At 42.4% G+C, this 72,089-nt stretch overlaps 1 pseudogene; it reads right to left on the bottom strand.

The window, feature by feature from the left end:
- Positions 1 to 41,281: 41,281 nt before the first annotated feature.
- Positions 41,282 to 46,016, bottom strand: LOC148511575 (uncharacterized; annotated as a pseudogene).
- Positions 46,017 to 72,089: the final 26,073 nt, after the last annotated feature.

Genomic DNA, 72,089 nt, shown 5'->3' with positions numbered 1-72,089 from the left:
CTGGTACTGTGTTTTGGCCACCTGCATAATTTGTCATCTATCTCTAGGAAACACAAGGGTAAAACTTTAAATTGATTTATATCACACTATGAAGTGCTTTGTATTTTTAATATATGAAAATTAATAAAGGAATGAATATCCAGTAAAATTCAGTGAAGAGAAGATTATTTTGTGCATAATTTTGTGTTAAACCTCTTTTTATTATTTTGTAGTTTATAAACCCCAACATATTGTCAGAGATTTTCTTCTCCAACCCATAGGACTTACTATCCAGTGTTTTGGAGGGAGAACACCCAAACTCGCTGGTGGTTTTAAAACCTCTAAATGAAATGCAGTTTACGGCAATCTGCCTGGAACAAAAATGTGGGAGTTTTTGTTAAAAAAGAAAAGAAAATAATTGTGCCCCTTTAGTGTAGTAACAATTAAACAGTGTTCTATTAATATAATATATAGAAATGGATCCTTCTTTGAATAAAAAAAAGGACCTGTCCCTTTAAGGAAAACAGGAATATATGTCCCTTTATATATATAAAGACCACATGGTTATATAGTGGGGTTGGGTATGAAATCCCGGCTGTCCGGATGCCGCTGTTCAGAATACCGACAGCCATAATCCCGACATGCATAGGAACTTATATTTTCCGATAAGAGCTGTCCTTTGTGGTGTGCAGATTTCCGGGCTTATGACCAGGAGTCCAACTGCACATGCGCGGCCGCAGGGCCAATTGGATTCCTTTCAGGAAATTATGCAGTAAGAAGCCCATAGGCTTCTATGAGGCAACGCCATCTATAGATGATGTCGCCTATGGAGTACAAGTTCCGGAAAGCTTTGCTTTCTTGAGCTTGGTGCACATATGGAATGCAGTCAGAAAACATCATTTTTCTGAGTTTTGACTGCATTTTGGGCTTAGCGCATCTTGGGCAGCTATATAGTGATTAAGTTACATTATGCTGATACAAGAAATATAGGTATACAGTTTGTCCTGGACCAATTTGCTTTACCTGACCCAATGTACTATTCAAAAGAGATGCAAATGCACCCACTTCTCAGCACACAGGATGCAGATCTGCTTTACACTTTTCCTTTTGCTTATGTACAAAGAGAAACAGATTGATACTGCACTGCTTTTAAAATCACAACTTAATTTCAAAGGAGTCCAGTAAATGAAGGTGCTAATGAAGCTAAAAAGACACAGCAGGGGACTAATAAACAAATGTACAGTAATTCCATTACTAGGCTTAGGCCATCCTTGCCTACTCCCCCTGAAACGACCAGGTGGTGCCTGAGTCTTGGATGCTGCTCCCGGCTGCCTATAATAGCATTTAAATCTCCTGGTGTTGCACCACCAAGTAAATTGGGCGGTCCAAGCGTCCTATGACGCAATTCGTGCTGAATCTCGTCATCGTAACCACACCCCCTACATTACAATGCCATAATCTCTACATTGTATAGCGGGGCCGGGGCCATGTTGATACAATTAGTCTGCCATGCTCCCTGTGCCACCCACCTACACAGAGCCAAGCCCACCTCTGTGCTGACCTGGCTGCCCCCTCCCGAATGTCGGCAAGTATGGCATAGGCAAATGCCAGTGGCTCGAATCATGACCACAATAACAGTAGTATATCACCACATCATGGCGTATAAGGGACAAAGCAGAACTGCTGTGGATGCCCAGTGGCGTCAGATTCTCCTCTCAGGTCTGCTGTGTGTGTGGATCTGAGCATTTAATCAGCATTCAAGACCAGAGAGCAACATAAGACAGACGTCTTAACATGAGATGGGAAAACGTGTATTCAAAAAGCTCAGAAATGTCTCCTACTGGTTATACTATACTTTCCCTGACCAATGATGTTGTTTATATACATACTTACCTACTTTGTTGTCGGCAGAAAGGTTACAGAGGAAGAATAACGACCAACCTAGTTCAGTTCTGACTTGCCAAATAAGATATGCAGATAAATTACTTGATAAAAATCTGCTAGGTAAAACATATTAAACATACAGTACATATTTGTATTTATAATGGGTGAAGGGTGTGCGAAGCACATGGTCCCCTGGGTCCATTGGGGCCCCTCCCTGCACCCATAGCATACTTACCTTGTGCTGGCAAGTGGGTCCCCCCTCCTCTGAAGGACATCTTCAGGAAGATGGCGTAGTGAAAGCAAATACACTGGTACTCTCCCAGGACTGTCGGGAACCTCCCGAAAATCGGGTGCCGCACCCGACACCCCGCAAAAGTAGGCAAGTCCCCCGCTTCGTCCGCCGGCCCCCCACATCCGCATGAGAACGTGGGCGGTTCGGGGGGCGATTCGCACTGAATTGCATCATCGTAGCCCCACCCCCTGCTTTGTAATGCTGGTAATATCGATGACGCGATCACGCGGACATGCCCCCGCTCCGCCCACTTCAGCCATCCCCATCCTCCCTGCTGCACCGACCTGGCAGCCCAGAAAGTCTGTAAGTATGGGGGCTGCCAGAAAGTCGGTAAGTATGTGGGAAGACCCTCTTGCTGACACAAGGTAAGATGTGAAGCTTGCGGGTGGGAGGAGCTGTTTAAAGGAGGTGCCCCTCTGACTTTAATTTGCCCCTAATACAGCATTATACTATTATAATACCTGTGACCTATAATAACTGAGCATCATATGCATGACAGAATTTCACTCCCAACACCATAGCAGCAGTTTTGATAGGTTTTTAGATTTTCTATACTCTATTTAAGTAAAATATATTTATATATTTACTAAATGATTTTAAGAAAGTTAGCAGCTCTCTCAATTGTCTCCCTACCGTTCTTTGTATTGATTGTAGGAAGTCGCTGAAGTACGGTATTCCTTAAAATCAGGAGATTTTAATCACAGCCTGATTCAGAGATGGGCGCTAATGTAATCTCAGCTGCGAATTCGCAAGGAACATAGCAGCGAAAAAATGCTAATAGTTCTAAAGCTTACCAGAGTATAAGGATGCCCACTGCTGCCTTCTCATCTGCGTATGACGTTGCGTACCAGTGTAAATATCGGTAACATCGACGCACACTGACCAGCAAAGCAGGTCTTGTGGTAGATCTAACCTGTCTCAAATACAGCGACTCTACTGACACATAGAGAGCTCTCATGCTGCCGATATAATCGCAATAGCTAATATATGCACGGCACGCTCATATAACGACGTTTAAATGATAAGACACACTCGCCATTTTCTGACCACCCCCCCTTAATTCTCTTGCATGCTGACTACCTGTCACTCATTTTGTGACTGGGTTACCTGTACATGCGGAATCGCAAGACAATCATGGCTTATACTCATGCGCACTGGTAAACAATTGCTTGATCTGCATAAAAATCACCATTGCGTACATCTCTGGATCAGGCCCATAGTTATTATATTTAATTCACTATCTTTATTATTGTTGATAGAAATAGCTGATTTTTTTAGTTTACTCCCATAGTAAACTACCCAGAAATGCCTTAGCTAGAACAAAAGGCCTCAGTAAATACAGTGTGTTTTGTCAGAAAACCTGAAGGTGTCATCATATCTAACCCTGACAAAATCAGAGTAAGTTATAAATGCTATTATGAGGATACTTACTCTGCTGGTGCTACCATGGAGCCAGAAGGGATTGGAGCCTATGTGGAATCCTACTGCCTTCCTGTTTTAAGAGAAACAGCTGTGAATTTCTTAACCACTAATATCACAGCAGATGATATATTGAATTACAGTCAGCATTTTTAATCTGGTGACAACCTGAAACCAGATACTGAAATGTGAAATTTGGGGATCTCCTAACTCCCCACCTGATCTCCCTGCAATCCTGCTTGAAATAAACTTGGCCAAAAGAACTACACTCCCTCTTCAACATGGATAATAAGATAAAGGATTCTATTTATCTGAGTAGGTTGAATAAAATCCTGGGATCTCTAAAACTCTGCAGTCAGGTGGGTTTCTTCCCAAATAGACAGGTTTCAGATAATGGGATTCATTTAGAGCTGGTTGTATGTACATACGTTTTACATATTATGCACATATCCGAACTGTTCATGGTACCGAAAATACAAATGGATAAGTCCATATATAGTTTTTTTTTGTGGATCCATAAATTGTAACTCAGGACCTATGGGCAGAGCAGAGGTGGGTCAGTGTATATGATTCACAATTACACATGGATATAGTCACATATATGTCTTTTTGGAGATATATCTCTTATGGGAGCTGAAGTGCTGGGAAACAGTACGCAAGCTGATGGTAGCTACCAGCAATAGTATTTAGCCAATTCTGATTGGCTTATAGTGTAATTGCCCCCCCCCCCTCAATATATTATATGAAATTGCAGCTGTCATTTTGCACAATTTAATTGATATTTCTATTAGGGTTACTGCAAGAAAGAAGATTCCCATTGGATGTTTGTACTTAATTTAACTTTGTGTTTGTGCTCAATTAATTGCTATTTTGTTAATGCAACTTCTGCACTAATTTCCCTGTGAAGGCATTATAGTCTCTTGACACTTTATTACATTATTATATTATGTACAAGTAGGTTAATATGATTTTACACTGCTAAGCAACATCTCTGTGCTATTTCCATCCTATTGTGGGGAATAAATATATACACTTATTATGCCTGGCAGCCTGGCACAAATACTCTTTTTTGAGCTGGACACATCTTGAGATGGGCATCATAGTGGCATGTTGGATAACACTGCTGCCTTACAATGCTGGTATCGTAGGTTTGGTTCCAACAATGGCCCTATCTCTGCTGCATTTGTATGTTTTCCCTGAGTCTGCTCTGGGATGCATTGGTGTTCTCCTACACTCCAAAACTTATATTTTGGTTAATAAGCTCCTGACAAAATTAACCTAAGTGTGTATTCATATGGAAGGGAATATAGAATGTAAGCTCCACTGGCACAGCCCTAAGTGCCTGAATAAATAAAAAAAGAGCTGCGTAATATGGCTTTGTGAATTTAAAAGGTCTGAGTTGGCTATTCTTGCATTCAGTTTCCCAGATCCTACATGATACATTAAGCACTTTTTACAGGACCCTCAGGCTATTTTCAAACTGACAGGTTCAAGCTTTACTTCCTTCTTTATAGGTCATTGTATGAGACAGGAGCGCCTTCTGGCTGCAGAACTCTTTGGCCTTGTTGTGGAGATATAGTTTAGATATTTCTGAATTTAGAATGACCAGGAATATAACTGTTGTCTCAGATGGGGATTTAATAAAGCTTGGAGAGAGATAAAATTGGAGATAAATACCACCAACCAATCAGCTCCTAACTGTCATTTTTGAAACACAGCCTGTAAAGTGACAGTTAGGAGCTGATTGGTTGGTGCCAATTTTATCTCTCTCCAAGCTTTATTAAATCTCCCCCTTAGTATGTAACCTTCTACTAAAAAATTTTTAAGAATCTTGTCTATTGTGAGTCTACCCAACTTAGTTTCTGAGCTGCACAAGTTTGGGGAACTTTTGGGGTTTAAAGTTAATACTGATAAATCTAAGAATCTCGAAAGTCGTGTTAATTTGGTTACTACAAATGTCTCTCACAAGAGTTCAGGTATCACTCTCCGATCTTTTATTAGTCCATGCTGATTTGGTTCTCTATATACTTTCAACTGCTGCTCATCACACAGTCATCACCCCTTGGACATTTATAGCAGCCTATAGTGGACTTTGAGATACTATCTCCAGAAGCATGCATTTAATTGGTGTTCACTTCAATGAGAAAACATTGATAATGTTTAGACCAATACATGTAAGTCTATGGAATGGGATACTGAGAAGTACTTGGTTTCTATTACAAGGAATACTTTCACCTTATTCCAATACACTATTATTATGCTACAGCTGTAGAAAAGTTTCATTGACCTTTGGATAAAGTTTGAGACTATTTGCAACTCACTCTTTACCAAGGGCATGAATACCCCATAAAAAATACCTTTAGACTGAAAAAACTAATATAATCTATAAAATATAAGATTAGTGGCACTAATCTTATTTCATTTAGCGCTCATTTATCCATTTTAGTGACCAATTTTATTGAGCTGCTTCATAATCACACCATAGCACGGTGAGACATTTGATATTTAATCAATGAAATATAAAAATATGGTCTCCCTGGATGGACCACTTTGAGGCCGAACCACCTCTAACTACCATTTAGCTTCAAATTCTCATATTACTAATTCATCGGCTTTGGCGGCTCAAACTGACTGGTTCCCCCACCCCTTTATATTTCTCTTCTTCTCCCCTCTCTAGCTCCTACATATTTCATTCAGATATGTGATCTGTGTTATTTAGTACCTTAGAGTTGATCATCTATTGATTGTATTATCTAATCTGAAGACTAATGCTTATTTTTGTTCGATTATTTGATTGTTAATTTTTCATGATCATTTCCTCATTTCTATGTCCGTCACTTTATATTCAATTGTATATCTGTATTTTCTGTAAACTCTTGAAAATCTCCAATTATTAAAAAAAAAAAATAGCAAGCACTATTCAAAAAAAAAAAATTAGCTCTGCTTTTGTAGCTTTGGGACACACCCGTCTGCTCACCAACATATTCAATTTATGGACAAGGCCACTAGGATATGACTCACTTCCCAAGGGAAGAATCTGCATCATTTGGAGAAATTCACATATATTACTCTTTTGAATCTTGCTTTTTTTCTGGTATGGCTTATAGTGATTATATTGTATGGCGCTGAGGGAAGATCCACTTTTGTCTCCATGCTTTATTTAGAGAGATTCAGGGAATACCATACATCACCCTGACTGCAGAACATGAATAGAAAAACAAAAGAAATAAATGTTTACTTAAGCACTTTGGTCGCAGGCTAGCAATTAATTAAAGAAAATAACAACAAACCTGTCAGTTGAGAGCAATTCAAAAATCTTATTATCATATGGCTAGTAAACTCCAATAATCTAAGAATTAGGAGAATACCAGGATACATTTCTGACAAACATGTTCAATGAAATATTAGTCCAAGAACCGGACAATCACATTGTGTTTCATTGGGTACATGGGACCATCTGCAATCAATCAGATGGACCACATAAACTCATTTATGGACTACATTATTATACCGTCAAACAATAGAGATTTAAAAGAACCAGACAGTTACAAGGAATAGATTTTGATATTAAGGCACAGGAGCCCTCAGAACATTCTTCTTATGGTGCATACACAAGGTCAGATTTTCCTTCAGATTTGAACAATAACGATTTTAAAACTGTTCAATCGTTCATATCTGAAAGAAAATCTGACGTGTCCCTGCAAAGATGAACGATGCGTGTTTCCGCTTGTGATGGCGATATCTGACATCTGATGTGTTTGCAGTCAGATTTGGACGATTCCATTCATTTTAATACAGTCAAAAATTATTACAATCATCCAATCGTTCATCTGACATATCTGAACGTGTGTATGCACCATTAGAGCCAATTCTCTACAAAGTATAAACCAGAAACTTTATAAAGTATTGCCCACTAAACCATCCATAATCTCACTTAATGTCATCACAACTTGTTAAACTAAAATATATTTCACTTAATGCTAATTGACTAAATCAGACAGATATCTATTACAAATATATTATGCAAAAAAAGATTTTGCCTTTGTTTAAGCTAAATCTTGACACTAAATGAAAAAAAGTGGCCAATACCCACATCATTTTACAATAATTACTCCAAAGTAAAACTATAGATAGGTCACAATTTTAACCTACAGATGTATTTCATTGTAAAATATAACAAACAAATCCTTTGGGAGAGGACACAGGCTCATTAGCCAAGGGTATATTATTAACCGTTATTATATAAGCTTCCAACCAGGGTTAATAGGTGTTCTGAACCCAGGTGTTACAACAGATTACATTGTTCAAAGGAAGAGGCCTGATAACAGCCAGAAACGGATAATTGTGAAATGGACTTGAAGGAGGGGTGCAATGCAGTGGATATATGTCGAAAATGCCCCCTCTCTTCACTTACCTTTATAATCTACAGTCCAAGTATTCACTGGATACACACTGTGAAGCATTGAAGGCTTGTTCTCCAGGGAGAGCTCTACATGTCAGTCGATGATGTCCATTTTAAGAGACAAAGGAATCACTCTCCCTTATTCGGTATAAGTAATGGTCTTACTTAAGATAAAACATTTAATACAAAGGTTGGGTTCAGAATTTGATCTAGAAAGGGGGATTTATCCTTTTGATTGAATGGGCACTGTCTCTCAAGATCCTAAACATTGTATATTTTCTATTTATACATTTATCCTTGAGTGTACATAAAGGTCAATGCTAACATTTATTATAGCTTGGGATAGGGACTTGGGGAAACCTCCAGCATTGACGCACTGGCTCATAATCTTTACATTGTCAAATGCCTGTGTATTTGTAATTGCTACTCAATACAAAGTTTTTCTAGATGGTACAGATGTCTTAGGGGTACTAAGCCTTGGAGAGAGATAAAGTGCATGGAGATAAAGTACCAACCAATCAGCTTCTAACTGTCACTTTATGGGCTGTGTTTGAGAAATTACAGCAGCTGATTGGTTGGCACTTTATCTCCATCCACTTTATTTTTCTCCGAGGCTTAGTACATAGGGGTCTATTCATGGAGCAGAGAAAAGTCCTGTTTTGCAGTAAACAGGGCTTTTCTCTGCTAAGTGCTATTCACAGAGAGGGTTACCGTGGAGAAATTCATTACTTCTCCAGCTGCACCCCCGCTCCGTGGCTGAAATCACAAGAATTTAAACAACAGCTAACCCAGCTTTTGGCTCTTTACCCATACCAAAAATCAAGCTTTCTATCTATAAAAAATAACTTATAAAACACTTACAGAATAAAGTTATGGTACGTCATTGGAGATTTACTGATCCTCAACCTATAGTAGAGTGGTTTATAAGGAGTCGGACTGATCTTTATATGAGTATAAAGGATATCATGCTCTGAAAAGATAACCATTATAATATTATATATATATATACACACATATATATATATATATATATATATATATATATACTCGTGGACATACATGAGGACAGTGCCAGTTGTTGGCACAGAAACGTTACTGTTTGTGATGTTGGATTAAATCACTATTTCAAGTACCGCGACTCCATGCTAAGTATATATATATATATATATATTTATATATTTTTATATATATATTTTATTATAATCATTATTACAGTTGTCATCAAGACCACTAATTTAGTCAAAACAGTAAAGGTGCCTACACACTAGACGATATTTTACATGATTCGATGCATCAAAATGACAAATCATGTAAAATATGTCCAAATCGCGTCAACTCACGATCACGATGCCAATGCACGTACCCGCTGGCCGTACATTGCATCTTCAGATCTTGCCAGCGGCAGGTAAGATTTGCCAACCTCATACACAATTTGGTGTAATAGATTTTGTGCAAGATAGATTGTGAGCACATCGTCTAGTGTGTAAGCACCTTAAGGGGTCAATTAAATTAGCCACGAGTCCCCTCACAGCACAAGTAAGTGCTGCTATATGGCAGAAAATCCACAAGTCAAGGGTAAGATCGGGCCATGAGGGGGTTGAGTTAAGGTGCCGTTGGTGGCATTTTCATGCCGTTACAATGGCAACTCACCCCTCTTTTGGCTAATTGATTTGAGCCCTAAGATTCATTGCCAACATATTACTAAACTGCTGCTTTCGTTTCATGCATCCAAGTTTCTATAAAACAGTTCTAGTTTTTATCTTATAAATCTTTTATTAAGATTATTTTATTCTGGGATTCAGGCTACCAATGCACCAGTAGAAAGTTTGGATATGTTTACATTTTGCGTTTGTGCTTTGAAACTAGATTCAAGGTGAATTTAGTAGAGAACAAGGAGGCTATGGACATCCCTTCAACTCCTTATTTTTCGAAGCACAGTACATATATTATTATGTACTAAAATTTGAGAAGTACTTTTTTTATGAAAAATTGTTAAAAAAAAGAAGGTACCAGTATTCATCTATTTCAAGTCGGTACAAAATTTATAGTATCTATCACACTCTAAAAAAGTCTTTAGATGCTTATTTTTTCATTTCTGACATTATTTTACTTATTTATACCTGTTTCTCAAACTAGTTTTAAGAATTAAAAATTATACCAAAAAAAGTTGCTGGTACCTCGTACTGTTGAGCATCATCAGAAAAAAGTACTGATGCTGAGGACTACTAGGGGGAATCCAGAAATCCTGCCCTCTCCCCTACTATTTTAGTGGCTTGTATCAGGGGCATATCTATAATAGGTGCACGGTGTGCGCTGTACACAGGCCCCTATTTCAGCGAGGCCCACACGGCACATCCTGCGCCTATTTATTAAATACTTACCTCTCTGGAGTCCCGCATCAGTAGTACCATTCCTCTACAAATCGCCTGGAAAATGGCTGCAACACCCTTTTCACTTTATCTTAGTAAAAATAATGTTAACAAATGGAGCCCTTAGACACAAATGTAAATATGTATTTATATGGTTTAGTTATCTCCCTCTATTGATCAATTTGACATAGTTATGGTGTGATATGTGTTTACCAGCAATATCCTTACATGGAACTGATGCTCACTGTGCACATTATCTGCTGTACAGTTTGGGTTGCTATATAGATCAAGCTCCTAAAAATAAAATCTGTAGCAGATTATTTATGGTTACCAGAAAATTCTCTTCTGCCACCTACTGGTGAGTTTTACCATGATAGGATCAATAACCTATTTCAAAAAGCAATAAAACCACTGTAGCTAAACCAGTTAAATGGAAAATGAATAAACTTCATTTATGAGTAGAAAGTCTCATCTTTCCCCTTCTGCCCTTTTCATCTCTCACTGTGTAATGAAGGACTGTCTGTACCAAGTATAATAGAAGTAGCTGGGAAGTTTATACTTAATGATGATGTCAAAGTAACATGCAGAGAAGTTGAATAGGATAGTATGTATTTCTGTATTACATCTGTTTTTTTCTGGGGTGTTTTAAGTGTGTTCATACAGGTGTTTTAGATAAAACTAATGAGGTGAGCATGTAAGAAGATGCAGCCTGTCTCCCCGAACCTAGATGTACTCATATCAGTGACAAGTGAAACTATGGAGATTGAGCTAAATTACCTCCTATTGCCTCATCATCCACCTCACCTCTTAAGACAATGGTAGCCCTATATTATAACTAATCTATATCCCTACTAACATATAAAAATAAAACGTTGTATGTTTGTCGCTCAATCACGCCTATTCGGCATCTGCAAGAATGAAACATTAACTTAGTTTAAACACATCATGCTTAACCAACAGGGTGGCATCAGCTGATAGGATTCATTTTTAACAAATCTGGAAACAAATGAATAACCTTTAAGCATTTTGTCTTCTAATACATGGTACAACTGCATAGCTATAAGAACTTGACTTTATGTAATATTTTCTAATAAATGTATTTATAGATGAAAGGGATTGGACTTATAATAAAGACAGTCATCATGTGTTTGGTATGTATTTATATAAATGTCAGAGGCACAAAACTTGAAGCTCTAGGTCTCGCCCCAACCATGAACCAACCTCTTTTACAAAGCACTCTTTTTTGCTTGATCAATCGCAGAACATAGCATATTATAGTGACACCATCCCAATCTCAGGTAAACACCAAAGTACATGTTTATTGTTAAATAAATAATTTATTATTATTTATTATTATTATTATTATTATTATTATTATTATTATTATTATCATTATTCTGTCAGCTACTATTATTGTCATAAGATTTTGAATAAAAATAAATAGTATAACAAATGTTGCCTGCATTAATATGCTATTTTTTAAATATTTTTAAATATTTGATTTTGTTACTATATATTGTGATAGGATTTGCAGACACTGTCTGTTTTCCAGGACAAAAGTTGGGTGTTGTCTGTTTATATTATACTCATCAAACAGTTCATGAATGTTAATATATAACCAACTCGTGTTATTCTTTTTACACTGTTATTATTGCTTGTTGGTCAAATAAAGGCGCAAGCTTCACACAATTCATAAACATTCCTAGTCTTGACACAGGGTAAAAACAGGCACAATAATAGCAAAAAAATCATGTTCCAAGTAGGGCTTAAATTCTGCTCTGGTTTTACTCTTTAAATTAAATATTATAATTATTAATATTAATTCATTTTTATATTTAATTTTATTTTATTTTTAGATTTACAACAAATCATTTCTGAAAGTAAAATGATAGTTGAATTGGAACTTTCTTTTCTATTCTTGCCCATTGCAAAATCCACTGGAGATATCTATGATCAAAGATATAAAAGTTCTTAATCCTTAATATATGCAATCCAAATAACTTCCCAAATCCTCACTCTGTGATCTACATTGGGAGTTGTGTAGAAAAGAGGGTTCTCATTAAAATGACAGAGGGAAAACACATACAAAGTACTTTGTAAAAAAAAAAAATACTTTCGGAGTGATTTTGATTGAAATTTTTTTAATATCATTTGTTTAAGCACTTGCAGTTATAATATGTTGTGCCTTATGTTTCTTTGTTCTAGAAGTTAAAAATAGTACAAACACTAATAAATACCTTGTAAATGTTAGATTAGGAAACAAAAGAGACAAATAGCTGCAAAATGGACATTGGATATTCAAAAGGTATCCTGGCATCTACTTGAATCTGTGTTAAATAATTGTAATGATAATCCAGCTGCCAGTCTTAAGCAAAAAAGTGGGGTTGCCAATCTCCACACAAAAATGACCAAACAGAGATTAATGCAGTGGCACTTAGAGCATCATATAATACACATGTTAAATTTTAAACTCTTATATGAATTTAGTAAAAGATTATATATAAATAAACTATAAGGTCCCGGGAGTAAAATATAAACAAAATCACATTACAGACATTATAAATTGAGAGCAAATGTACTTCAGTTCAAAATATAAAGAGAATACAATCTTAATATTCGACAGTGTCTCTAAAGTCCCGTACACACTGGACGATAACTTTGAACGATATGAATGATAATGACATCTTTGATCGATATATCGTTCATATCGTCCAGTGTGTATGCACTATGTGATGAACGTTGCATGCTCCCACGGGTCGTTAATGATATTCCCAGTCGTCTGTACATGCAGCTCAATCAGGGGATATCATTAGCGATGCCATGCTGCCGAATGCAGCATGGCCCCGCTCCTCCCAGCCGTTGTTCGTCATTGCTGGCAATGGCAAGTGTGTATGGAATTACCGATTCCGGCACCCCCGCCGAGCCCTCATTGTCCGACATCGCTCAGTACACACATTGCCCAGTGTGTACGGGGTTTAAGTTATAATCAGTGGTGGATTTTGCTAGGGCCCCCCAGTAAAATCTGCCACCTCAGTGTAGTCAGTGCAGTCCGTGACTGCACTCTCTACACTGTGACTGGCAGTGGCTTCCTATTGGAAGCGCCATCTGCCAGTCAGATACACAACAGGCAGTCTCAAGGGGAGGTGTCTCCTCCCCTTGGGACTGCCAGTCTGGGCTGCTATTGCAGAGGGCGGCTTCCAGGAGGAAGGAGGAGGCCGCTATTCTGTCTTTTAGCCAGCCCTGCCCGGCTCCTAGGGGCTGCAGACAATGCAGCCCTTTGGAAGCCAGTGAAAATGCGCATGCGTAGGTCCCAGCACCTGTCGATTTTTCAGGTGCTGGGACCCAGCCAGTAGCTCCAGCGGTGACTGGTGAGTCCCCTTCGGGGTTAGTCTTCTCGGCGGTGGCAGCCCCCCTCCTCTAAGAGGGTAGGAGCCGCCGCTGGTTGTAATAAACAGATTTTCCAATAATGAGCACAAAGTACAGCCACAATCTAGAATGGCAATTAAAAGCTCAGTCCTTATGAACCAGGAAAGGTAAAAGATAAATGGTCACCAGCAATTATGAGCGTGCAGAGTAGCAGTTCAACTGAACAAATGCCCATAAGATAGCTCAATTCATATAGGCTGGAAATAATTGCAGGAGAGTTTCCTTAATAATACTCACTAACAGCGTCCTCCTTAATCAGCTCCTGTTTAGTATTCAGCAGGAGCTCCAATGCTTTACTGCTGTCGGTGGTTAACACATACCGGGCTGTACGTACTGTAGTTGGAGGGCGGGGGGAGCTGGTCTCAAGCAGTCACTCCGATATACCACGGTTGGTATCCCAAGTGAGTGTGGCCACACTGGCCTCCCGTGCAGCTGTATAAGTATAGCTCTGGCGTGGCTTGAATTGCCGGACTGCTCAGAACTGGAGGTGACTTCAGTATTATGCAGTGCTCCAAACAGAGAAACACCTGTAGACTTCAACTTGGTTCTCCATATTGAACGGCTTTCTCAAGAAGCAGGTGTACCTGGAAAATCTATAAAATTCCCACTTTGAATAATGGGTACAATATAATTTTAAAGTATTGGTACAATTTAATAAAATATTTCTATCAATGATTTTGATTGAAATATATGTCTTTGAAATATATTTCTTATATACGGGTGAGGATAAGAGCCCAGGAACATCAGGATAATTGTAAAATAATGTTTTATAAAAAAAAATTGTAGTGCTAGTATCCTTACAATATAGGTAATATTAACAAACACCAATGATATGCATATGGATTTGCTAGATATCAGGTGAACTGGAAACCCATATAATCTAACCTGCAAGTAAGAGTGATCATAAATGGATAAACAATTATTTAGCGGAATTTGAATCCCTATGCTCGAGTCAGTACCACAACTTACTGATGTTTTAAATAGATCCTCTACTTTAAATTGACAGTAGACAGCAGACATTTGTTACTGTAGATAAATTGTGAATGACTAACACTCCTTGGTAACATCTGTAAAACTAGAACAGCCATGGCATTCCACTGTCTGTTTTCATTCTTTGATGTTAATAAGGAGTGGTAGTTATTACAACTGCTAACTTTGGATAGAAGACCTATTTTAAGTATCAGAGGTTATCCTAATGACAATATCCCACTCTCATTATCTTCAGCAGGCCCATTGTACGATTAGAGAATAGTGCTGCATGGCATTATTACAACTGTGGGGAACCCTGGCGGATCCAGCAAATGGTATAACCAAGGCATATGTAAGACTACTGTTTTAGTATTTAAGAGCAAAGGTGTTTTATAATTTATAGTATGAACAGTAACACCCCACCTGCAGAGCAATGAAAATTCTGCCATTATCAATGAAACCCAAACTGACAAATATAATAATGCACTTGGCATTTTTAATGATTTATATGATATATGATTAAGTTCTATGTGCATATAATGTATATTATTGTCAGATACCAAAACTAAAATACAATGTTATTAGTCTTATTTTGCATAATAGAGAAAAAATGCATTATACGCTAAAAGAAATGATTTCAGATACAGATTTGATATTTATGTGACAATGCTTATGTTTGTTAAAAATGTCATTCAGTAGATGACAGTGTCCTTGAAAACACTGTAGAATGTTACATTAGTTATGCGACAGACATCAAAATCAAATGGGCAGCAGCAGTGTTTCTTGTTACCTGGCAACAGTTGTATTCACTTGGCAACGTAAAAAAAAAAGAAACATTTGAAGGGTAAGCCTGTATATGTTACAGCTCAAACTAATATTTTCCAACGCTGCTAAAACAGAATTTTGTAAATTGTTAAAAATGTTTTAGCTTTCACATACAAATGAATGTTTCAGGCACACAATTGTCCTTCTTAATAATGATATATTGATAAAAGAAGTAATTGTGAGGCCGAAACATCAACCTCTATTTATATGCATCTATTAAGCCCTATAAGTGCCTGCTCCTCACCCTTTTTGTATTTCTTATACTATAATATAACTGTATCCAGGCCAGATAAGGACTACTAAAACATGAGTACAATCCTACACCATTGTAAAAAAGAAAAGGAATAGTACAGAGAAGAAATATCGCTTAGCTGCCGATATACAAATTGTCTGGCTCTAGCAGTTTGTTTTCTGTATTAAAACAAAATAAGTACAGCAAGTGAGGTCTGGGTATTAAGGTGGTGGGGATAGTGTTGTGTTCTCCAGCCAGGCCTTACATTGGAGTAGTCTCTTGCAGTAGTTGTATCTTGCAGGGTGATTGGGTATACTGTAGCGCCTTCCCTGCCTTTTTGATGAATGTGTTCTCTCTCTGCTCTGTGTCTATATTCCCTGCCCCTATGAGCAACAGCTGTAGCAAGTTCCCAATAGCTTCCATTAACATAAAAGTCTGTTATTACATTGCAAGTTACAGGAGCATTTTGTGACTGCTGACTACTGTATGTACAGCCCTGCTTGGGATATTTTTGATTTATTCTTGCTGAAACCTTGTCTTAGCAAAACCTTTCAACATTGCGTTCGGCTGGTTTGATACAGGTTCAGGGACATGTCCATGTCATGAGGGGGTGTGTCCACATCATGGAGTGGGTGTAGCCATGCAGGTCATAAATAGCAGTGAAAAGCACTAGGCCGCACCTTTGCTCACTACTGTCCCATGCAGTCACCTCTTTACTATGCACGTCTTACACAGATTCAGACTAATGGCCTCATTTATCAACAAGTTTTATCATTCACAGAGAGTGATAAAATTTGTTGCATATGATAATGGTGCTCCAGCCAATTAGCTCCCAACTGTCATCTGTTTGAAATATGACAGTTGGGAGCTGATTGGCTGGAGCATCATTTGTCATACACAATGAGTTTTACCACTCTCTGTGAGTGATATAACTCGTTGATAAATGAGGCCGTTAGTCACACACAGATGTACAAATGTCACACATCACAGTAGTCAGTGTAATCTAGCAATGTAGATTTGCCGATTCCAGTTGTTTTATTTATGTAAATAAGACACATATTTTGAGTGAGAAAGATGCTCGGTGCAGCCTAATCACCCGGGACCTGTTGCCGCAACTTGAGCAACAGTGTATGGGGACACATCTGTGCCTCCCAACTGCCAAATAGACCTTGACAATGCAGTCAAAATTAAGACGATTTAATTTTGGAGGAGGTATGCAGCATCAGATTTGGGCATGAAGGACACACTAGGCGAATGCCATCATGGGGGCACAGAAAAATTCAGTGTTGCCAATCACCAGAAGCTGTGTCCAAACACCAGAGAGGAGTTGACAGACATTAGCACATTCAGCCCAACAATGGAAATGATTAGCGCCATTGTAATTCTAAAAGGTATCACTGAGTGAAGGCAAACTACCTATTGGCTTGTATTCTGGGTGATCTACTTCACCTCTGTAGCTTCTCTGGAGCACTGTAGGTGAGCGAAGTCCATGCATGTGGGAAGCTAGTGTTGCTACAGAAAGTAAAGCTATAGTCTTAGGCTATAGCTTTATGTATCCAGTTTCTGTCTCTCTTTCAGTCCTAACAGTATCTGAATATTCTGTGACTGCCATATTCTGTATTATTGCTGACCTTCCCTTGTTTATTTGTCCTATCCCTGTTCTGCTATAGTTCTGAAATTAATTTTTTTCTATGCAAGTACTGTGTATATGAGCTATTAGTTAAAACTGCCCAAGAGTAGAAAAATAACAGTAATTACGTTAGTTCTTCAATAGTGGTTTGAGTATCAAGCATTTCCACTGCCAAGCATTGCCTCAATCTTGTCCTGACTAGCCCAGTTTGCCTAACTATTAAATGTCCACTGTGCATTAACTATGTGAGCTAAACAATATGTATAATTACTAGACAATAAAAACTATGTCACTTTATTTTACCATTTTGTGTGTTTTAGAATTTCCATATTTGATTTCCCTTCCATTCTAATTATTTTTACATTTCTTCCCAGATAAATTTGGTGATGGGAAAATACATTTGGGGGTCTATTTACTAAGCCTTGGATGGAGATAAAGTTTACAGAGATAAAGTCCCAGCCAATCAGCTCCTAACTGTCATTTTTCAAACACAGCCTGTGACATGGCAGTTAGTAACTGATTGACTGGGACTTTATCTCTGTTCACTTTATCTCCATTCAAGGCTTAGTAAATAGACCCCTTGGTGTTTACAGCTGTGATGGACAGGATGCTGGAAAGCCAGACATGATGCAGAAAGTAACAGTGGCATACCTATCTCTGGAGCCCCTTGGCAGACTTTTGGAGTTGGCTGGCTGCATCAAATGTTTGGCCCAAACATAAAGGAGGGTATCATTGAATACAGTCCATTAGGCAGGGCTAAATTTAGAGATAGAAGAGAAATACAAGTTATGGTCATTTCTATTAATAGAGTTCCATATATTATACAACTAAAGAGTAACAGATACAGAAGAGTGTTGTCAGTAGCTGGGGAAGGGAATGCAGGTGCTGAAAGACCAACTTGCTAAATCATCTGGAGATGACAGTATCAGCAATAGAGAGAGCTGGGAAGAGCTTCTCTAGGAGTACACGTTGCTGGTTGAAACAAAGAGAGAGAATAGGTGATTCTGCTCCTCTATCATGTGAGAGTGTGATCTCATATGGTATTATTTAGTGGAGGATAAGGGAGTATATAAAGCTAGACCTGTAATTCAATGCTTTCATTTCTTCATAGTCCAATCTTGTGGACCAGGCAGACAGTACAAGTTGACAAACAAAAAGAGTGTACTCAAATGGATGGTACATTTTTTGAGATAAAAAAGCAGATGATGTATTTCTGAGTGCTGGGGAACTGATGATTATGGGTTCCATTACTATTTGTATTAACATATGATCTATGCTTTAATAGCTTTGGGCATTTGGAAAAGAATACTGTCTGTCCAGCTATTATTATTACAGCAGTCAGACTATGTAATTTCACAGGATCATGTCTATTTATGAGCCTTTCTGTTGAAGACCTACCCTTACAATAGTGCTGTTTTGCTAAAGGTTTAGACAATTGTTTGTGAATTTGGGACAAATACTTGATTTACAATAATCTGTACATATAACAACAGCAATAATTTACCAAATGTACAGTTTAAAATGTTTCAATATACTGTGGTACTGTTAAAAAAAAATTCATAATGTAATGCTATGTAATGTAAAGCAAAGTAACGATACTAACTGTATCTGTTCCATGCCGTAATGTATATACAAGGGCTCATTTAGAAGTTGACACATTTGCACTCTGAACATGTCAGAAAAGAAACACGTAAAACATAACATTCAGTATATGTCCAGTCATCTCTTTTTGACTGCATAGATACAGAGACACTGACAAATACAGAAAGGCAAGAGGCACCACTATAAAGGGCTGGCGCTGGAGACACTGAACCTTGCAGGAAACACAGGAGCACTAGAAAGCTGGAGACTCCTGAGTACCAGGAGCCATGAGACTATTCCAAGGGGAAAAAAATGAAGTTTTGGCAAAGATTGAGGGTTTAAACGGGCTGCCCAAGCCAGGAATACATATGATTGGTCAGATCCAGTCACATTACCAGTGCAGAGAAAACAGGGCATTGGTTGACGTTTGCCTGGAGCAGATTCAAAAAGGCTTTAGACCTTTTTCTCAGAAGTTACTATGTATACTGAAGTAAAATGGAGGAGATCCATTAGTAATCACCTCCATATTGTACCATGTTGTCAGCCCATCCACCTTCCTAACATGATCCCTAGTAGATACCGGCAAAGTGGTTTTTACTATTCTTTTAGCTATTATTGTATTTAATAATGTTATTTATTGCAAATTTATTTACTAGCTTTATGTAAACGTTTCTACTTAGCACCTCTACAACTCGACATTCTGTATTGTCAAAAAAACAATTATCAATAATAACATGATGCGGAGGCATTTGCTGAGGGAGGACATCAAAAGATAACCTTGAATTACTTTGATAATCTTCCCATCTCGCAGCACTACGCCAATAATGTTGTTTTGTAACTATTTAATATTTTCCAGAAAAAAAATCTTTTCTATCATCTTTTAATTGTCAGACTTAAGGGAATTCATAATTCTATGAAGCAGTATTCTATAAAGGTGGAGTAGGAAGTTAGATTTTCTAGAATTGTGTTAGATTAATGCCATATTCTATAGAAAAACAACCTCATATTTTTCTCCACAATATTCTTTCAAATGCATTTTATCTAGTCCAATTTTCCCACTTTTCTGCATAATTTTCACCATTCAGTTGTTTATTTACTTTATATTCCTTGAATATGCCCTGACTATGTTTGTGTAAGTCTCTCTGCATCCAAATTGCAATGTTCTAGCTAGTAATGTTCTCCCAGACTACAGATTTTATGAAGGTGGAATTCTGAACAGCAGTGATTCAATGTCAATTAAACATCCAATTGCAACTTCTCAGAATATTTTATTGTTCAATAACAAAAATAGACTACTACTTACTTGATTTTAAAATTATGGGGCATATGTACTAAAAATCACGCAAGTGCGCCAATTTTATTCATTGTACATTGTAGCTGGAATAATAATTTTATGCATGATTGTCTCCACTATATACTAAACATAACTCACAGGGACAGCGGAAATGATAACTGCTGTCCCTGCGAGTTACATCCCTGGCATATTTGAGGAGTCTTTCACATTTGCACACAGTTTCAGACTCAGGAGCCTGCCAGTGGCTGTGGCACTATCCCTCTCCTGTGAATTTACCTCCCTTGGTATAAAGCAGAGTTTAGCACATAGGGTTCAGACTGCAGTTCTTATTGACATTAATGGGGACTGTGATCTGCAGCAGTAGTTAGCCTTGTGCAGATGATTTCTGTGAAATTTCCTGTATTAGGTTGTTGTTACGTAACTGGGATACATAAAATGACATAAAATTATGCAATTTGCAAAATTCTGTGGAAAACTAGTTTGATAAATAGGTCCCTTAGCCTTTACCAATAATTAAAGTGACCCAGGTAATAGTCTATTTTGTGACATTAATTAGCCGCAGCTTTCACTGAAGGAATGACGTTTCTAAAGCTAAAGTTGAATACATTAGGTGAAATGAGGGTAAGACATTTAATCTTGGACACCCAATGCTGACAATGAGTCAGTGCTGTGGTATTTATGTTAAGCATATCCAAGGAGAATAGCTTTGTGAATCAATGAACTGGAAATTATTGTACCGAAACCAGCATTCAGCTACACCAGTGGGACAACAATTCACCTGTTCTTCTATTTTATTATTATACAAAGAACTAATTTGCATAGAATTGCCTTTATTTCTTAAAGGCTTGGATGTAACGTGACTGCAGGATAACACATGTCTACTAGATGGAATCCTCCCTGTGCTTTAGTTACTCATGGCATAGGTTGAGGAACCCTGCTGTAGACTATCAACAATTTAAAACTTTAATATATCTCTCCAATTATTTCACCCTCATTAGTCTGCAGATTTGCTTGTAAGTGAAACGAATTATAAATCGTTCTTACAGTTTATTATGTATATAAATAGTACATACATTTGTAACAATAAAACATTATCAGTTAAAAAGCAAATAAAAAGAATATGAAGGCAAACGGGGTTTAAATGGAGGATTTGACTATATTATTATGGGATCAGAGCAGAGGGCCTGATTCAGACCCGCTCACAAGCGCATAGCGCTCCCAAGTGGGTCGATGGCCAGGCATCACGAGTGATGTCAGTAGTGAGCTTACTGGGGCTTGCGGCAGACGAGACCCTACCACAATGGTTGCGACCATCGTGACCATCACCTGGCCGCTCGCAAAAGTTGTGGGTGGTCACCCACAGCTTAGCAAGCGGCCAGAGGGCCAGACTCAAAAAAAACTGCCATTAGGACCTGCGAGCTGCCTCCGGCAGCGAGCAGGTCTGAATCAGGGCCAGAGCCTTTCTATAAATTCCATTCCATCATTCCTTCTTGTCAAATGCCATACCAGATTTTTGCTATATATATTTCATGCATATAATATATAACTTAGTAGGGCTATAGTATATAAGAGTTGTTTATTAGAGCAAAAAGAAGCAACAGTTTAGATTCAACTGATCCTTTATAAAGCAGTTAATGAAAGTGAATAAATAGTTCTGAAGTTTAGCTTTTGTTTGTTTGCTTATTTATTATTATTATTAGTAGTAGTAGTAGTAGTAGTAGTAATAGTAGCAGTAATAGTAGTAGTAGTAGTAGTACTAATAGTAGTAGTTGTAGTAGTAGTAGTAGTAATAGTAGCAGTAATAGTAGTAGTAGTAGTAGTAGTAGTAGTAGTAGTAATAATAGTAGTAGTTGTAGTTGTAGTAGTAGTAGTAGTAATAATAGTAGTAGTAGTAGTAGTAGTAGTAGTAGTAGTAGTAATAGTAGCAGTAATAGTAGTAGTAGTAGTAGTAGTAGTAGTAGTAGTAGTAATAATAGTAGTAGTTGTAGTAGTAGTAGTAGTAATAGTAGCAGTAATAGTAGTAGTAGTAGTAGTAGTAGTAATAATAGTAGTAGTTGTAGTAGTAGTAGTAGTAGTAGTAGTAGTAATAATAGCAGATGTAGTAGTAGTAGTAGTAGTAGTAGTAGTAATAATAGTAGTAGTTGTAGTAGTAGTAGTAGTAGATGTGCAATCAATAAATGAAAGATGTCTGATAAAAAAAAGTACACAGATTTATGCTACAAATAAGTCACACTACCACAGTGACCTCATCCTTCTTAAATTGTCACCACCACATACTAGTATGCTACCAGTTGCTTTTTACATAACCCCAAATATTGGTATGCTAGCTAATACACTTTCCTTTAATCGTGAATGGGAAAGGATCCAGCAGTGGTGATTGGATATGTATAGGGCCAATATTGGGGACTAGTATCCATCTATAGGAAAAAAAGGGTGGCGTAGGGAATCTGCTTTCACTATAATGTGAGGTATCCATTTAAATATTATGAAAATTCCTGCCAATGATAGACTTGAATTCCACTCCCACAAACCCTAGAAAAGATAAATGTATTACTGTATGTCCAGCACAAAATGCTATTAATGAAATGATCAGAAATATTTGAATGTTTAATTAAATCAGGTCTGATTGCTTGCACAATGTATTGCATTGTGTAATGTGTGTAATATGAATTACATGTGGTGTGCCCTTATGATACAGAAGAGTACCAAATATAATAAAGAAATAGAGTTTAATAAATTATATGTATAAAAAAAAATTATATGACTATAAAATAAAAATATTTATACAATCAGAAAAATATAAAAGCAAACAGTGTTACTTTGGATGAAACAGTGAACAATTTGTTATGGGCAATAAGTGGCTATACAAAACATAAAAGCACACTATAGAGATGAATAAATAAGTCCAATGATAGAATGTTAAAATATATAAAAGATAAAGTAGAACAAAATAATATAAAATTAAAATATCATTCTCTATGCACAAGTATCATCCTGTACATACACTAATAGCTAATAAACGGAAACATGTTCAAAAGTGTTGAATACTCCAGCCCTCTCAAAAACTCAGTTTGAACACAGCACTCTGAATAAGTGCTGTAAAAATCTTGCTAGTTCAGACTAGGGGCATCCAATTAGTCGCTGTAAATTACTGCGGCTAATTACCTCGCTCGGGGCTATCCAATTAGCCCCGAAGTCGACCTGACGCCAGCACTTATTGGGGGTGGGGGGGTTTCGGGACCTGTTGTGTCCCAAAAAATAATCCACAATAATTGCCGTTTCTGAAAAAGGCAAAAACACTTAGGTCCGTGAGCTTATCGCAGCACCTGTGTGTTTTCGGGAGAACTATCGTATTATTTCAACTGTAGTAATAGGATAGGGTGAAAAAAAACATCAGCGAAAATCAGGAATAATCCCCATTTTTCGCCAATTGTGGGGGTCAATTAGCGCCCGAACAATGATCGGGGCTAATTGGATACCGCTCTACGAGGAAAAAAGAAAATGAATAGGACAATTAAATAAAATCAACATAAGACATTTTATTATATTCCCTGAGCTGTGTTATTATTATTAGTATCCTTTATTTATATGGCGCCACAAGTGTTCCACAGCGCCTTACATAGTACATAGAACTAATAAGTGAACAAGAAACAAGTAACTTACAGTACATTACAGTGCAGGACAAAGACACAATTTATATACATTGCTGCAATACCGATTAAAGCACTCACAATAAGCACCCAAGAGTTGGCAGTCACGTGGTAGGTACCATTATGGGGAGTAAAGAGTAGAAGAAAATGTAAAGAGAAGCACATGAGGGAAGAGGTCCCTGCTCATGGGAGCTTACATTCTAAAGGGGAGGTGCAAACAGACAGGCGTGACACAGAAGGGGAAGATAGGGAGGAAAGAGCATGAGGTGGGTTAGGATGAGAGCTGGAAGGCCTTGATGAAGTAGTGGGTCTTGAGAGCCCGTTTGAAGATTTGTAGAGAGGAGGAGAGTCTGATAGGGAGAGGGAGAGCATTCCAAAGGTAGGGAGTAGCACTGGCAAAATCTTGGATGCGGGAGTGGGAGGAAGTAATCAGTTGGCAAGAGAGACGGCATGCATTTGTTAAGCGAAGTGGGCGGGCGGCAGTGTGAAGAGAAAGAAGGTCAGAAATGTATGTGGGAGAGGATTTGGTGATGGCTTTGTAGGCAAGTGTAAGAACCTTGAATTGGTATCTGAAGGGGAAGGGGAGCCAGTGTAGGGCTTGAAGGAGAGGGGAATGAACTATGGACCTCATTCAGAGCCGCTCTCAAAAAGCTAGCGCTTGCTCTGAATGAGGGCGGACGCTTTTTTTTTTTTTTAGCCGGCCTCCTGGCCGGTCGCTAAGCTGTGAATGACCACCCACAGCTTTTGCGAGCAGCCAGGTGATGGTCGCAATGGTCGCGACCATCGGGCTTGCGACGAGACCCTTGTGGTAGGGTCTCATCTACCGCAAGCCCCAGTGAGCTTCCTGCTCTAATAGAGCAGGAAGCTCACTACTGACATCACTCGTGATGTCAGTAGGGCCACCCACAAACGGCAGGCGTTCCTTAAGTAACGCCTCCATTTGTCCAGTCACCTACAAAATAGGGTGAGTTGTCGATCAACATCGACAGCCGCCCCGTTTGTAGCGAGCCCCGGAGCAAGTGAATTTCTCAGTCACTCCAGGGCTTGCGCATGCTCGCAGCACGTGCGGCGCGTGTGCAGTGCCCCACCATCGACCCGCTTGCGAGCGGGTCTGATTGAGGGCCTATGTGTGGAGGTTCCTATTCAGAAAGATTTTAAATATTTAGGGGGAGATGTATCAAACCTTGTAAAGAGGGGTAAATTTACTAAGAATCGAGTTTGGTCGAGATGACAATCTGGTTAATTTAGGCATGTTTTTCATCTTGCAAATATACTAAAGACAAACTGGTGAGTTTGGGAGAGATTTCTCTCTTCTCACTCGTAAAACTGGGGTAAGATCGCAAACTGAAAACAACTCACCATCGGGCAAACTCGAAGTACTTTTCATAAAAAAGATGCAACTGGGTAATTTACCAAGAATCAAGATTGCAATCTCGGGTGAGATTGGAGCAAACTCGCAGAGAAATTGTAGTTTCAAACACTCCACCTCCTGAGCTGAGAGTTTTGCAGAAACATGCACAGATCAGTGTGATTTGTGTATGTTTCTGCATGTGTACCTAATTTAAAGTGTTTTTATAAAAAAAAATTATGTAGGGTCCCCCCAGAAGCATAACCGGCCCTGGACTGCTCAGCCAGTCCTGGTTCCTAAAATTACGGGGAACAAAACGTTCCCCCGTAATTTAGGAACCAGCACTTGGCAGCAGGGCCAGTGCTGGTTTTAAATATAGGGGGGAAAAATATGTAGGGGTCCCCCTATAATTAAAACCAGCACCGGACCCAAACTGACCAGGGTGTAATGCCACAGCCAGGAGATCCTATCGCCGGGTCTCCAGGGACAAAGCATTAACACCCCAAGTCGGTCAACCCAAGCCGGGGATCTCAGGAGAGGTGGGGACCCCTAAAAAAGGGGTCCCCCCTATCCCAAAACCCCAGGCTTAGGCTGAAGCCCGGGGCTCTTCCCCACACCCCTGGAGTGGTGGGTATGAAGGTAATAATGTGGTATAAAGTTCTAAACTTTGCAATTTACAGTGGAACTACAAGTGACAGCAGGCGGCCAGCACCCGTATCCCCACTGTAAATTAATTAAATAAATAAAAAATGAAGCTAAATGCTACTTCTTTAAAGACGCATTAAAGTACCGGTCGCTGCTGTTTAAAAACCCCAAATACATTTAGCAGGTCAAATTGGGGGTTCTCATAGTGATCCCCCATGTCAGACCATCTTTTGGGCGTTGACAGGCTGATTTCTCCAAAAGTGATAGGATTTTTCGATACTTACTATTCCGCCGGGTCCCATTTTCGCTGAATCCTAATTGAATACGGGGATACGCGGGCACGCGCCCGATACTTTAACCCCAGAAAAACCTGCGATGATGGCGAAAAGTCCGACCTCCGACTTTTCGCCTCTAAGTGAATATGGCCCATAGTCTGTAAAGTGGCAGTTACTTTATCTCTCTCCACTTTATCTATCTCCAAGATTTGATACATCTCACCCTGTGTCCCAAATGTTACTTTATTGATTGACATAATCAGCAGCGTCCAGGTGTAGCTAGTAAAATGATAATCAGAAGGCAAGGCAGTTACTTGATACTGTACTCTTACATTCTTTCTTCAATACCATGCTAAAAGCTTTTTAAATCAATTGCCCAACTCTATTAATTTGCATTGTAAACAAAATTACAGGCTGTCACTTAGGCTCTGTATAACTCGACCAACTGGTTGGTCTAAAGAAGTGCTTTATGTTGACAATACATTTTATTAGTTTTTCTTCACGGTTTTACAGTTGGTTTACTTATGCTGGCCGTACACTAGTACGACCAGCATAAGATGCGATTTAGTATACGAGCTCCCTGGCAGTCTTGGCCGCACGATTTGGTGCTTTTTTGACACACGATGTACATACAATCTCACGTACGATCATGCGCCCCTATACGATGGGTCATGATACAATCAGTCATGTGCCTCACTAAAAACATGCGATCATCTTATACTCGTACATTTGGCCTTAATTTAAATAGAGGGCTGGGCTTCACTGGGGGGTATAAAAAGTGACAGCCATTTTAGCTCTGCGCACTTCTGTTTGCTCTGTGACTAGTGAGGCTTTTTTTTTACCCTGCTGAACGCTCCACATTGCTAGCTACTGTGCATTGCTTTGTAATGCCTGGCTTTACAAAGTGGTTTATCCTGCTCTATTTCCTGTGCTCTATCCTGCTTTTTGTGGTGATGGATCCCTATCGTTATAGAGCTCTGCTGTCCTATGCTGTGGCCAAGCAGAGTTAAGAGAGGGAGAGGGCCCAGCATAGGAGGAGGAGGAGGTCCTGCTGGACGAAGGATTGGTTGCTGGAGAGGGAGAGTCGATCCTGCATGCCCCTGCTGACGGAGATGAAGGAGAACAATCCGGACGACGACCAGGAATTGCTGTGTCTGGTGACCCCCTATATCCGGAAGCAGGATACCAAATTTCGGATGGCCATCACGGCCGAAGAGAGGCTCGTGGCTACGCTGAGGTACCTGGCTATGGGACGCTCCTTTGAAGACCTCAAGTTTGGGACCCGCATCTCGGCTCAAGCTTTGGGATGCATTATCCCTGAGACCTGCAAGGCTATTGTGAAGGTGCTGCAGTTCCATTATTGTAAGGTAAGATAAAACACACACCACACTTTTTTATAGTTAAACAAGAAAAATATTTTATTAAAACTTTATATAGTTCATTATTTATATGTAATATTAAAGACTCAATAAAACTTTTTTTTTGTTGTTACTGTGTTTTTGTGGCCAACATGGCCTATAAAATGTATAAAACATAAATACTTATTTTAAATATATATATATATATATATATATATATATATATAAAAAATAAAAACAGAAAACCCAGCACTCACCATGTTTAAACACCCACAATGATGTATAAATAAGTAAATAAATAATGGGGATTTGGTTCATGGATTGATCAATGCATTTAAGCCCGCAGCCCACATCATGGGACCCCACTTTCTGCAGGTCCTACACTATCCGCAACACTGATGGAAACCTGGTAGATGCTATCACATAGTTTAGACTGAAAATTTTTTACCTGTTTTAAAGCTCACCTGCCAGCTAATGGCTTTTAAAGGTAAGGCAGTCATCTGACATAGCTTCTATCACACTACCAAAAAGACAGCTGACACAGGTTAATATAAACGAGTTTGCACATGGGGTGCATGAGAAAGCTATGATAACACAAGGTTAATAAAAATTAACCGCATAAACAAAGTCAGAAATCCACTGCACTCGCCACTCCTCCTATACTGTATATATATATATATATATATTTATATATAGTGACACAGTCAGGATAGAGGTCCCTCTCCTGGGGTAGATGGACTCCCTCTTTACACACACACAGCAGCTGTAGAAACAGGATACAAGTTAGGGAATCTCGTACAAACTGGTCGGCACCAGTCTTTATTGTGCCAAATTAATATAAACATAAACAAAACATAAACATAAGTCCTAGCCCGGCTAGGCACTAGCTACACAGCAGATTCCCTCTCTATAACAATGGTAGGGCCTATTGCCCTCACCATCAGCAAAACACGTGCACAGTACTTACTAGGATTATCACCAAGTGTCTCTGAACAGGCTAGTCTGCCTGCTTTCCCAGGTGTGAGACACTCAGCCACAAACAAACCCAGCTTATCTTAGCCATTACCAGCTGCAAGCCCTAATGAGCCTGTTGCCAGGCTGAAAAGCCCAAAACCTGTAGTGGCCTGTGGATGGAGCCCTCCCTCTCCTCACATCCACACCCCCAGGACCCAAACTGGCTTTTCTCTAAAGCCTAGGACAAATGTACGTGCCATTGACCACTTTACCAGTGCATCTATCACATATCCCCCCCTTTGTTTCGACCCGTGGGGCGGAACAACCGCAGCCCCCAAACAATAGACATGTGACAAAGCATCTGCATTGGCCAGCTGACTTCCTGGCCTGTGCTCTACCATAAATTTAAAGGTTTGTAATGTCAAGAACCATCTCGTTATTCTCGCATTACTGTCCTTGTTTTCTGACATCCACTTCAGAGAGGCATGGTCAGTGATCAATCTGAACTTTCTTCCCACCAAGTAGTACCTGGGGATCTCTAACGCCCACTTTATGGCCAATGCTTCTTTCGCGACCGTAGCATAGTTTCTTTCATATACATTTAATTTCCGGCTTAAGAAGAAAATCGGGTGTTCTTCGCCCTCTTTTCTTTGGGACAGGACTACTCCGATGCCTACATCTGACGCATCGCTTTGTACAATAAACTCTCTGTCAAAATCAGGGGTCATCAAAACTGGTTGGGTACATAACGCTATTTTTAACTCTTGGAAAGCCTTCTCTGCTTCAGGACCCCATTCCACCATGACTTTCTGTTTGCCTTTGGTAAGGTCAGTCAGTGGGACTGCAATGGTAGCAAATTGGGCATAAACCTCCTATAATACCCAGTGATCCCTAAGAAGGCTCTCACCTGCTTTTTATTCAGGGGTCGTGGCCAGTTTTGGATTGCCTCAATCTTATTGAACTGTGGCTTTATCAAACCTCTGCCAATGGTGTACCCAAGATATTTTACTTCTTCCACCCCCAGACAACACTTTTTTGGGTTGGCTGTCAAACCTGCCTTATAGATGAAGTTCAACACTGCTTGTACTCTGGGCAAGTGAGACTGCCAATCAGGACTATGAAAGACCACATTATCCAGATAAGCAGCAGCATACTGTCTATGTGGCCTTACAATCCTATCCATCATTCTTTGAAAGGTAGCAGGTGCCCCATGTAGCCCAAAGGGCAACATTTTGTATTGAAACAACCCCTCTGGTGCAGAAAAAGCTGTCTTTTCTTTGGCGTTCTCAGTTAATGGCACTTGCCAATACCCTTTGGTTAAGTCAAGAGCAGTTAAATATCTGGCTGTCCCTAGCCTTTCAATTAGTTCGTCCACCCTAGGCATAGGTTAGGCATCGAACTTTGACACACTGTTCAATTTCCGGAAGTCATTGCAGAATCACACACTCCCGTCGTGGTTTGGAATGAGCACAATGGGACTTGACCACTCACTATGCGATTCTTCAATTACACCCAACTCTAACATTTTTTTTATTTAATTCGACACTGATTCTCTTTGGGCTTCTGGTAACCTATAGGGCTTTAGGTTACCCTTAACCCCTGGGTCAGTGATTATGTCATGTTTGATGACCGTGGTTTTCCCTGGTAGATCAGAAAACAGTACCCTATTTCTGACCAGAAATTCCTTAACTTCCTGCTGTTGACTGGCTGACAGGATTTTTTCCACTGTCACTTCGGGTACCATGGGCCCTGGGTTTACTGGAGGGGCTCGGACGGCTGACAATGCTGCTCTATCCTTCCAGGGTTTTATAAGATTTACATGGTATATCTGTTCTGGATTTCTTTTCCCCGGCTGGTAAACTTTATAATTGACCTGCCCCACTTTTCCTAAGATTTCAAAGGGTCCTTGCCAATTTAGCCAAAAGTTTACTTTATACTGTGGGAACCAACACCAACACTCTGCTGTGCCTGTTGGGCCTGTTCCAAGTGCTCTCTTACTATCGGCACCACAGCAGCAATTTTTTCTTGCATTTGAGAAACATGCTCAATAATTGTTTTATACAGACTGGACTGCCCCTCCCATGTCTCTTTGGCAATGTTAAGTAACCCCCTTGGATGTCTCCCGTATAATAAATCAAAAGGGGAAAACCCTGTGGAGGATTGGGGAACCTCTCTTATGACCAACAGCAAATAAGGTAACAAGTAATCCCAATCTCTACCATCTTTGTCCACTACTTTCCTTAGCATGTGTTTTAAAGTATTATTATACCTCTCCACTAGCCCATCGGTCTTGAGATGGTACACAGAGGTTCTTATTTGGTCAATTTTAAACAGGCGGCATAACTCCTTCATGATTTTTTTGCACAAATGGGTTACCTTGGTCAGTCAGGATCTCCTTAGGTATTCCCAACCTGCTAAAGACATGGACTAAGTCTCTAGCAATGGTCTTGGTTGACGTATTGCGCAATGGTATCGCTTCCGGGTACCTGGTAGCGTAATCCATTATCACCAGAATATATTGATGGCCCCGGGCAGATTTTATTAATGGCCCAACCAAATCCATAGCTATTCTTTCAAATGGAACCTCAATAATGGGTAACGGTACCTGGGGACTTTTGAAATGTGGCCTTGGAGCATGATATTGACATTTAGGGCAGGACACACAATAGTCAGATACCTCTTTATGGACCCCGGTCCAAAAAAAACTCTGCACAATTCGATCAGTAGTTTTCTCTACCCCTAGGTGGCCTGCCATTATCTGACCATGGGCCAGATCTAACACTGTTCTTCTGTATGCTTTGGGAACTATTAATTGTTCCACAATATCTTCCCCCTTCTTAGTCACCTGATACAACAAATCCTGACATACTGCCATGTGAGGATATGACAAAGGACTGTCAGGGTCTATATTTACCATTAATCACCTTCACATTCTCCCTGGCTTTTACCAGAGTAGGGTCATTCAACTGCTGCACGGCAAAGACCTCTCTCCTGACCACAAGATCAGGCAGGCGGTCCACAGGCTCAATAACACTCCCCACCTCAGTGGGAGGCACACCACTTGGCGAGCCACCATCAGGCTCCACATTCTCTAGTTTGCCAATCATACTAGAAAAAGGGAACATCTCTGACTCTGCTACTACGTCAGTTACCCTCTCAGTCGAGTCAGGGTGTTTTACCTCTGTGCAAAATCAGCTTTCCCACAACTTCCAGAAGTGAGTAAAGTCCCTGCCCAATATTGCATCATACATTAAGCCCTGTACCAAACCCACAGAGACTATCGCGGTACCACATGGTGTGTCTATGTTCACTTCTGCTGTATCATAATACTGGGTATCCCCATGTATGCAGGTCACACCAACAGTTTTCCCCTTATGCTTCAAGGGGTTCACCAGTTCAGCTTTCATAAATGTAACCAGGCTACCAGAATCTAACAGAGCTTCTACTCGGTTGCCTTCTACAGTGAGTATACACATGTGCTTATCTGTCTCAACCTGCCGGTCAGCAGTACAGGCTGGTTGTGCAAAGAAAGACATCCTGTGGTCGACATGAGCAGTATCACATTACATAGGTTCAGAGGTAAGCGAACAATTAGCCACAATATGGCCGAAACCACCACATCGGAAACATTGAATTACATTAATATCTAGTCTTTTATGGGGTTGGAACCTTCCTGGCCTGGCTGGCCCTTCTCCAGGTTCGACACCCCCAGTCTTGAGTACATTCCACCACCCAGCACCCTTCTCACCTGGAACAGTCTTACCAGTGTCAGTGGGAGTTCACCGACGTGCCATCGGGGCTCGGTGGGGCACACTCATCAGCTCCTCAGCCGCCATGTACCTATCCACCAGTTCGACCACTTGCGCAGAGATGCAGGTAGCGATCGCAGATACCGGTCCATCACGACTCTTTCCACAATCTGTGGTCCTGTCAGCGTCTCAGGCTGTAGCCATTTTGTGGTTAGATAGACGAGATCGTGCATCTGTGAGCGTGGAGGCTTTTCCATTTGGAATTTCCAGCGGTGGACTCGTTGGGCATGAACAAATGAGGTGACCCCCAAGCGAGTTAGGATCTCCCATTTTAGCTTTTCATAGTCCTTTGCATCAGCCAGGCACAAATCATAGTAGGCCTTTTGTGGTTCTCCAGACAGGAAGGGTGCCACAAGACTTGCCCACTGTTCCTTGGGCCAACTCTCCCTTTCTGCGGTTCTCTCAAAGGCCGTAAGATATGCTTCCACATCATCACCCTCGGTCATCTTTTGCAGAAAGTGACTGGCCCGTATGGAGTGAGGGTTTTTTGGAAGTCCAGAGGAAGCACCTTCAGACCAGACTACTAACTGTTGTACCACGTCTTTTAAGGCCTGGCGGGTTTCCTCTATGTCAACTTGTTGTTGCCTCAGGGCTTCCTCCATGGTGACTTGTTGTTGCCTCTGGGCTGCCTAAATCGCCATTAGTTGCACTTTTCTTGTAAAGCTTTGTTAGTTTCCTGCTGAGTTTTGTTAGCTTGGAGCAAGGCCTTAACAATGTCCTCCATTTTGTCCTGGGGTGTAGGTTGGAAGTAGAATCTGGCTTCCCTAAGCATCCGCGGACGCCACCTCTATAGACTTCAAAGGACACAACTCTATATCCACCCTGACAAATTGGTGTCTGTCCCTTTAAATTTTAAACAAAAATTTTTCCTTGCTGCAAACTTCAGTGTGTGATTGCCCGCATTCTCCACCAAATGTGACACAGTCAGGATAGGGGTCCCTCTCCTGGGGTAGATGGACTCCCTCTTTACACACACAGCAGCTGTAGAAACAGGATACAAGTTAGGAATTCTCGTACAAACTGGTCGGCACCAGTCTTTATTGTGCCAAATTAATATAAACATAAACAAAACATAAACATAAGTCCTAGCCTAGCTGGGCACTAGCTACACAGCAGATTCCCCCTCTATAATAATGGTAGGGCCTATTGCCCTCACCATCAGCAAAACACTTGCACAGTACTTACTAGGATTATCACCAAGTGTCTCTGAACAGGCTAGTCTGCCGCTTTCCCAGGTGTGAGACACTCAGCCACAAACAAGCCCAGCTTATCTTAGCCATTACCAGCTGCAAGCCCTAATGAGCCTGTTACCAGGCTGAAAGGACCAAAACCTGGAGTGGCCTGTGGATGGAGCCCTCCCTCTCCTCACATCCACACCCCCAGGACCCAAGCCAGCTTTTCTTTAAAGCCGACATTTTGGCCTGCTTACAAAACAGACTTCTCCTGGGTATGGTGCGGTATGGTGTGGTATGAGCTATGGTGTTTGTGCCACATATTTCAGGGTTACAAACATGTTGCAAGTGCAAAATCAGTGGTCTTGGCCCCACTCAGATGCACTTCCAGCATGTGTTCATGAACCTGCCTGAGTCTGTGTCACAAACACCATGCCACATACAGCACCATACTTATCAGGGAGTATGAAACTTCCTCAGTTCCTCATTACAGAGGGGACCCACTTCACAATTGTCTGAAATCAAAACCAAAGGGGGCGTGCTCTCGATGTTGAGTGACAGCACGCCCCCTTTGGTGAGCGGGCCTGGGGAGTGGCTTCCCAAACTGAGGCGTTCCCATGGGAACGCCTACCGTCTGGGGCCGGCCCCACTGACATCACGAGTGATGTCAGTGGGAGAAATTTTGGCTCTGTTAGAGCCGAAATCTCTCTGGGGCAACGAGACCCTTGTGATTTAGACCCGGTGGCAAGCGCTGAGCGCTCGCAACCGGGTCGATGGTGGCCCAGAGTCTATGCGCACAACGGAGCCGGCTCCGTCGTGCGCATGCACGAGACCCGGAGAGTGACGGGCAATCCATCGCTCCGGGTCTCGTACCATAGGGGGCGTGCTGTCATTGTTGAGTGACAGCACGCCCCCTTTGGTGAGCGGGCCGGGGGGGTAGCTGCCCAAACGGAGGCGTTCCCATGTGGGGCCGGCCCCACTGACATCACTCGTGATGTCAGTGGGAGAGATTTCGGCTCTGTTAGAGCCGAAATCTCTCTGGGGCTTGCGGCAACGAGACCTTACCACAAGGGTCTCATCGCAAGCCCGATGGTCGCGATGGTCTTGACCATCGCGACCATCTTCCTGGCCGCTCGCTATAGCTGTGGGTGGTCACCCACAGCTATGCGAGCGGCCAGGAGGCCGCTCTAAAAAACAAGAAGGCCGGCCCTGATTCAGAGCGAGCGCTCTGTCAGAGTGTCCGGCTCTGAATCAGGGCCTGAATCCTTTGCTCTGGGACATTGCTCTCAGAGCTGTGCTCACATAGGCAGCAAAGTGGTTGAATTCATCTGGTGGTTTTAATAGGGCCTCTCTGGTCTGTCTTTTTTACAATTCTTTACTCACCATTATTTTTTTTTCCTCTTTTTTTTTGTTAGGGCTTATTTTCGGGGTAGTGCTTATTTTGGACTGTTTTTCAAAAGAAAGGGTAGGGCTTATTTTCGGGGTAGGTCTTATTATCGGGAAACACGGTAGTAGTGGGTCCTCCTCCTCCTGTGTATTCTTTGTTTTTCTGCGCTGCTTTTTGGATATGGGGGGGAGAAGTGTTGTAGTCACCACAATTGTTTCATCTCAGCTGGCAAACTGGTCTGGGATGCTGAGGATGTCAGGAGTCTGTTAACAGAGAAAAATAAAACCAATTTCATATAGTAATTGTTTTTTCTATCCTTTTACAGTTCCCTGCAAGCTGTCAGGGTTCAGCCTAGGATCGGCTATCTCTTACTGCTAGTGTTCTAGTTGAGTTCTGTTCCAAGTTCCCTTGGATTCTAAGCCTTAGTTCCAGTGGTGCCAAAGTGCATCAGCATGCCTCTCCTTGTGTTTCCCTCGTGTGCCACCCCGCAGTACAAAGTGCGTCCACGCGCCATTTCCCTGTGTATCCCTTGTGAGTTAACCTGTGGTGCTAAAGTGCGTCTGCACAGCATTACTTGTTTATCCTTCTAGTGCTATTCCCTGTGACAAGAGGGCATCCACACGTCACTCCCTGAGTCTTTTCAAGTGCTATCCAGTTGTGCAAAAGTGTGTCAATACTTTATTTCTGGAATACTCTCAAGTATTAACTCTCAGTGTACTCCTAGTGTAACAGTGCCTTTGATAGGCACTTCCCTTGGGCCATCAATATCTTGAGCTTCCATTCCCAAGGATACCTGGTCAAAGGATCACAACCTGCCTGCAGGGTGCAGCTAAGCCCATATCCCGCTTGGGGGTTCACTGGTGAACACCTCCCTGCAGGTTAGACTCCGCACCATTGACCAGATCTCGCCAACATCCAAGATCTGTGGATGAGGAGTTCTTGTATCCAGGCCTTTTACCCCAAATCCTTCCAAAACTAGATCACAACCCCTCAGTTGGGGATTCTACCCCTGCAAACTTGACACAAGCACGGAAGAGTGGATAGCCATTGGTGATGAATTTGAGAGCCGTTGGCAGTTCCCTAGCTGCAGGGGAGCTATTGATGGCAAGCATATTCGGATTACCCCAACTGCCAACAGCGAGTCATACTACTATAACTACAAGGGGTACTTCAGTGTTGTTCTGATGGCGGTGGTGAACGCCAACTATTAGTTCCTGTTCGTAGATGTGGGGAAGAATGGCCGTGCTTCCGACGGTGGCTCCTTTAAGAACACGGCATTCTAACAAAAGGCTCACCACAAAGACCCTGCATTTGCTGTCCAGAAAGGCAACAAAACACAGCCTGAACTTTGAATTAATTGCTGACAAGGCTTTCGCCCTTCATAAGAATGTTATGAAGCCATTCCCACAGAGGGCACTCAATCATGAAAAGCGGGTCTTCAATTACTGGGTATCTCAGGCAAGGTGTATTGTAGAGAACAACCGATTCCGGATTTTCCATACCCCACTTAATTTAAAGGTGGAAAAGATTGACTGGGTGGTCACCGCTTGCTGTGTCCTGCACAACTTCCTGTGCAAGAAAGCCACCCAGCAAAGGATATTGGGCACAGCTGCAGTGGAAGACCTAGACCATTGGGAAGATGTTGCTCAGTTCCCCTCAGTGGCGGTCCCACCAGTGATGGAAACTGGGAGTGCTCTGGCCAAAGAGGTCAGAGAGGTATATATGGCCTACTTTAACGGGTACAGTGCGGTACCGTGGTAGGAGGAGTATATCTGAAAAAGTGGTGGGGACTCAGTATTTGTAATTTCTGACATTCGAGATTGCTGGGTCTCTACTTACCGAAGATGCTTCTGCTAATTCCCCCACATCCTCTTTCTCCACTTTGCACTGCTGTGTCTCTGCCATAACCTGCACAGATGGACGGACAGGATCCTGCTGCACCAAGAACATGAGCTGGTCATAAGCCTGCTTTTATAGATGGTGTCGGCCCTGGCTCCCGATTGCTTGGAATTTTTCACCTTTTTATATTCCTTGATGAAGGCAGTCCGAAGATTTTGTATCTTACTGCGGACCCAATCTATGGCTGCAGCATCATGGTATGGTTTGCTGTAGTCAGCCAGCGCTGCATACGCCTGGTTCAGTTTCTGTTTGTTACTGTACAGTTTGCACTTTGTGTGCCACAGGCATTCATGGTGCCTGTATAGCTCCACGAAGCCAGTAATAAATTCCGGCTCACGATCCAGAGACATTTTTATTAGAAAAGAGAAATATGGACATTTTAATAAAATGGACTTATTCAGCCACCCCCAACAGTGGGGGTGGCTGTTGAACTGCATGATTGTGGCCCCCAACTAACGTGTGCCTTACTGGACTCTTATTCACTTGTTCAAATGTTCACTTGTTTTTAATAAAGTTGAAATGGGTACACACGTGTCACTTATTTTAGATGCATATAATTGGCTATGTATAGGATTGGGGAAAAAAATGTAATTGACACAATGGCCTTTTCTTTATTTAATTAAAAAACATTATACGATTACATTTTTTATATAAAAGACCATTGTGTGAAGGAAATTCAAACTTAGGCCCTGATTCAGACCCACTCGCGAGCGGCTGTCCGCTCGCAAGTGGGTCGATGTTCTGCACTGAGCATGCGCACGACGGAGGGAGCTCCGTCGTGCGCATGCGCCAGACGCGACGAGCGAAGGAAAGTCCTTCGCTCATTGTGTCTGATCAAAGGGGGCGTGCTGTCGATGTCGATTGACAGCACGCCCCCTTTGGTGGGCGTGCCTGGGGCGTGCCTCCCTGACGGGGGCGTTCCCACGGGAACCTCAACCGCAGGCTCCGGCTCGCAGTTTCGATGGTCGCGATGGTCACGACCATCGCGGCCATCAAAATGCACGCTCGTATAGGCTGTGGGTGGTGACCCACAGCTATACGAGCGTCCAGGAGGACACTCCATTTTTATGGAGGGTGGCCCTCATTCAGAGCGTGCGCTCTGCTCAGAGCGTACGGCTCTGAATGAGGGCCTTAATAGCATATAGTACACAATTACAGCATTATTTTTGGGTACACTGGGTGGTAAATCACATTTGCACAGCATTAGGCTTTAAAAACACATTATAACAGATCTGCTTCTTCCCACATAGGCGTTACAGGTAAACAACCACATTTGTACATAGCACATAAACAGGGTTAATATCAGTAAAAAACACCATATTTGTAAAACAGAGGTATCACTTTAAAAAACAAATCCATAAACAACCACATTTACACTTTTGAATATTTGCACACAGCATATATTCCCTGAGGACACTCTATGCATATAGAAAAACACTGGTGACCAGTGGGCATTGCTGGCCAAGCATTGGTGGACAGTGGGCATTACTGGGCAAACTATGGAGGACAGTGTGTTTGTGCAAACATTGGTGATCAGTGTCTGCAGGGCCAAAAAAACACATCTCTACGCATATAGAGAAACATTGTTGGGCAGTGTGTTTGTGCAAATATTAGTGATCAGTGTCTGCAGGACCCCCCAAAAAAACCACTATGCATTTAAAAAACATTGGTGGCCAGTGGGCATTGCTGGGCAAACATTGGTGGCCAGTGGGCACTGGTGGGCAGCAATCTGATCTAAAGTTGATGAGATCCTGTCAGAAATTATGAAATTGTTACATCCAACATGACCCATTCTGCCACTAAGCAAAACCCCTGCTCCTAGACTTCTCATTTAATTTATTATTGCAGTCATCCAGTGGCGTGTTATCACCCAAGGGGGTCCTTGTGCAACTGGGCCCTCTCCTCTGAGCAGCACCCCCCCCAAGTCCTGCATCTCACATTATGCCAGCAAGCATGTCCCCCTGCTTATGTGGTGCGATCTTCCCAGTGATATTCGGGAAAATGGAGCATGTGCACAATTGAGCAAAGGCGTTGGCGCAGTGCCAGAATCTTTGCTTTCACTGCGTGGTGCCGTCTTCCTGAAGATGTCACTTGGAAGATGGAGCCGCTGGGGAGGAGGTACCTGCTTGCTGGCACAAGGTAAGTATACTCTGGATGCAGGGTGTGCAGTGCAGTGTCTATTGGCAACTTCTCCACTTGTCCACTTCTTCATTCTTTAGAAGGTTTAAACATAACCACAAGTTGCACATATAGAAAAGTTATATACAACATATATATTGGTATGTGTCTCAAATTATGTCACACACTTATCCCGATGCGTTTTGCCCTCCTATGGGTTTTCCTCAAAGCAAGGTTGCCTTGAGGAAGACCCATAGGAGGTCGAAATGCGTCAGCGGTGAGTGTGAGATATCATTTGATAAGCATACCAAAAAGGACATACAGTATACATTGGGGTCCACTCTTCCATCCCCTTGAATGATTTCCAAAGATCCCAGGGTCCGGTGGTCAAGGGGTCCTGGTGCCCAACTTTTATATAACCATCTTTTGAAGTTTCACAATATATGTTTATGACTTCCCCTTTTTAAGGGTGAAATATAGATCCCCGTTTTATAGGGTAATATATAATTTTATATAGTGCTCCACCAAACCCCACAGTCTGCCCAGGAGAACTTCTCTGCCGCAATGGGTACATGCCCAAATCTTACACGTTGCTAAGTGTTGTTCCTGGCAATCTGCAAGACAAATGCAGGTGCTGTGGGATTGGGGGTAGGCACTAGGGATAGGGTTAGGGTTAGGCTCTAGGGGGGGTTAGGTTAAGGGTGCAGGAAGGTTAGGTTTAGGCACTAGGGGGGAGGTTAGGTTCGAGCACCAGGGAGGAAGGGTTAGGATTAGAGTAGGGAGAGGAGGGAGAGTTAGGAGACCTACTGAGAGGTGTCGGTATCCTAATCTTGTCGAGATGCCGGCATCAAGATTCTGACTGCCAGGATCCAGAGTGCCTGCATCCCGTACTCATCCTGTTTTAGACACCTCTCTTGCAAAAGTTTCAGAGGTGGCCCAACCTCACTAAGAGAATGAATTCAGGTGTTCTGTTGTAATAAAAACCTAGACAGGCTGACTTGTTTACATTGGAAAAAGGTTGCCTTAGAAATTACCTAATCAGAAAATATAATTATATCCAAGGACAATACAATAATTTGTTCAATAAACATTTCATACCCAAACAATATTAAGGTGACTGATCCTGGAAATGATTCTGAATCCTGCTGTGAGGAGAAATTTGCAGTATCTGTGTAACAACATCTATAAGGGTAGGATGTAGGTGCTGGCCCCGATGACTAGTAAGCAAGTGTGCACTAGTAAAAGGAGTGCACTCAGGGAACCTTCCCCCAGAAGTAATTGCTGCATAGAGTCATGGCTGTCAAGTGCAGTGGGGAGCCTCACTGGATTACATTTCCCAGCAGCCTCCACGGTAGGTCCAGTGTTTACTTTGTGTGCAGCATCGCACTCCCTCGGAGTTGCCTATACCATGCCTGATCCGTAAAGAAGAAAAAACCCTCACCAGTTCACCTCACCCTGGGTTTTATAATACACTCCCTAACCTGCCCAGGGCAGTGTGATCAGGAGGAAGGAATTAGAAGATCTTGCGATCCTACAGGAGATAACTAAATTAAATGTTCCATATAATCAAGATATGATCTCCCTGCAGCAGGCCCATGCAGAACTACTACTACTAACTCTGCTAATAATGGCAGATGGGAGTGGGACATGCTAAAGAATATCCAGTACTAATTGAGTGGATCTTAGTTTGATATTTACATAAAAGACCTAAACTCATCCATCATTAGATTTTGAAAGAAAGGCGTCTTTAAAGATATATAAAAAGTCATTGTAAACTGGGACATAATGGGAGTAAATTTTCCCATACATTTAATTCAAACATACTTTATAAAAGGAGAAGACCTGAAGTGTATATACATATCACACAAATGCGTAATACCATTCAAAAGAAAAAAACACAGGCTAAAACCAATAATTTCTCATTTTCTTAATTCTATCTGGGTGACAAAACACACCTATTCCCAATATGTAATGAGTCTATAAAAGGATAACATTCCTATGTATGGAACCAGTTAACTCTTGTTGCCTTTGATGTAGGGCTTAATTCTTGTGCTATTGCTTGGAGGAATTAAAATAGTGTATTTGCTAAACAACTTCTATAGTTTAGTGTATGACAGAAGAAGCAGTGATAGGTTTAGAGATGGAGTTACAATTATGTTTAGAGATCATTTAGAGTAATGGCTTGGTTAAAGCTTCGCAGAAGAATGGGGTAAGGTTTCCAGGTGGAAAATAAAGATGATACTGGGAGGTGATGAGGTGCTGTCAGCAGGCATTTGTTTTCTGCAGTACGCTCTGCTAGGAGCAGTTGACATAAAGGCCAGAGGAGGTGGGGGATGGAACAGAAGTGGCTGGTTCTGAGATCAGCTAACTGTTCTGAAGCTTTACAGGCAATTCTAGGTGAGCAAGTTTTTCCTTGATCTTATGACCGATGATCAAATGACTGTAATCAATTATCTGGAAACCTTTTAGCAAAATCTCTGTTATGCACTTTATGCACTGAAAACCTAATACAGATGCCAACAGAACCTGCAAAATAAAATGTTTATGAAGACTCACCTGTCAATATCAAGCTGCCTGTCTTTTTTTAGTGTATTTTGTGTTACAAATTTACCATGGAGTACAAATACATAAAGTTTGCACCACAAAACTTCTAAGCAAAGTTAACATGTGAATGTCACAAGTAAAAAAATACATAGCGCTCTCTCTCTCTATGCTGATATATCTATTACACTATTAGGTGCTTTCTCCTGTCCACTGTTTTCTGATTTTCTACAGTAGAGTGAGTGGCAGCCCAAACATTATCAGCTATCATTAATATATAGCAACATCATAAAATAAAATAAAAAATAAATAAATGACATCTAGCTTCCTCCTTGGTCCCTGCAGAGATTGCATGTCTATATACTTATTTGTATGCACCTGCTGACAATGGGTGTAGCTGAAATGGCCAAACACACTAATTACAAAGGATCAGTGGTGGATCTGCATTTTTGGGGTCCTGAAGCTTGAACTGTTATGGGGACCCCTTTGCAACCAGCAACAATAGGGCAACATCCAACAGGGTATAAAGGGCCTTGCTGCCCTTGCAAGGACCTTGATGCCCAAATGGCGGAGATGTAGAAATCCCCCCAGAGAGTGAGAGACTGTAGATAGATAGATGTAGAAACCCCCCAGAAATAGATAGATAGATGTAGAAACCCCCCAGAGAGTGAGAGTCTGTAAATAGATAGATGTAGAAACTCCCCAGAGAGTGAGAGACTGTAGATAGATAGATAGATAGATAGATAGATAGATGTAGAAACCCCCCAGAGAGAGAGAGAGACTGTAGATAGATAGATAGATAGATAGATAGATAGATAGATAGATAGATAGATAGATAGATAGATAGATAGATAGATGCTCTACAATCCTTCAAACGGGCTCTCAAGACCCACTACTTCATCAAAGCCTTCCAGCTCTCATCTTAACTTGCTGCTACATGCTCCTTCCTCCCTGCCTACCCCATCTGTGTCACACCTGTTTATCTGCCCCTCCCCTTTAGAATGTAAGCTCTTACGAGCAGGGCCCTCTACCCTAGTTAGATATAGAAACCCCTCAGAGAGAGATAGAGAGAGACTGTAGATAGATTAGAACAAAAACAAAACTTACTCACTTCCTCTGTAGGATCGTAGGATCCCAGTTATAGATCCTCTTGAGTGGGATCTCTTGAATCCTCCTTACTCAAGTCTCACCCCCACTCTACATGCTCCCGCCTCTGAGCTGCATGCCATCCTCAGTCAGCTTGGCTGTCAGTTTGTGGTCAACACTGCAGGGCTGACTTCTGGCAGATGGGATAGTACAAATGGAGATTGGAGCATCTAGTGGTACCTGGCAGTACTGCACTCAGCAGTGACACTAACAGCAGCTCTCTATTCTGCGCATAGCTGACACATAAGAGCCATCCTCTGGTCGGAGCTGTAGATAGTGTCTGTCGGCCAGTATTGATTAGGGGGGTTTCTTGGTATTCAGAACCCCCTCCCCACATGCACTACTGTAGAGCATATTCTAAGATCAATATTAAGTACTTCAACCCATTGGCTAATGATTCTATCATTAAAGTAACCTTACTTTAATAACACACACTCAAAAAACTCCATTGCTTTGGTTGAAAAATGCACTCGTTAAAAAAAAATTGCTTCAGGGCCCCTCCGGGGTTAGGTCCGGGGTTAGGTCCTTCATTAGTTTCACGGTAGATCTGCCTCTGCAAAGGGTGTCCACAAACTCTTACGTAGTTAAAACTAGTTTACATTTTAAAAGTTTCTATTGTCAAGAACATCCATTTTATACATGTGTAGCTCCCACAAAATGTATGACCAGCTTATCCCTCAAACACATTACCAATTATGTTAGAAACATAGAATTTGACGGCAGATAAGAACCACTTGGCCCATCTAGTCTGCCCTTTTTTACCTTTGGTAACCTCAACCCTATGTGATCCTCAGTTCTTTGTAAGGATATTTTTATGCCTATCCCAAGCATGTTTAAATTGTTCTACTGTCTTAGCCTCTACCACCTCTGATGGGAGGCTATTCCACTTATCTACTACCCTTTCTGTGAAGTAATTTTTCCTCAAATTTCCTTTGAATCTACCTACCTCAAGTCTCAGTGCATGTCCTCATGTTTTAGTACTTCTCTTCTTTTGAAGAATGTCTCCCTCCTGCACCTTGTTAAAATCATGATATATTTGAAAGTTTCTATCATGTCCCCCCTTTCCCTTCTCTGTTCCAGACTATACATATTGAGATCTCTTAGTCTTTCCTGATAAGTTTTGTGATGTAGGCCATGCACCATTTTAGTTGCCCTTCTTTGTACAGTCTCTAATGTATTTATATCTTTCTGGAGACGTGGCCTCCAGAACTGAACACAGTATTCTAGATGAAGCCGTACCAATGATCTATACAGTGGCATTATTACTCCCCCTATGCAACCTAGCATCTCTCATCTTGCCTTTCTCATTGCTTTGTTACAATGCTTACCTGCCTTTAAATCACCTAAAATAGTGACTCCTAGATCCCTTTACTCCTCTGTAATTTCCATTAGATTACCCTCAATACTATATTTAGCTTTCGGGTTCTTGAGACCCAAGTGCATCATTTTACATTTTTTAGCATTAAACTGTAGTTTCCATGTTCTTGACCACTCCTCTAGTCTAGCTAGATCCTCCATCATTTGTCTTACCCCTCCAGGTGTGTCTACCCTGTTGCATATTTTTGTGTCATCTGCAAAAAGGCATAGTTTTCCTTTAATACCATTTGCAATGTCACCAACAAATATATTAAAAAGCACTGGTCCAAGTACAGAACCTTGGGGTACATTACTTGTCACAATTCCTTCCTGAGACTGCACTCTATTTACTACAACTCTCTGGCCCTGATTCAGAGCCGGACGCTCTTTCAGAGCGCTCGCTCTGAATCAGGGCATTTTTTTTTTTTGGACCCGGCCTCCTGGCTGCTTGCTATGCTGTAGGTGATGGTCGCGATGGTCGCAACCATTGCGACCATCAGGCTTGCGACGAGACCCTTGTGGTAGGGTCTTGTTCCCGCAAGCCCCAGTGAGCTTCCTGCTCTAATAGAGAAGGAAGCTCAACTACTGACATCACGAGTGATGTCAGTAGGGCCGCCCTCAAATGGCAGGCGTTCCTTCGGGAACACCTCCGTTTGGCCAGCCACCCCCCCTCCCCGCAAACAAAACGGGGCGAGCTGTCGATGAACATTGACAGCCGCCCCGTTTTGTTGCGAGCCCTGGAGCAAGTGATTTTTTGCTCGCTCCATGGCTCGCGCAAGCGCAGTGCGCACGCGGCGCGTGCGCACTGCCCGCCCATCGACCCGCTTGCGAGCACATAGCGCTTGTGAGTGGGTCTTAATCAGGCCCTCTGTTTGGGATCCTGTAAATTGTTGGATTTGAGATGTTCCACAAGTCTTTCTTTTAATAGTTATTCCATTACTTTCCTTACTACTGATGTAAGGCTCACTGGTCGGTAGTTACTTGCCATTTCTTTGCTTCCACTTTTGTGCAGTGGGATTACATTTGCTCTTTTCCAGTCCTCTGGAATTACTCCTGTAGCTAGAGACTGGTTGAATAATTAAATTAATTGTGTTACCAGCACCCCTTTAAGCTTTTTTAGTATCCATGGATGTATCCCATCTTGCCCAATTGATTTGTCCACTTTTAGTTTTGTCAGTTCTGTTAGGACCTTTTCCTCTGTAAATATACTTGTATCTACCTCATGTATATCCTTGCAACTTAACTGTGGCCCCTTTCCCTTTCCTTCTTTCGAATACCGAGCAAAAATAACCATTTAGATGATCTGCTATGGCCTTGTCTCCCTCCACAAGACTCTCACTGTCTGTCTTCATTCTTATTATTCCACCATTTGATTTTCTTCTTTCATTTATACACTTAAAAAAAGTTTTGGCCCCTTTACTTACTAACTGGGCCATTTTCTCTTCAGCCTGTGTCTTTGCACATCTGATCACCTTCTTGGTCTCCTTCCTACTGACAAGATACACCTCTTTGTCTTCATTATTCTGAGTCTGCTTATATTTCCTAAATGCCCTCTTTTTTGCTTTCACACTAGCTGATACTACTTTTGTAAACCATACTGGCTTCCTTTTCCATCTGCCTTTCCTAACCTTTTAGATATAAAGATCTGTTGCTTTCTCTATTGCACTTTTAATTCTTCCCACCTCTCCTGCACTCCTTCCAAGCTCCTCCAATCTGCCAATGAATTGCTTACACATCTCCCCATCTCTGCAAAATCAGCCTTTGTTTTTGTGTGGCATGAGTCGCATCCTGTCTTTATAGTAATCCATACTGCTTGATGGTCACTGAATCCTAGGTTCTCTCCAACACTTACATCTGATATCCTATTGCCATTTGTGAGTATGATGTCTAGTATAGCATCTTTGCGAGTGGGCTCCCTCACCAATTGCTTGAGGGATGCTCCCTGCAAGGCACTTAGAAAGTCCTCACTTCTAGTGGAACTTGCAAAAGAGCCCTCCCAATTTACATCTGGTAGATTAAAGTCTCCTATGATAATTACCTCTCCTTTTAAAGTCATTTTAGTGACGTCTTGCAAAAGGTTCCTGTCCAGTTCCTACCCCTGGCCTGGTGGTCTGTAAATCACCCCTGTGCGAATAATGTCTTTCTCCCCTGTTTCTATGGTTACCCAAAGGGCCTCAGTTTTTTCTGCAATATTTTGCATTGAAGTAGTTTTTATGTTGTTTTTCACATAAATTGCTACCCCTCCTCCAATCTTTCCTATTCTGTCTTTTCTATATAAAGTATATCCCGGTATAGCTATGTCCCAGTCATGTTTTTCATTGCACCATGACTCCGTAATAGCTTTAATATCCAGATCATCCCTAGTCACTACTGCTATTAGCTCTGAGATTTTATCTCATAAGCTCCTAGCATTTGCACACATAGCTCTAAGGGTTTTGTTTGTGCCTCTCTTAGTTTAGGCATGGCTTTTTTTTATTTTACCTGGTTGTAGATGTTGTTCAATGTTTGTTCAACTGTTTTTTTTTGTTTTGTTTTTTACAATGTGAGATAAAATGTCTGTCAGACTGACAAGCTGATGTCATCAGATATTGTAGGCATACACTGCGAGATATGTCACAGTGTATGGCCACAAAGTATCTGCGTTCTTCCCCAAAGGAGGAAACATTTCCCCAATTTCTCCCTTGGACTGGGGAAATGTCGGATGTTTGGTCATGGCAGTGCATACAGTGCAAGATGCAGCGGACCAATTATCGGATCTATTGGACATGCTGGACGATTTTGCATTGCCGACAGACTGATAGTTACTGATTGGTCGCAGCAATACATTGTTTGATTATCGGGCCTGTCACGGTCCTGCGGGCAGACCCTTCAGATACACCAATCTGAGAATCGCCGCCCATGGCTTTTACAGGTTATCTCAGCACGTGTGGTTAACTAAACCCGGTAACTGCCACCAGCAAAGGGGAACTTTAATGTTAAAACACAGGGTAAGCCTTTGCTCTTACCTGCCACACAAGTATGCACACTTAGTAAAAATAGGTAACATGAGCCATTCGAGGCCTTGGGTCATAAAAACACAGATCCAGAACTAGAATTAATATTTCATTCAAGAATATCTTCAAAGCTTATTTACAAAAAGTTGCAAGAATATAATAATGGTAAAAGGAATCACAGTTTACTTACAATTTCCAATACTAAAAGAAAAAAAGAAAATGGAGAAACAAACCACTTAGTTGGATTGACTGGTTTTGGGATGAGGCCGTCCCAATGGCGAACTCTGGAACATCTGTATCCTTCGATAGCCTCACGCAGAATGAACAACAAACTAGGGTTGAGTTACCTACTTATGCCTGCTTCTCCAGGCATCCCCCTCACCCCCCTCCCTGGGGTGATTTTAACCCTTGTCAGCTCAGAGTGGATTGTCCAGCTGGCTGAAGCTTCAGGGTTTCCCGTCCATCTGAGCAGTATTATACCTTCAGCTCTCTATGAAGTTTGGAAACCTAGGCTTAGGTCAAAAAATGTGCCCACTGATTAGTTGAGGGAATATACACATCTGTAGACTGAATGTCTCTCAGTATAAACAACCATTCTTTGAACCCTGACCCTACACAGAACACAGGGCTCTTAATCACTGTTTTAGCAAGGGCCTGGCCAGATGTCCTAAAAATTTCCATGGACATTCTGCTTATATGCCATATACATTTGGACATAATTATGGCTGATGCAGGAAACAGACCTTCTTACAACCTCTAATGCTCATCTTCAAAGGGGACTAGTCCAGAGGAGTAGTTTTGTCACCTATCCACATCCAAAGGATGCTATATACCAATTTACAAGGGAAAGTTACATGTTTATACCAACAGAGTTCTGTCATCTATCAACATACAAAGGATGCTACATACCAAATTACAAGGGAAAGTTACATGTCTACACCAACATCATGTGCAGTTATGCCCATCCTGAGGCAAAATCAGCTTTTCCGCTACAGGGCCAATCAAATGATTGTCGGCTGATCGAGCCAATGTAGTGTATGACAGTATACAGCGGCGTAACTAAGTATATGAAGGCCTCATAGCAAATGTTTGTAAGGGCCCCTATGTACCACCCAATGGTGCAAAAATGTATATAACACATATAACTTTGACAAGGAAGATGGGCCCCCCTCAGCTCTGGGCCCCATAGCAGCTGCACCCCTTGCACCTATGGTAGTTACGCCCATGACAGTATATGTCCAGCATTACATGTAAAATGTGTGGTTCAAACAGTTGTGCACACCTTAAAATTGAATTTGTCACTTGGGGAAAATGTCATTGAAGGTGGTGATATCAGTTCCATTAGTTAACCATAGTAACTAATGGGGCATAGCTGAGTCCTTGTTTCATGCAACTGAATGGAAGGTATCATTTGATGATATGATTGGAAATGACCAATCACTTGAGGCATCGCAGGCCTCTTCAAATAGAGTCAGCACCTGGCGTGTGCCTCAGGGATTTTTTTCTTCAAGAAGATTATTACAGATAATCATCTATATACCCAAGACAGCCTTACACACTATGATATTATGGGGCAAGTATAAGTGATTGGAGAAAGGCATTCAAAAGCCCAGGGATTCTCCCAAAGCCATTTATATATGCTATCTAGCAGATATCACCTCTGCAAATGAGTGATTACAGACAGGATTAGCTCTGGAAAAAATGTTGGAGAAGGGGCATCTATTAAATGTTTAAAAGAGTATTCCACTTTTAGACCGTTCCCCCAATGTGACAAAAAGGCGGCAGGAATCATAGCCAAATCATTGAGTGGGCAACATACAGTAGGGATATAGATTACTTTGTGTTTAGTGTTTTTGCAAAGTGTAAAGTAAAAAGGGGACCCAAACTTGAATCCTGTCTAGGGCCTCATGGGGTTTTTAATAGGACCTGACATGGAATCCTCCATGCCAGGGGCTGGCTGGAAACTTTTAGTCTGGGGGGCAGACACAAGTAAGTGGCCCAGTTTTCTACCAGCGCATTGCAATAAGCAAAGACACGTGATAATAACCTCTGTAGGTATGGTATGTATAAGGTGGGAGTGCTTTAAATAGTCCATTAAATGTTGAAAATTGTTATGTCAAAGCAGAGACCATTCTAGTGACCCCTACAAAATGCACACAGCACTCTAGTGATGGATGTACAACACAGGAACCATTCTAGTGACCAATATACAATACAGGGACCATTCTAGTGACCAATATAGAATACAGAAACGATTCTTGTAAACCAATCTATAATACAGGGACCATTCTCATGACCGATCTACAATGCAGGGACCATTCTAGTTACTGTTATACAATATAGGGGACATTCTAGTGACATTCTAGTAACCGGTATAGAATATAAGGACCATTTTCGTAACAGGTATTTAATACTGAGACTATTCTAGTGACTGGTATAAAATTGCAGGGACCATTCTGGTAATCAGTATACAAGGAGTTTGCGAAAGTCACCCAACTACGACAGCCAGCAAGAAATGTATTTAATTTCCAATCAATGGCTGGATCCCTCTCACCTTAGCAGGTAGTGTGGGAGTAGATTGGCTACAGAGGTTCAGGCAGGGGTGTAGTAATGCGCTACTCAGGAGTGGTTTGTGATGCAAAAGTAGGGGGTGTGTTTCTTGTTAGGTTTGTGCTGCAGCCACAAGACACTACTGTGCTCCCCATTCACATGTCGAAGCTGGATAATTGGCTGAGAGAGAATTTGTTCGAATTAAAATCTGCACGACGCCATTTTGCGAATGGCAACAAGATGCCATTTTGCGAATGGCCGCCCAGCGCCATTTTAGCGAATCTCACACATTAACAGTACATACAGCGATGCTATTTTTTAGCGTCGTGCGATTTCCACACAATAGAACAATGTTAAAAGTCCTCATTATATAAATACATACATTTACTAAAACATATAATATGAACGACCCTGCAAAACACGTACCACGGTGTACTTCACAAACACGTAGATGCACAACACTAACTAGCGGCTTTTCTTAATATCCTTACACTTACACACTGCACACTTACATAAAAAGGTTCCCTAGCATTAAGGTTTATATTCAAGGTTTATTCATTATTAAGTATGTAATAAAGCAACTGTATTTAAGATCTCAGGTTTAGTACATGATAAGCAGACCATGTTTGGTGCTATTCTAAACCACTGTTTATTTGCAGACTTCCAGTTCCATCGGCAAGGAAATCGCAACATGCGTCTGGGAATTATGGATCATGGAGAGATCGGCGGGAAAATGGACACAAAGAAGTTGTTGGAGGCTGAACTATTACAATACAAACTGACCTATGAACTGCATCGTAACAGGAGAACCAGGAAGAAGAACCAATGGGATTATGCCAACTTGTTCTATTGTATTGCCTATCTCTGCAAGGGTTTATATGCAAGCACCCTGAATCTGCTAGTCAGACATCTTTTCTTTGCTGTTGACGGAGGTTTCATAGTTGATGCCAGGAATCTGGATTCAGAGCGCATGCATATGTATTCGACTGTACCTAGTGATTGTATAATCTGTTTGCGCTAATTGTATTTAGATCACAGAGTGTGACTATCTGCTTTTTGGTGAATAATATCTTTTTGTGCTTTGGAAACACAATCAAAGTCTGGAAAGCAATTATTTCTTGTGCAACTTATAACACTAAATAGCGACATTTAGAGTGTATAGATAGGTAGGAATCGAAACACACCAATATGAAATGTACATTAAACATGGGCGTGTGTCTATGAATGGCACAACATTAGGGATGAAGCTAGGCTTTCTCTCACCCTTCCCTCCCTGTAGATAGTAGTCATCCTTGGCTAGCTTTGATACAGCTGTCAAAATTGTTAAGATTTAAAAGTGTTAGGATGAGGGAACACAACATTTTTAGTCCCATTACATTAAGATGTCAGCACCTGCTTCATTTCCTCTGTGGTTCTGGGGTATCTACACTTAGTTTAATGGAGCTTGCTTACTCTACTGTCTCTAGACTCAATGGCTAAGCATTGTTGCCTGTACTACACTACCTCAACCCCACAGAGCACTGTAGTGACCACCATATAATTCAGTGAGCAACAGTGACCACCAGATAGCATTTCAAGGAATGCATATAATGCAGAGAGCATAGCAGGGAATGCATATAATGCAGAGTGCAGAGCAGGGACCTCATATAAATCAGAGCATAGCAGAGATTGCCATTTAATGCAGAGAGCATCACAGAGACAGCATATAATGCAAAGTGTGTCACAGTGACCTCCATATAATGCAGTGTGTCACAGTGACTGTCATATAATGCACAGAGCATTGCAATGACCACCATATAATGTAGAGAACACATGGCAGCTGGAGGAGGTGATGAAGGTGGTAATAGTAGGGGGGGCTGAGTAAGGGTAGATACACACATACATACTGTCATCACATAGTCTCACATATACATACAGTACATACATACAGTCACATACACATAGTCACATACATACATACAGTCATTACATAGTCACATATACATACTGTACATACATACAGTCACATACACATAGTCACATACATGTATACATACATACATACAGTCATCACATAGTCACACATACATACAGTCATCACACATACATACTGTACATACATACAGTCACATACACATAGTCACATACAAGCATACAGTCATCATATAGTCACACATACATACATACAGTCACACACTTGTCACATACAGTATATACATTGAGACATTAGTGTCCTCCCTCCCACTTACATTATGCTGGCCATACACATAGCGATATTTTACCCGATCTGGCCGATTCCAACACATTGGAATGACAGATCGTGTAAAATATGATCAAATCCTGAGTAAATCGTGATTCCCCACTCACGCTCACGATGCAATGCGCGTCCCCGCTGGTCGCACATCGCATCGTCAGATCTGCCGTGCAGTAGGGCAGGTCTGACAATCTAGGAGGCGATGCACTGTGAAAGTCTGGATGCAGGAGAGATCGTATGAAGATTGGACACCAAATCGCGTGCAGATCGTGTGGAGATCGTGTGCAGAGCTGCCGAGGAGAGTTTCAAGGGAAATCATACACAAATCGTACACATCGGCTGATCGTGTGCAGATCACCATGTGTGTGGCCAGCTTTAAACTCTGCCACTGTGACTTGACTGGCTTCTTGACTGGCTGCAGCTACAGCTCCTCCATACTCTCTCCCATCTATGTTGCTGCTCTCCTTGCCCCGACTTCAAACAGTGCTCTGTAGCCCTGCCCCCTACCAGGACTCTGCCTCCAAAATTCCTCTTTTCAGTTTTTCTCAGATCACGATCGAAGGCTGGGGGGGGGAATGGGTGTGCTTCTGAGAAAGGGAGGGCACCGGGGAACTTACCACCTACCCACAATGCCCCCTTCCTTAATCCGGCTCTGGCTCCATACTGTATGTGTACACAAATGGAGTGGCCCAGCAGCATCCTCTGCCTGTCTCCAGTCACCAGGAATTCATGCAGCGTTCGGCTGCAGACAGATGCCGGCCCTCCAGCACTGAAATAGTACCGGCCCGGGGGGCAGATGGCACCCTGCCCCCCGGCCCAGCCCGCCACTGCTCCATGCCATTCAATATGTTAACAGATATGTGCTAAAAAGCTTAGGCAACTTCCTACCTGGGGTAAGTCGTGTAAAGAGATAAAGAAGAGAAAGATAAAATACCAAACAATCAGCTCCTAAAGGAGCATACACACGGTCAGATTTGTCAGATCTGTCAGATGAACGATTGAACGATTTGAATGATTTTACCAAAGATTTGAACGATTTGAACGATTGAACGATTTTTGACTGCATCAAAATTAATGGAATCGTCCAAGTCTGACTGCAAACACATCAGATGTCAGATATCGTTATCTGACCATCGGGAACGCGCATCGTTCATCTGACAGATCTGACAGATATTTCAGATATGTCAGATTTTCCTTCCTATATGAACGATTGAACGATTTTTTTAAATCATTATCGTTCAGATCTGAAGAAAAATCTGACCGTGTGTATGCACCATAACTGTGATTTTCCAAATACATACTGTAAAGTGACAGTTAGAAGCTGATTGGTTGGTTCTTTATCTCCCTCCACTTTATTTATCTCCAAGGCTTAGTACATTTCCCCCAAAGTTGTCAAATAATTATTTCCAGTTTAACCAACAAAGAAAAAAATGGTAAAATGAGACCTGATCAGAAGGTATTAAATATTCCTGATCCTAAGGTTGTTGTGTTCTATTTACAACGGTGCTTTTAATAGCAGGTGTATATATTATATTGTTGTTCAATGCAGATATTCACAATGTGGTTACGTAACTCAATAAACATCAGCACAATCCATCATTTTGTAAAGTGCTGCATTGTTTTACCCGCAAGTAAGAACAGACAGTGCACTTATCAGTTGGTTGCTTTCAGGGTGCACTATTCCTACAAAACCTCCCATTTATTATTATATACTTATCCAGTGGTCAAAGTGGTCCTGTTTAGCGCCGCTTGTACTGCTTCACTTGTAATACTATTAAATTCCATTCAAAAATGTTTTTCCAAACCACTTCTAAATTTCCACTTCAGTCACTGTGCTTAAATATATATCTCCACTTTTTCTCTATTGGTGTATAAATAGAGACCAATCTGTGCACTAATGTACCTGCCCCAGGGAGTTTCTAATACCACTTTTATAATAAAGTCTAGGGTTTGACCCGGGATTTGGAACATGGTTCCAAACTGAGTCAGACCCGGGACAGCCCCTTTAACACTGTGGCACCGACCCGGGTTATTCCCTGGTTAGCGCCATTCACACTGCACCTGTGTGCAGTGGAACTCCTCAGGCGGCGCTTGGAGATGACATAATCTCTAAGTGCCGATCTCCCCATATGTGATAACCATTTCCACTGAGCCCTACCCGAGTCTTTCCTGGGTAAAATCCTGCTAGCTACCAGGCTTTGATTCCCGGGACACTGGATCCGAGTTGACCCATTTCCACTGACAAAAATCCGGGGTTCATGCGTGCTCAGGTGCAATAACCCGGGATTTTGAGGTTAGTGGAAAAGGGGTATAATTATCCTAAAACAAGTGCACAAGCACACATCCATATCAGGTCCAGTTTAGGCAAAGAACTATTAAACTAAAAGAATATTTGTTGGACTCTGGGAAAAAATGTGAGAAACCCACTTGAACACAATGAAATAATCCAAACTCTGTGCACTGTGCTTAAAATCTAATCAACACCTCCAGGGCTGTGTGGCAGGGGTTGGGTATCGCTTGCTGGCAGTCGGGATCCTGGCAGTCAGAATCCCGACCCCAGGATCCCGACAGGGTTAACATACCGACACTTATTGGTCGGTATGCTAACCCTCCCCCTCTCCCTACCCTAACCCTCCCTTCCTGGTGCCTGAACCTAACCCCCCTTCCCGCACCCTAAACCTTACCCTCCCCCCTCGGTACCTAACCCTCCCCCTAGTGCCTAACCCTAACCCCGCACCCTAACCCTCCCCATAACCCCTGATACTTACCTTCGAGATGCTGACAGTCGGTATTCTGGAGCCGAGATTCAAACTGCTGTCGGGATTTAGACCGTCTGCATCCTACATCCCGTGTGGCAGTAGTACTAATACTGTGGCACACATGTGTAGTACATATTATTTAACACAGTCAGTGTGTGTATACACAAAGTACTAAAACATGTACACCGTCACCTTTCAATCATTCAACATTGTAAAATTGGAGAGGTAGGTTACATTGAAGCTACATGTATATTTTTATTGTAATTGTATAGAGTTGCTGCATACCTAACCAGAACACCATAGCTCTTTATGTAAACCCCACCCTGAATGAATCAACAGTAATTTGTAAAATGTTTTCACTTGGCCTAGCGCCATATTTCAAGCAGTTAAACAAAAGAGAATTCCAGGCTGTGTGTACCATATGCACAACCAAAATGTAACTATCTTATGTCATCTAGCTGACACCAGTCCTCTACGATTTTTTTCTGTACACTCTCATTAGATGTATAATCCCTTCATTAAAGAAGGAATTAAGTGATGCGGAGCTTCTAGGGAAATCAATTAAGAATTGATTAATCAATGGGAAGACAGCTGCGCTATAAAAGACAAACAAAGGAGTTTTAAAGTAATTCAGCATCAAATCAACAGCAGGTATATAATATAAATAAAGGGTGCCATATAAATGAATAAAGTTACACAATGAATAAAAAACACAGTGAATGTACATGAACCATGTTTAGTAAGTAACACTGTTTATTAAATTATTCCAGAGTTTGAGGAACTTACTCAACTGCGAAATGTGAATAAGTGGTGTTTGGTGCATTCACTCCCAAAATGAATATGAACAATGAAGGTAAAATACGTACACTTTTCAATGTTAATCCAATATTTCACTGCAGCCATATTAAAAAGTATTATTTCCACACTCCATTACTCACAGATATAGGAGCAACTACAAATATAGGACAGTGTCCTAATGTGATACAGGTCCAAAGTCTGAAACTTTAACCTGTGTAATATCACTGTGTATGAATCTACCAATCAGGGCTGGACTGGCCATCAGGCTCTTCTGGCAAATGCCAGAACGGCCGATCTGGATTGAAACCCTGGCCAAGCAGCTCCGCCTCCCACCGCACTGCTCAGCCAGGATACTGAGAGACGATGTGTGGTGAGACCACGCTCCCGTCCACTGAGGCCATGCCCCTTTGCATGCCATCAGGAATTCATGCCAGGGCTGTTTTGCAGTCCCAGTCCGTCCCTGCTACCAATACACACTGGGCAGAGCAAGTTTGAAAGCCTGTCATTAAAAACTACCTGCTCAGTGAGAAAAGTACCTATTTCCTAAAGGCTTTCATACACTGTGCAATTATTGGTCTGATCAGCCAACTATCAGGTGATTGGGCTGTTAATTGCATAGTGAATGGCCATGACCAAGCAGCAATTTTGCTCTGGTGGGCATGGTAAATCTTCCAGCATGCCCGACAGATACAATAATGTGTGATCCTTCCTGTCAGTGGATATACTCACCATCAGCCAGACAGACAAACTGACCAATTATGTGACAGTGTATGGCAATGTCAGATAATTGGTCTGTCTGTCTGATGGTGAGTTTGGTCTCACAGGGCATGGCCACCATACCATGGCAACTTAATAAAAGTAGATCAACAAGAACATGATAGACTTGCATAGTTATTAGTATGAACACTTAATTTTCTTGATGTATATTATTCAGCTCATACACAGCCTTTGATATATTGTAATGTCAAGCAGAGACTTTACCTTTCTATTTTGTATTGAATTTGCATTGAATGTACTAGAAGTAAAATAATCTAAAATAAAATACAACAAGCTCATTGTTTCAAATAAGTTTGGTCTTGGATTGTCAGGCGCTAAACTGTCATTTTGTAAATGGAGAAAGGTCGATGCCAGAGATAAGAATGCATGCTTCAGGAGATCCAAGTCGTCTATTACTTTGCAAATTGCATATCAAATGCATTTATTGCAGAACATTTAAACATAGCACATTTGTTCTGTAACAGTGCACCAAATTAGACATTTCATGTTGAAAACCCATTAACTTGAAAAAATGGGTGACAAAAAGGAATTCTATATTACATATATTGCAACTGACAATCAAACTTCTCCCCAAACCTGACATACTGATAGTATTGCTATATCAAGAAGCTGTAAGTTAGCACGAAGCCTAACATGAAGGAGATGACTAAGTGCCCTCATGCCGTGTTGTCTCCTCTCTGTGTCACTCAGCACTGACGTGCCTTCCTAGCATTGATGTAGCGCTAATAGCAAGGTGCTAAGCATTAGTGATCTCTTGCTATGCCCTGGCTGCAGAAAGGGGCAATAGACAAAGAGGAAATATCTTTCTTTGTTCTGGTGTGGAAAGATGCCTCAGACGATGCGCACAGGTGATCACTTCAAATCATAGAAAGCTGCGGAAGTGCAACACAATGTTCATTTGTGTCTGAATTGTGATGTCATGGTCTGTTTTAAACAAAAATGATCCTTGTTATTGTGGTATTATTTCATAAAGAATGAGAGGGACAGGTTTGAATGAGAGGGACAGGTTTTTCTCTGAAGGGGAAGGTAGTCCAGGACATGAGTCCATTCCAAAATGAAACTGCATGTTTGGAGATTAATAGTAGTCTGAAGAACCTTTTTAGAAGAGCACAAAAGCCAAATATTTACTTCACTACAGTGGTGGTGGTAACAGCTCCTCATCCCATACTTTCAACGAATTGCATTTTACCCAACGTAGGGGAAATGCTTTAATATTTAAAAAGAATATAGCTAAATTAAAAGTATAAAGTTGTGACACTTGAGACAGATCCTATTTGCAAGACACTGGACTTCCCTACACCCTGGGAAATCACAGATTCACTCTTGTGATGTAGATAAATAAACATCTAAGAACCAAAGAGCAGTCAGACTTAAGGGGTCCTATTTCTAGAGGAGAGCGGTGAAGGGTGCTGTTTGTAAATCCCAACACTCTGTTATTTATGTGAAACCTGAATACTGACCCACAATCTGTCAAGTAACATTTCTCTGTGAGCAAGATCCTGGCCATCACAGAGCCCAAGTTAAAGCATTCAAACATTTTTTGAACTGAAGTTTCTGGTACATTGTTCCATTTCACACCTGAAATAACCTGACACTGAAATATTTCACTTGGGGTAAATGTCCATATTAAAAAAAAAAAAAAAACTTCACAAGATTCCCCCTGATGTTTGTGCCCTGGATATCTTTACCAAGAGCCATGAGGCACCTCTTGGTTAGGATATGTGGGCTACATTTGTATATTTTGTACAATATAAATTGTATAATGAGTCTCCCATATTGCTTCATTTGTCTAGGACATATTTTGAATCATTAGCTTGTGTGTGCAGTGTTTACTTAAGATTGATGAAAATGGAGTTTCCACTTTGATTCTATTCGTATTTTACCTAACGTAAAACTTACAACCTAATTTATCCTATTTAAAAGGGAGTGCCATTTTTTCTCACACATGTAGACAATAGCCATCGCCGTAATAGAACGCAAGTGCGCCCTGTTCTGGCCTGCCCAATAAATCTGGGCACCTGTCTCTGGGAAGTACAGCACAATGGCCTAAGCCCACTCTGGGCAGCTCTATAGGCTGCAGGGTGCCTGCTGGAGCATTTTCTGGATGCTCTGGACGGCTCTGCAATAGCGCTACTGGCTGCAGGGTGCTGTTCCAGTTACCCTGGTAACTACATGCTGGAGTCATGAGGCAGTGATGATGCCACCCCCAGGGTCCTGCATTCTGTATGACAGCATAAGTTGAATACCCCTAGTTACATCACTAATAATAGCATCACATGGTTGCTGCAGATTTGTCAGCTGCACATTCATGCTACAAATCTCTCATTCCACCACATCCCAAAAGGCGCTCCATTGGATTGGCATCTGGTGACTATGGAGGCCATTGGGGTACATTAAACTCATTGTCGTGCTCGTGGAACCAGCTTGAGGAGACAAGCTTTGTGACACATCATATTTTGCTACTGGAAGTAGCCATGACATAATGGGTAGTCTGTGGTCATAAAGCAGACCCGTAGGAAAAGGTGTGTGTGTGGTTCCGTTGCCCAGAATGCAGGGCCCTTTGGGCAGTACAGATGGTGCCCCTTACCTCTGCATCTAGCTAGCAGGGTTCCTGGAATGGCACCCTGTGGCCAGTGCTGCTGCTGCAGTGATGCTCAGACCATCCAAGGGATGCTCCAGGCATGCACCCTGCAGTGTGTAGAGCCACCAGGAGCATTCGGGCAGCTCTATGCTTTCTTCTGCCGGTGGCCTACTCCCTCGAGTGATGTCATGTGTTGGGGCGGGGCTAGTGAGCCCTGCTCCGACACTGCCATAAAGCAATGCACAGGGTCATTAACAATACTCAATGCTGTTGCACTTTCACAAAGTTCAGTTTTAAGGAGCCTAATGTTTGCCATAAAATATTTCTCACACCACTACACCATCACCAGCAGCCTGAACCATTATCAAAAAGCAGGATGGACACCAAATTTTGACACAACCATCTTTCATCATAGAAGAAATCAAGATTTGCCAGAGCATACAACGTTGTTCCAATCTTCATCTGTCCAGTTATGGTGAGTCTGTGCCACTGTGCACTAGCTTTTTATATTAACTTACAGCAGTGGAACCCAACGTTGTTTTCTGCTGCTGTAGCTCATTCACTTCAAGGCTCCATGTACTGTGCTTTCAGAGATACTCTTCTGCATTGCACTGTTGTTGTAACACATGGTTATTTGAGTTACTATTGCCATCCTGTCAGCTTGAACCAGCCATGCTATTCTCCTCTGATCTCTCTCTTTGACAAAACCTTTTTGCCCACAGCAATCCCATTCACCGGATTTTTTTTGTGTGCAGCATTCTCTGTAAACTGTGGAAACTATTGTGCGTGAAATGAGCAGTTTCTGAGATACTGAAGCCAAACAGTTTGGTGCAAAACTGTTATGTGGTCTGAACAACAACAAAACCACTTGACCGCTTGACCATGTCCTGCAATTTTCATACATTGAGTTGTTACAACATGGTTGGCTGAGCAGATATATTAGTGTATTATACAAGAGTTAATTCCACACTGCATACTATACAAGTAGATTTATTCACTTAAGGGCAGATGCACCTTGTCCTATGCACCGTATCCTGACCTTACTTTACAGAATTACATTTATTCAGGCAGCAATATTCTACCCCTTCCATATTCAGCACTTGTGTTCTTAATTCCTCTTTATATATCATGTAAATTAGTATATTTACAGAGATGGGTGTGGACCCCCGTGTTGTGGTTTTGGAAAAACTACACTCAAGTATTTTGGTGTAGATTGGATTTTTTGTTTTGTATTACTTTAAAATGTAAAAAAATGCTAAAGTCATGTAATTTTAACCCGTTTACATTCAATCCAAAACCAAGATTCATTTTTTAAATTTCTGTTCCAAACCTCCAGCAGGCCCGAGCCGGGACTCGGTTCTACTCAGAACCCCAAAAGTGATCCGAGCTCAATTCATCTCGGAACCCTAAAGTTTGGGTGTGTTCGGTTTTCAAGAAAATCGAACCGTACATCTCTAATATTTACCCCTTGCACTTGTGCTGATAAACCTAGTCTGTTAATGGCCATGATTACCAACCTCAGTTTATATTTATAATACAGTATATGTCAATTTATAAACTGGATAAAGCAACGTTTCAGTTAGAGCCAAAACACACATACTTATGCAAAATACTAAATGTGAATTTGGACATCTTCCAACACTTGTGGCAATACTTTATAGGCATGCACTAAGTATCATGTCATTAATGTGAATATCTTCCAATGGCAGTACCTAAAATCAAAAGCATGTGGTTTAAGACAGCATGATATCAGTCACCCTACAGGTCTACAGCTGATGCTGGATCACATTACTTTTCTCCTATGGACAAAAGACCTTCTTAATAGCTATAGTCTTAAAGGCATCCACAAATAGTACAGATTGTTACTCTGGCTGCTAGAAAGACAATTAGACTATACTGGCTGAAACATTATCCTCTTTCTCTGACATCAGGCAAAACAGTATTATATGACAAGCTTTGGTAGAAAGAAATTCTGCTTTTATTAATAGGAGAACATGTGCATAGGAACAATTGAACAGATGAATGTGCTACTCGCTGTTGGTTTAAGGAAAACAATTATTATGTTCTTTTCAATAAAATAAGCAGTTTCTGGTCAGCCCAGTGAAGTCAGAGCAGGCAATTCACATCCTAGAGTATGATTTAAAAAAATATGGACACCAGGCTAAATACTGTAGATCAATTTCAGATGCTTTGGTATTTATTTAAAAAGTGACACTGCTTCCCGACGGGTTGCTGTTGGTGTAAATGTAAAACGGCACCCACAGTCAGTGTAAAGCCCGGCGTGCATTACGCTAATTGCGGGTGCTATTTTACATTTTCACCTGCTACCCGTTAGGAAGCAGGGGCTTACAAAAGCCGCGGCTACGTAACTTTGTTCCTATATCCATAAACTGATAGTCTAGAATTTATACATATTTTCAATTATGTACCTATTTCGTATTATAATGTATGAAATAAAGATCATGAAGACCTACATGAAGACCTGCAGGATACTGTACTGACTCCTATATTATGAGGACTTTATTTGCAGTGAGAGAGATTGTCCTATGTTTAACAATAGGCTTCTTGACTTTGTATAAAATTTATCAGAAATGATTTCAGCAATCAACCATAACATGTGCTTGCTTTGCAAATACCCTCTGAAGTGTAACAGCACAGGAACATTTCTGAAGTACGTACATTACTGCAACCAAATGGACTAACTGCCGCAACTATTGGCCATGTGAACAGTAAGGTTGACACATGCAAAATGAGACTGAAGGTTTTACAATAAACATGGAGAATAATCCCTGATTGCCGGCATTGCTTCTTTAATGTGCTGGTGATGTTTCCCCTTTAAGATTTTATAATTGAGTTATGGATGTTCCTGTCCTATAGCATTGGTTAGGGAGAGGAGTGTTTGGATTTTAGTTGCTGCGAGGCAATTTAACTACCTCTATTTTGTCAGTTGAGTTGTGTGTGTGACGGTAAAGAACAGTTCGTGGCTTGTTAAAGTTTAGTTTAGGTTAATGGGTCCTTCTCATGATGTGATAGATAGTAGGCCAATTGTCCTGACTGGGAAATGGCTACACCATCTGAACGGGTGGGTAATCTTATTGGTAAAGTTGAACACCAATGTTTGATTGTGTGGTTTATTGTGGTGTCATGTCAGTTCTTTAAGCCCTCTATGCCCTGAGGCGTTAGATCCTTACACAGATGTTATTGTCTTAATTGACCTTAATGAAGACACGGACAACTGTAGTGGAATCAAAAATTGAACAAATATTTATTAAAATACACATCTCTTTGGTGGCGAATAAAAGCATTGCTTTCCGAGCTCTAGCCCACGAATAAACTATAAATGAGGCTACCTGAAGGCCTCTGACGCAACCTGAGTTACGACAGGCTACACCCCCTTTCATTTGGCTTAGTACTACTGAGCCCCACCTCTAGGAAGAAGCCCAGGTCCCCCCTTAAGGGCAGAGACAACTTGCCCTGGGAAAGGCAGAGGCCCCGCAACTACCACTTGCGCCCTGTTGGGCCGCTGAGAAGCAATGCTTTTCCGCCTCACAATATAGCTGAAAGAAGATAAATAACAAAAAAAACAATGCATCAACAATTGGGTAGGGACGGGTGGGAATTTGCAAGTCACAAAGAGGAAGTAACCCTGCTTCCCCCCTTTTAAGTATGTGAGCTAAGGCCCTCCCCACCAGAACTTGTGATAGGCTGTTTTAACCAGCCTAGACCTGTCAATCATAAGGCAGATTGACACGAAAAAACACCCAATGAGCTTCTCTAACCCCCATATACAGAGTTTTATGTAGCATCAGGCAAATGCTGCCTTCAGCTACCTTAAGCCCTCTATGCCCTGAGGCGTTAGATCCTTACACAGATGTTATTGTCTTAATTGACCTTAATGAAGACACGGACAACTGTAGTGGAATCAAAAATTGAACAAATATTTATTAAAATACACATCTCTTTGGTGGCGAATAAAAGCATTGCTTTCCGAGCTGTAGCCCTCCAATAAACTATAAATGAGGCTACCTGAAGGCCTCTGACGCAACCTAAGTTACGATAGGCTACACCCCCTTTCATTTGGCTTAGTACTACTGAGCCCCACCTCTAGGAAGAAGCCCAGGTCCCCCCTTAAGGGCAGAGACAACTTGCCCTGGGAAAGGCAGGCGCCCCGCAACTACCACTTGCGCCCTCTGTTGGGCCGCTGAGAAGCAATGCTTTTCCGCCAACGCTAGGTCTAAAAGAACCGCAGCACGCCACCAAAACTACAATTCCATCCCAAATGCGGAGAAAAGGCTACGCAAAAACAGAGTCATGCCCGCTTCATTAAGGTGCACACCGTCAGGACGAAACAAACTGGGGTCATCATATTTGACATAAGGGTGTTTAATGACAGAACCCCCTCTTGCTGTAACGAAGTTACCAACAGAAGCATTGACTTTCTTCCTCGTTCGGTCTAAGACCGCTGCTCTGTAAGGGCATTGCCACACTTGATGTTGGGTGATGTCAGACCATATTATTCTAATGGGACCCCACCGAGACTGCACCTCTTCTAAATCAGCTTTAATACGACGTATAAGGCTGATACCTGTCCCTCTCCCCAGATCGTTACCACCGGCATGCAAAACCAAGCACCCGGGTGGCCCCCATTTTGCGATGGACTCAGTGACAAGTGGGATGATTCCTTCCCACCTAAGCCCCCTGACACCTAACCACCTAACCTCCCAACCGCCCAATAGACCTGCTACCCTGGTGGATAAATGAGATTGCCCCGCCCAGTAAATGAAGGAATGCCCGATAAACAAAATAGGCGATCCGTCTTGAGATGCGTCTGTAATCAGATTAATCCCAAAACAGTCAATGCTAATCCGTTAACAAGGACATACAGGCAAATACAACAGTTTCAAACAAACATCACCAATATGAAACAAAATTGGGCAGCAGAGGGAAGGGAGGGAGGAAAGGAGGGGTAGCGCAATAATGAGGAAAGGAGCAGGCGACCCAGGCGAAGGTAAAACCATCTAAAAAAACCCTCGGGGATATAAATTCTTTGTCATTTCTTTGTGTTTTCTTTTTTGTTTTTTTTATATATTTCCTTCTTTATTCATTCATTTATTTTGTTTCATTTCTTTCTCTATTAATTAATTTAGTTTTCATTTCTTTCTTTCTTTCCCTCGAGGTAAAAAAATAGCTTTCGGCCAAATCCCTTCACACCCCCACAATGGTGACGAGTAAAAGTCTGGGTCAACCCCGCAGGGAGCGCATTCCTAGCTGCTGGTGTTAGGCCGGATGTACCGCTTGTAAGCGGACGATTTCCAGCGGCCAAGCAACTGAATGCTGCTAACTGACATGCCCTCCTCCGCAGCGCAAGTAGCAGCCCCTATCCTGAAACAATGAGTGCCGTACACAGACGTATCCAAATTTAAAGCCAGTAAACAACGCTTAAAGACAGCTGAAAATTGGAATTTTGTGAGGGAAGAGGCATTAGCGTGCGCCAGCCAGTGTGAACAGCCTTCGGGGCGTAAACTGGCGAACTTAACTGCCAACGCAATGGGGCACGCTGCTGACTGAGGCTGCTCCTTGAGGGTGATCCATCGTCCCCGGCCCAGCTGATCGGTTTTTGAGCGGTGAATTTTTTACAACAGGGAATCTGCCTTAAGGACTACTTTCTCAGCTAACATACCAGAATCCAACGATCCTTTGGATGACGCAACCAGCTCGCAAATTCTAAAGGCCCCGTAAAAAGCCATAGAAAAAGCAACCTGGAACAGGGCTGCCTCGTGTGGGTCCGCAGCTACCGTCGGGACTATTTCAACTAGCGAACACAACAACGAAAGGTCAATGGGCCGCCTCCTATCCTCCTTGGGCTTGTCGCAACGAGCCCATCCTTTCATGGCTTTAGAAACTAAAAAGGATTTAGTTGGATCTGCTTTGCCATATAATTTCGAAAAATAAGCAATCCCAGCTAGGGCCGTGCTAGTGGACGGCCTGGATCTGCCTCCTTCGTAACAGCCCCAGACAAAAGCGCTAAGACATTGCTCTTCTGTCTTACCTGATGCAACCTCTGACCCGAGGAAGTGCTCCCAATCCCTCCAGGCCGCAAGGTATGCGTGACGCGTAGACCGTGCTAAAGCCATGGTCGCCAGTCCTTCTATGCCGGCTCGACAATCTGCCACACAGAAGAAGGAGAAATTAAACCTTGCAAACTCGCATTCGGAGCTAAGCTCCTAAACCTCACCCACTGGAAATGTGACAATGCATCTGCTATACAGTTGTCAGTCCCCGGGACGTGGCACGCCCTAAAACCGATATTCGCCTCTAAACAACGGAGGACCAAATGCCGGACTAAGAGCAAAGCAGGCATGAAAGATGACTTTTGATTATTAATGGCTTGCACAACCCCCAAATTGTCGCACCAGAACACAATGTTCCGATTACTCAATTTGTGGGTCCAGAGCTCAACAGCAACAATTATTGGAAAAAGCTCCAATAAAAGCATATTTGCCGTCAAACCCGAGGCATGCCAAGCCTCCGGCCAAGGCTCAGCGCACCAATCGCCATCAAAATAAGCGCCAAAACCGAATGCCCCGGACGCATCTGTGAACAGCTGGAGACACTTGCTATCGATGGGCGGGGAAGACCAAATCCTAACTCCATTGAACTTGTCCAAGAACGACAACCACAAAGTCAGATCGTCCTTGATTTTCCTAGGCAGACGCAATTTGTGATGGGGTAAATATATGCCCGAAGTGGCCCTCTCCAGCTTCCTACAAAAAACTTTTCCAATTGGTATCACACGGCATGAAAAATTTAACAATCCTAACAAGGATTGCACTTCCCATAAAGAAACCTTATTTGCCGCTATGCAATGACTAATCTGCTCTCTCAACCGCTGAACCTTGTCCTCAGGCAAGCAACAACAACCGGCCGATGTGTCTATCTGTATGCCCAAGTAGGATAAGCATGTCGCTGGGCCTTCTGTTTTCTCATGCGCGATGGGCACCCCAAGGGTATGGAACAATGAGTTAACTGAAAAAAGCACCTTGCCGCACGTGGTCTGACCTGCTGGTCCCACAACTAAAAAATCATCCAGGTAATGTGTAATACCTGCATGACCGGAACCCGTCTGAATGCACCATTGAAGAAAAGTACTAAACTTCTCGAAGAACGCGCAAGAGACTGCACAGCCCATAGGCAAACAGCGATCCACATAATAAGAACCGTCAAACTTAAAACCCAACAGCCGGAAAGATTTGGGGTGTAATGGCAACAAACGGAAGGCCGACTCCATATCCACCTTCGCCATTAGTGCCCCGAGCCCAAAACTTCTAACCAGCCGTAGTGCATCGTCAAAAGATTGGTAACTCACGCTACAAATGTTAGGCTCGATGGCATCGTTAACAGACCGGCCGACAGGGTACGATAAGTGTTGTATGAGCCTGAACTTACCCGTGACCTTTTTGGGGAGTACACCCAGTGGCGATACGCACAAATTGGGAATGGGAGGTTCAGAAAAAGGACCGACCATGCGACCCAAGCTCAGCTCTGCACCCACTTTTGCTCTGACCACATCGAGGTGCATTCGGGCCGAGCGCAGGTTGCGAGAAGCTATAGCTGCAACAGGTGCTACAACCGGGATGCGAAAACCGAATGAAAAACCGTGAAATAGAAACTCCGCAGATGCCCTATCCGGGTAAAAACTTAACCATCTGTTCAACGCCGGCAAACGAATCGGGGAAGGAGCTAAATCCAGACTACTTTGCGTTGTCGCCGCGAGGGGTGCCTGAAGACCCGACTGTCTTGGTGCAATCTTTGCCGGAGTGGTTTCCGCTGCAGCTAGTACAGAAGTGCCGAAAACGACACTTCGTACCCCTGTCGCATTGTCCACTGTTAAAGGCAAAGCATTTCCCTTTAATGAAAGGAATGGCCTGGGATTTGCCTGTGACCGGATTCTTACGCTTTGGGGCGCTGTCACCCGCAAATTTTCGTTGCTGCGTAACGTCGATCCATACTTCGACGTCCTTGAAACCCAAAGCCATGGTTTTTTTACCGTCCTGCTTCCTACGAAAATCTTCATCGTAGGAACGCCAGGTGGTACCGCGGGCCTTAACCTGCATGTCATGAATGAGATGAATGTACCTGAGTACATTCATGTTCTCCGCCGGCCTTGTCTCTAGGTAACAAGCACCGAAAACCAGCATGCCAGTCATCCAATTGTCATAAGAACGGTACGCTTCCTCGCCCATTCCCCCCGTGGCTTTAGCTGACGCTAAGACTTGCCTGCCTAACTCCGTAATCGTAAAGATGTCCACATAGCGACCTTTGTTAATCTTCTCCTTAATACGCTTCCTAACACCTTTAGTGATAGCCGTATTGGAGCAATGTACTAAATCAGCCTCAGAAGCCGCAGAGACTGCTGGCGCCCTGGCTGGCTTAACCCCTACTCCCGTGTCCTTTCCTTTAAAGTGCCACTCTAGCATGCGCATGAGCTTGCGCGGCCTCTTAGGCGAACCCGATGCAGAACTAGAATCGCTGGTGGTTGAGCTGTCACTGCCATCTACAATATCATCAGAACCCTCCTCACCAACGACGGCAACCGTGGTCGTAGCTCTTCCATCTTTGTCTGCTGCCGGTGTCTGTAGGGTCTGTGGGGTCCCGAGCGTGTTCTCCACTCTGTTCTCTGGATTTTCGGAAGGGGCTGTAAAAGAAAGAGGAGCAGCAGTATCAACAGGCCCAACACTGTGTGTCGTATTAGCAACAGGAACTGTCCCCACAGGTTGTGGTTGTTTAATCATGGTTAACAACCCGCCCTCTGAAGCAGGGTGTAGGCCAACGAGAGGGGGTTGGTTAGAACTTGGCGGCGTATTAGACCCCCAACCTGGAGGAGCACAATAAGGGTAAGGACCCGTCGCAGCAGACCCTTGCGCCAAAGGCTGGTAAAATGTGGGCCAATAAGGAAACATTGTGTGTTGCGGTGCGTGCAAAAAGGAGGCTGGCACGGGTGCATGCATCCATGGGGATGTGACATGTGAAGCGTGCGGAACACCTGACCCACTAAGGCCAGGATGAGCCCCAGCGCCTACTGCATGCGAAAATGCGGGATCATTAGGGACGAAAGCCGGGTGTGCGGTTGCGGCAGGTGCAGCCGGCGCGAAGCCAATATTAGGGTAACTGACCTGCGCCAGTGCAGGAGCCTGCACCGTGGCCAGACCAGGATGGGCAGGGAAAATGTACGCCTGCAGGAGGGGCTGCGGATCAGGGCTGGGGAGCAGCGAGTAATGGGAGCTGCCATCCTGTGGTCTGAGCTGTGGGGGGGCCTGATAGAGGACAGCCGCCAGGCAGTCTCCCTCATCATCTGTGGAGACTGCCTGGTGTGAGGGGGGGGGGCTGCGAGGAGGGAGCCTGTGCCTGGACCTGGGCGCCTGAAATAGTAGCTGGAGGGGGGGGGCGCAGCCCGCTGGAAGAGGAGCCGGGGACCGGCATGGCTGAGGTGGGGTCATGTGACCCGCGAGCCGTGAGAGCAGGGGCAGTCTGGCCGGGAGTGAATGAGGCGGCCGTCAGCACGCGCGGCCGCGCGGCTGGCGGGGGAGGAGGAGAGGGAGCCGGCTGGCCGCGCGCGCCCGAGCCGCTGGGGGGAACGCCTGGGAAAAGACATGGTGAGGGATGGAAAGAAGAAAAGAGGCACAGGGAAGAAGGTGGTGAAGAGGGAGAGATAACAAGAAGATTGTAGTGGTGAGTGTCAGGGATGAATAAAGGGAATATAAAGAATAGAAGTAATGAGAGTCTGAAAAACAAGATGGCCGACAGAGAAAGATGCTGAATGCACTTAACTTCCAATTTGCAAGTCACAAAGAGGAAGTAACCCTGCTTCCCCCCTTTTTAGTATGTGAGCTAAGGCCCTCCCCACCAGAACTTGTGATAGGCTGTTTTAACCAGCCTAGACCTGTCAATCATAAGGCAGATTGACACGAAAAAAAACCCAATGAGCTTCTCTAACCCCCATATACAGAGTCTTATGTAGCATCAGGCATATGCTGCCTTCAGCTACCTTAATGGTGCCTCCAATTTCATTATGAATTAGTCAATAACATTTTACATTATTTTAAAAGGCCAGCACTGTTGTCTGTGTATTTATTATTATTATTATTATTATTATTATTATTATTATTATTATTATTACATTTTGGTTAATATGTTTAGCATAAGAAACATGGGGGACAATGCATGGAATATATCGTTAGTGAGTTTATTTACACCAATATTTAAGGAGGGCTGATTCTTTTTATAAGAGCACAAAGTGTGGATGTGTATCTAAAGTTGGCCATATACCTTACAATTATCTATCCAACCATGCAACTAGTTGAATGGTTGGGCAGATAGGGAGAGATTTATTAAAGCTTGTATAGAGATAAAGTGGAGAGAAGTACCAAATCAATCAGCTCCTAACTTTCGTTTTCCAAACAGACAATCTTAAGGTGTATGCCAGCTTTAGTGTATTTATGTAAACATCCTATATATTGTTTTACTCTAGTTATCAAAACTTTTGCAATGTAAACTAGCTTTTTATGAGAAATATCTTAATATGTTTACTTTTCGCTATTATATTTCTTTTCACAAGAAGTGAAATTCAACTGAACACATATTTTAATAAAAAAGCTGAACTTAAAAATAATATTTATCCATAATGGGACACATGTAGAGTGTGACCTATGTCTGAGTTTTCCCCATAAAATATACATATCAGTACTGCACATGCAGGGATGCCGAGGGGGGCAGGTACAAATTAGGGAGCCAGAAGTGCAGGAGAGTGCCACACCCTGCTGTGAGTGCATCATTATGTCACAATGGTGGGCACCACAGATATGTACACAAGGAGGGTGTGTGGTCACGCGCCATTCAGTGGCCATGCTCCCAGCACCCAGGTCTGCCCAAAGACTTGGCGACATTGTATTCATGCGCATTACAAAAGCACACACACACTACCATTTATAGATTTGGTCGCATCTTACTCTTTCGACTTCTTCGCTTGGAGAGACGGAATGAGAGGGGAATTGGCGGGTAAGTGTAGGTGGAGTGCGGTAAGTAAGGTGACACAGTTAGGTTAGGGGGTCCCTCTCCTGGGTAGAGGACTCCTTCCTTACACACACACACACAGCAGCAGGGAAGCAGCACACCAGTCTGGATGCAAGTACAAGCTGGTCGGCGCCAGTCTTTATTGTACAATGTCAGAAATATAAAGAAAACATAAATATAAATCCTAGCCCTGTCGGGGCACTAACTTCACAGGTAGTTCCCTCACTACCAGAACCTGGCAGGGCCTAATGCCCTCGCCAGCAACAAAAGCACAGCACAACACTCATAGTTAGGTTTCCAAGAGTCTCTGAGCAAACTCCCTGCCTGCTCTCCCAGGTGAGACACTCAGCCTTATCCAAACTAGGCTTATATTGGCCACTCTCAGGTGGAAACCCTAACAAGCCTGTTACCAGGCTGCGAGAACCAAAACCTGGAGTGGCCGTGGGTGGAGCCCTCTCTCTCCTCTCACCCACAACCCCCAGGTCCCAAACCGGCTTTTCAAAAAGCCGAAACTCAAGCCTGCTATACTGCAGACTTTCTCCTGGGGGTTTAAAACACATAAGACAGGAATCTGGGACAAATGTACCTGCCACAGACCACTTTACCAATGATCCTATCACATATCCCCCCCCTTTGTTTCGACCTGTGGGGCGGAACAACTGAAGCCCCCAAACAATGAATGCGTGACAACGCGTCAGCATTGGCCAGCTGGCTTCCTGGCCTGTGTTCCACTGAAAATTTAAAAGTTTGTAACGCCATGAACCATCTCGTAATTCTCGCATTACTGTCCTTATTTTCGGACATCCACTTCAAAGGGGCATGGTCAGAGATCAATTTGAACTTTCTTCCGACCAAGTAGTACCTGAGAGCCTCTAACGCCCACTTTATGGCCAACGCCTCCTTCTCCACTGTGGCATAGTTTCTCTCATGTACATTCAACTTTCTACTTAGATAGAAAATAGGGTGTTCCTCACCCTCCTTGTTCTGGGACAGGACCGCTCCTATACCTACTTCTGATGCATCGGTTTGTACTATGAATTCCCTTTCAAAATTAGGAGTCATCAGGACTGGTTGGGAACACAACGCTACTTTCAACTCCTGAAAAGCTTTCTCTGCTTCAGGACTCCATTCTACCATGACTTTTTGTTCTGGGTTTACAGTCAAGGGAGCTGAGTGCCATGCCAGGCCAGGGTGATGGGGGCATGACCTAATTGAGGACCCCTTTTTGGTTTTGGATCTGGATACATCTTTGTGTTTTGGTTTTGGATCTGTTTTTTTTCGTGATGGACCGGTACCTGCGATCATTACCTGTGACTCTGCGCAAGTGGGTGAGCCATGCAGACCCTAAGTCCGCGGACCAGTTGGTCGAGCTGGTGGAGAGGTACGTGGTGGCTGAGGAGCTGATGAGTATGCCCCACCGAGTCCCGATGGCGCACCGGCGAACTCCCACAGACACTGGTAAGACTGTTCCAGGGGAGAAGGGTGCTGGGCGGTGGAATGTACCTAAGACTGAGGGTGTAGAACCTGGAGACAGGCCTGCCAGGCCAGGAAGGTTCTTGCCCCGTAAACGACTAGACATTAATATGACTCAGTGTTTCCGATGTGGTGGCTTCGGCCATATTGCCGCTAATTGTTCACTTACAACTGAACCTATGCAATGTGATACTGCTCATGTCTACCGCAGGGGGTCTTTCTTTGCACAGACAGCCTGTACAGCCGACCGGCAGGCTGAGACTGATAAGCACATGTGTGTACTCACTGTAGATGGCAACCGAGTAGAGGCACTGTTAGACTCTGGTAGCTTGGTGACACTTATAAAAGCTGAGCTGGTGAACACCTTGAGGCATACAGGGAAAACTGTTGATGTGACCTGCATACATGGGGATACTCGATATTATGTTACGGCCGAGGTGAACATTGAGACACCATGTGGCTCTGCTATAGTTTCTGTGGGTTTGGTGCATGGTCTGGTGTATGATGCAATATTGGGGAGAGACTTTGCTCACTTCTGGAAGTTGTGGGAAAGCCGTTTTGTTCCAGAGGTGAACAACCCCGATCCATTTGAGAAGGTTGTCGATGTAGTGGAGGAGGGAGTTTCTTCTGAGTCAGAGTTATTCCCTTTTTCTACTATGGTTGGCGAACTAGAGAATGCGGAACGTGACAGTGGCCCGCCTCCCATTGAGGTGGGAAGTGTTGTTGGGCCAGGTGATCATCTGCCTGATTTAGAGGTCAGAAGAGAGGTCTTTGCCGTGAAGCAGTTGAATGACCCTACTTTGGTAAAAACCAGGGAGAATGTAAAGGTAGTTGATGGTAAACCCGTAGACCCTGATAGTCCTTTGTCCTATCCCCACATGGCAATGTGTCAGGA

Source organism: Taudactylus pleione, unplaced genomic scaffold (genome assembly GCF_031769625.1).
Source record: "Taudactylus pleione unplaced genomic scaffold, aTauple2 ptg000305l, whole genome shotgun sequence".
In the NCBI taxonomy this organism is placed as follows: Eukaryota; Metazoa; Chordata; class Amphibia; order Anura; family Myobatrachidae; genus Taudactylus; species Taudactylus pleione.
This window is presented reverse-complemented; position numbering and strand designations above follow the sequence as displayed.